At 47.2% G+C, this 69,913-nt stretch overlaps 3 protein-coding genes across 9 annotated transcripts; 2 read left to right on the top strand and 1 right to left on the bottom strand.

Annotated features, from left to right (window-relative positions):
- The first annotated feature begins 724 nt into the window (after nt 1-724).
- On the top strand, nt 725-7,435 carry CHRNG (cholinergic receptor nicotinic gamma subunit). Its single transcript, XM_003908088.5, has 12 exons — nt 725-901; nt 1,091-1,230; nt 1,479-1,523; nt 1,700-1,809; nt 2,447-2,602; nt 3,498-3,595; nt 3,961-4,161; nt 4,354-4,468; nt 4,662-4,776; nt 5,433-5,643; nt 5,835-5,965; nt 6,578-7,435. Exons 1-12 carry the CDS (start codon nt 847-849, stop codon nt 6,749-6,751), a joined length of 1,551 nt encoding a protein of 516 aa, XP_003908137.1. The 5' UTR covers nt 725-846; the 3' UTR covers nt 6,752-7,435.
- A 1,862-nt stretch (nt 7,436-9,297) lies between these two features.
- Nucleotides 9,298-11,896, bottom strand: TIGD1 (tigger transposable element derived 1). The gene has a single exon (XM_021924137.2). It carries the CDS (start codon nt 11,204-11,206, stop codon nt 9,434-9,436), a length of 1,773 nt encoding a protein of 590 aa, XP_021779829.2. The 5' UTR covers nt 11,207-11,896; the 3' UTR covers nt 9,298-9,433.
- Nucleotides 11,897-11,925: 29 nt separating this feature from the next.
- On the top strand, nt 11,926-44,470 carry EIF4E2 (eukaryotic translation initiation factor 4E family member 2). 7 transcript variants are annotated; one of them, XM_021924138.2, is made up of 8 exons: nt 11,926-12,056; nt 17,766-17,880; nt 19,233-19,367; nt 25,086-25,190; nt 27,320-27,472; nt 27,569-27,705; nt 32,033-32,121; nt 41,831-44,470. In XM_021924138.2, exons 1-8 carry the CDS (start codon nt 12,037-12,039, stop codon nt 42,052-42,054), a joined length of 978 nt encoding a protein of 325 aa, XP_021779830.1. In that variant the 5' UTR covers nt 11,926-12,036; the 3' UTR covers nt 42,055-44,470. The 7 variants fall into 7 exon arrangements, with proteins under 7 accessions (XP_021779830.1, XP_009181592.1, XP_009181593.1 ...); XM_009183328.4 differs by lacking the exon at nt 32,033-32,121 and adding an exon at nt 34,777-34,855; XM_021924139.2 differs by lacking the exon at nt 11,926-12,056 and adding an exon at nt 12,103-12,530.
- Nucleotides 44,471-69,913: the final 25,443 nt, after the last annotated feature.

Below are 69,913 nucleotides of genomic sequence, written 5' to 3' on the forward strand. Positions count from 1 at the left end.
AGTTCAGGGAGAGGGATGCTGAGTGAGGGTGATACCGAGTGAGGGGGATGCCGAGTGAGGGGGATACGGAGTGAGGGCGATGCCGAGTGAGGGCGATGCCGAGTGAGGGGGATGCCGAGTGATGGGGATGCGCAGTGAGGGAGATGCCCAGTGGCAGGCCAAGATGGGCGGATCACTTGAGTTTAGGAATTTAAGACTGGCCTGGCCAACATGGTGAAACCCCGTCTCCACTAAAAATACAAAAAAAAAATAGCCAGGCATGTTGGCACATGCCAGTAGTCCCAGCTACTCAGAAGGCTGAAGTAGGAGAATCACGGTGGAGGTTGTAGTGAGCCAAGATCGCACCACTGCACTCCAGCAAAAAACAAACAAACAAAATCCTCACATGCCTACCCAACAGCCTTCACACCCACCCAAATCCTGACTCCCTAGAGGGAGCAGGAGGGAGTCCACCTCAGCCCTCTCTGGAGCTGCCATCAGGTTCCTTGGCAACCTGCCTTTCCTACCACACCCAGCTGGCCCTGGCTGTGTCCTTGGCCCCCATGTGGAACACAGAGGTGGGGCTGGGACAACTGAGCCCGAGTTGGGGCTGGAAGGTGGATGTCTCTTTTGGGGCAGACGGGGCCCCTGTCTCCCCTCTCCAGCCCAGGTAATCTGAGCCCAGCATTGTGTCCATCCTGGAACAGCTGACAAGGCTGTGGTCAGACAGCTGGTGGGGCTGGGCCGGGTTGGCTGGGCTGACTGGGGTGGGAGTGTAGGCTGTTATATGACACCCAGAGCCCATCTGTCTCTGCCCCAGACCTTGGAGCTGTTGTCCCACCCATCACTGCAGATTGCTGAGGCGCCATGCATGGGGGCCAGGGGCTGCTGCTCCTCCTGCCGCTGCTGGCTGTCTGCCTGGGTAGGACACAAAGGAATCTCAGCCTAGGGAGTCCCAGAGCTGGGGTCCACGGCCTCAGGGGATGGAGAGCCTGAGGGCTATTGGGGCCTGCCCTGGATCCAGTTCCCTGAGTCTCCACTTCACACCCCCAGGGCCTCCCCAATCTTTCCGCCTCCAAGCTCCTGCTAGGCTCACGCCTGTCTATTGCAGGGGTCCAGGGCCGGAACCAGGAGGAGCGCCTGCTCGCAGACCTGATGCAAAACTACGACCCCAACCTGCGACCTGCGGAACGAGACTCGGATGTGGTCAACGTCAGCCTGAAGCTAACCCTCACCAACCTCATCTCCCTGGTAAGCCGCAGGATGGAGGAGGGGTCAGTGCACCAGGCCCTGGGACCCGCTGGGGATAGCATGGGGTGACTCCAGCCACCAAGAGGTTGGAGGGCCCCACAGGGGACAGGCTGGGGTCTGGAAAACCCCCATGATTGTGGGGGGTGTACTGTCAAGAGGCTGGGGGATGCTTGGCCCCATCGGTGGCCTGTGGGACTGGCACTGAAGTTGGGGGCTGAGCCCTCCATACTGCACCCTTGCACCCCCAGAACGAGCGAGAGGAAGCCCTCACCACCAACGTCTGGATAGAGATGGTAAGAGGCCACCCTGCTACCCTCCTTCCATCAGGGGCCCCACCTCACCACCCCAAGGCCTCCTGAGAGTTGCCTGCCCCCTTCCTGCCTCTTCTGTCCTCTTGGGCTGGATGCCCACTCCTAGGGGTGTGGTGCAGCAGAGTGCAGAGGCCTAGCAACTGCCCCTCCCCCTGTAGCAGTGGTGCGACTATCGCCTGCGCTGGGATCCGCGAGACTACGAAGGCCTGTGGGTGCTGAGGGTGCCGTCCACCATGGTGTGGCGGCCGGATATCGTGCTGGAGAACAAGTGAGGAGGGGGCGCAGACAGGGGTGTGGGGGACAAAGAACACAGGGTCTGGGCCCAGCAGAACAAGGGGGCTCTGGGAAAAGAGAAAGATGAGCAGGGGGTGCAAATTGGGCACCTGTGTGGCTAGGGAAGAACTGGATGGAGCAGGTGCCAAGGGCAGGGCCCTAGGTATGGCCTCTGACCCCAGGGCCAGCAGACCAGACCCTACGCCAGGCTCCATCCCCTCTGGGCTGGGCCACCTGGTGGGCTGCTCCCTTCCCTGTAACATGGGGCCACTGACGGGTCCTACAGAAGCTGGTGGGAGTCAACAAGACAGGCATGAAAAGTGCATCACTTGGGGGCTGGCACATGGTGTGGGCTTAACACGTTAATCGTTATTATTATTATTAAAACAAGAGAGAGAAAGAGAAGCAGAAATTAGGAGGTGGTGCCTGAGGAAGTCTGTCTGGGGCAGGGGTGGCAGGAGGATTGCTGGGGGGACCTAGTGGTCCGGGTGGGAACCACTCAGGGGGTGACAGGCTGGTAGGGACTTGTGTCCCCAGGCCCCTATCCACATGGGGCAGAGGGGCTGGTCTGGGGCTGGGGTGTCGGGGGCTGAGCCCACAGCCTCATGGCCTGGCCTGTTCTGTGCACACAGCGTGGACGGTGTCTTCGAGGTGGCCCTCTACTGCAATGTGCTCGTGTCCCCTGACGGCTGTATCTACTGGCTGCCGCCTGCCATCTTCCGTTCCGCCTGCTCTATCTCAGTCACCTACTTCCCCTTCGACTGGCAGAACTGCTCCCTTATCTTCCAGTGAGGCCATTTATGGGGGAGGATTAAGAGAGCTGCTCTCAGAGGGCCCTGGGCAGGGGTGGGGCAAGGCCTGGGCAAGACTTCTGGCCTTGGCTCCGGCAGCACCTAGAGGCCAAGGGCCTGGCTCCATCTCCCCTGGGCCTCTGTGCCCATCTCAGGCTAAGACGCCTGAAGGTGCCCGAGCTCTCCCTGCTAAGCCCGAGTCCCCTCACTCATCCTCCTTCACTGCCTCAGTTTCCTCGCCGGTGCCCCAAGGGGAGACATTCACACCTGGGGTGTGAATGGTACACATGCACACAACATGCATGTCTGCGCACACACGAAACCACTGCACACTCCAGGCCCACGGGGAGGCGGGGCTGTTCTGTGAGAGAGGGGCCCTGGCAGGGAACCCAGCGGAAGCATGTGTGCAACCAAGCCACCCCTGGGCGTCTCTGGGTCTGTTTCCTCAAACCTAAGTGTGGGGAGGAGGGCCTGAGGGAGGGTTCTCCTGTATCTTAGAGGAGCAGTCTTTCCACAAGCAAACCTGGCAGGGAGACTCCCCTCCATAGACACAAGGGTCCTCCTTAGCTAGGCATGTATATTCTACATTGCCATCATCAGCCCCTCCTGCCAGACAGCAGTGGGAGGGACACATGCAGAGTGGCCCTGGGCCCATCAGCCAGGTGAGGGCCCTGCAGCCTCCTGGGCCTTCAACTCAATCTTCCTGACCCCAAAGAGCCCTAGGTCCCCTGCTCTCCATATCTCACCACTGGGGTTTTATGGAGAACTCAGAAGCATGGGGCTGCATCTTGCTGAAGCAAAGCTGCCCACACATGTCCCCAGATGGTCATCCCCATGCAGTCATGGCAGGTCTACCCACTCACATTTAGCCTCTTTCCTCGGTGACTCCCAGGTCCCAGACTTACAGCACCAATGAGATTGATCTGCAGCTGAGTCAGGAAGATGGCCAGACCATCGAGTGGATTTTCATTGACCCTGAGGCCTTCACAGGTAACCCCCACCCAAGGGCTCCCCAGGCAGCCTCATCCAGGGCTCCTGCTGGACCAAGCTGTGGTCAAGGCTGGACCAAGGTCAAATCCCTCCCATGTAACTCAAAATGAAAACTACAGCAAACCATAAAATATGCTTTTTAAAACGTCCAACAAAGCTCTGACTTTCCTCATGATAATGACTCCAATTTTAGAAGGAGAGGCTCAAGTATCCAATCTCCCACCCCACTTCTGTCCTGCAAGGGTGCCTCCCCTGCTGGTGCTCCTTAGGGCACATGCTGCCCTTACAGCTGGGTCACTCAGGCTGCAGGGATCTGCCTAGCCCACACTTCCTGTGCCCACTCCTGCCTGCCTGCCTGCCCACAGAGAATGGGGAGTGGGCCATCCAGCACCGACCAGCCAAGATGCTCCTGGACCCAGCGGCACCAGCCCAGGAGGCAGGCCACCAGAAGGTGGTGTTCTACCTGCTCATCCAGCGCAAGCCCCTCTTCTACGTCATCAACATCATCGCCCCCTGCGTGCTCATCTCCTCCGTCGCCATCCTCATCTACTTCCTTCCTGCCAAGGGTACCTGGAGCCTATGGGAGAGAGCTGTCCAGTAGCACAGGGGATACCTGGGAGGCCGGGGCGGGCCCTGCCTGGGGCACAGAGTGGCATTACGACCCAGGACAGAGGCAGCGGGCTACTCCTGGGGTAAGGGTTTCCTCTGTGGGTGGGGAAGGTAGGGACCTGCTCTGAGAGCCTCTCGGTCACTGGCAGCTGGGGGCCAGAAGTGTACCGTCGCCATCAACGTGCTCCTGGCCCAGACTGTCTTCCTTTTCCTTGTGGCCAAGAAGGTGCCTGAAACCTCCCAGGCGGTGCCACTCATTAGCAAGTAAGGCTGGTCTTCATACCCACCCGCCTACCCCACTCTCCCTTCTTGGGAGCACAATGGCCTCCTGCATTGCCCTTTTGCCCTCCATCCACCCCAGCATCCTCAATTCAGGAGGCCTGAGGGGGGCAGCCACTAAGGGTGGGGGTAGCATCATGGTATGGGCTGCCAGCTCCTGCCCACCCCACCCTGACAGGTACCTGACCTTCCTCCTGGTGGTGACCATCCTCATTGTCGTGAATGCTGTGGTCGTGCTCAACGTGTCCTTGCGGTCCCCACACACACACTCCATGGCCCGAGGGGTCCGCAAGGCAAGGACCTTCCCTGCCCACTTCAACATCCTGCTGCCCACTCCCCTACACCTCCCTCTCGCACGCCCCTGGCCGTATTCCTCACCTGCGACATTCCACAGCACACCTATCCTGGGTGTATCTTGAAGCATGGGCCAAAATCGATTACAGTAATACAGTAATGAAATTGCTTCCTAGGTGCCAGGGATATTACAAATGTTAATGTATTTCATCTTCATAAAATCCGTATCATCTCCAATTACAGATGAGGACATTGAGGCGCAGAGAGGTTAAGTAACTTGCCCAAGAAAGTGCACTACGAAGTCAAAAAAGCAAGAGTCTCCCGGGGTAGTCTGATTCTAGTCTGTGATCTATAGCCCACCTGCAGCCTTCAGCTTGGGCCCTTGTTGCACATGCAGATTCCCAGGCCTGCCCCAGGCATTCTAGGCCAGAATAGCATGAGGGTTGGGGGCAGGAATCTGTGTTTGTAAAAAGTGCCCTGGTGATTCTGATGTGCACTGAAGTTTGGGGACCCAGGCTCATGTCCAGTACAGAGCTTTACCAAGGCCACATCACTGCCCTGGTATGTGCCTAGCAGCACAAGCCCTTAACGCCAACTTCCTGCTTCTGCTCTGAAGCTCAGCCTGGCTGCCCTAGTGAAGCCACCCCCTCTCTAGGTGTTCCTGAGGCTCTTGCCCCAGCTGCTGAGGATGCACGTTCGCCCGCTGGCCCCGGCAGCTGTGCGGGACACCCAGCCCCGGCTACAGAATGGCTCCTCGGGATGGTCGATCACAACTGGGGAGGTGGCCCTCTGCCTGCCTCGCAGTGAACTCCTCTTCCAGCAGTGGCAGCAGCAAGGGCTGGTGGCAGCAGCGCTGGAGAAGCTAGGTGAGACATTGCAGGTGTGCCTGGGGACACTCCTCCCCTGGGACTCCAGCTGGGGAGCCAGACACAGCAGATGAGTGCTGGAGAAGTGTCCAGGTCAGGGAGAGAGCAGCTAGGGTCCCTAAGGAGAGGCCATCTTCTCTGCCTGTTTCTCCTCCATTCTAGTCCCAAACCTTATCCTTTCTCTTTATCAGAGAAAGGCCCGGAGTTAGAGCCGAGCCAGTTCTGTGGCAGCCTGAAGCAGGCTGCGCCAGCCATCCAGGCCTGCGTGGAAGCCTGCAACCTCATTGCCCGTGCCCGGCACCAGCAGAGTCACTTTGACAATGTAAGCTGAGTCAGGGTGGGGTGGAGGTGGAGTGAGTACCTGGGCTTGGACCTGTGATGGAGACAGCATGAGTGGGGTGGCCAAGATAGGGCAGTGGGATGGAAAAAGAGGAGTTTGGGAGCAGTGGCTCACATCTGTAATCCCAGCACTTTGGGAGGCCGAGGCAGGTGGATTCACCTGATGCCAGGAGTTTGAGACCAGCCTGCCAACATGGCAAAATCCTATCTCTACCAAAAATTAGCTGGGCGTGGTGGTGGGCACCTGTATTCCCAGCTACTCAGGAGGCCGAGGCAGGAGAATCGCTTCAACCTGGGAGGTGGAGGTTGCAGTGAGCCGAGCCGAGATCGCACCACTGCACTCTGTCCTGGGTGAAAGAGTGAGACGTGAGACTCTGTCTCAAAAAAAAAAAAAAAAAAAAAAGAAAGAAAAAGGAACAGGGGCAGCGGGGACATCTCAGGGCCAGGGGACCATGGAATTAGCCACCAGTTGGGACCTGGACATAGGTAAGAAGGGCCCCAGGAAATGGAGACATGGAAGCCCAAGGATGAGAACGGGACCCAGGGAAGACCTGGTGCCGCCGCAGGCCATCCGACACCTGACTCCCATCCTCAGGGGAATGAGGAGTGGTTCCTGGTGGGCCGAGTGCTGGACCGCGTCTGCTTCCTGGCCATGCTCTCGCTCTTCGTCTGTGGCACGGCTGGCATCTTCCTCATGGCCCACTACAACCGGGTGCCAGCCCTGCCATTCCCTGGAGATCCACGCTCCTACCTGCCCTCACCAGACTGAGCCAACCAACCACCGCGGGGCATGTGGGAGTCACACACGTGGGTCACACTGAGTCTTATCAGGCACGTTCTCCTACTGAGGTCCTAAGTGTACTCTTTGGGAAGTGCCCTTCAGGGCTGTGTGAGCCAAACAGTCCTAAGAAAAGCTGGGGAAAGAGTCTGAGCTGGAGTCCGGGAGTGGTTGGGGGTGGGCTGTGGTTAGTGTGCTGCTGCGGTCAGCATGCGTGCAGGACTGGCTAGCTTGTCCTGGCAATAGCTGCTCCTCCACTCAGCGCACTCCCCTCACTTAGGCCAAGCATTATTCATTCCCATCAATCTGAAGTCCAAAGGACTGTTTTGTGTAATACCTTCGGGCTTGGGACTGGCTCCCTTTTTACAAGTTCTCCCTGAAAGAGGGCAGTCAAGAGAGGTGTGAAGAGTAGCAGCCTATGCTCTCTCCAAAGCAGGGCAGCAGCCCATGCCAGCTGGCATCTCCCCACTGTGCCTTCTGGGTACAATAAGCACCCAATTCTCAAAAGCCCCAGTGGCCTTTCCATTCATGTGCATTTTTCTACCACTGACCACAAGACAATTTCCTGAGTTTTGTAATCCTTTTTTTTTTTTTCAGTTTTTGATGTGTCGTCGTTGTTTTGTTTAGTTTTGAGACAGAGCCTCACTCTTGTCATGCAAGCTAGAGTGGAGTGGCATGATCACAGCTCACTGCAGCCTCAACTTCCGGGGCTCAAGCGATCCTCCTGCCTCAGTCTCCCAAGCAGCTGGCACCACAGGCATGCACCACTACACCCAGCTACTTTTAAATTTTTAGTACAGATGAGGTTTTGCTATGTTGCCTAGGTTGGTCTTGAACTCCTGAGCTCAAGTGATCCTCCCACTTGAGCCTTGGGATTACAGGCATAAGCCACTGTACCTGGCCTCCTTTTTTTTTTTTTTGAGATGGAGTCTTGCTCTGTCCTCCAGGCTGGAGTGCAGTGGCACAATCTCGGCTCACTGCAACTTCCGCCTCCTGGGTTCAAGTGATTCTCCTGCCTCAGCCTCCTGAGTAGCTGGAATTACAGGTGCACATCACCACGCCCAGCTAATTTTTTTTTTTTGTATTTTTAGTAGAAATGGGGTTTCACCATGTTGGCCAGGCTGGTCTCGAACTCCTGACCTTGTGATCCGCCCACCTCAGCCTCCCAAAAAGTGCTGGGATTACAGGCGTGAGCCACCGCGCCAGGTCACCTGGCCTCCATTTTAATTAAGAGCTCCTCACAGCAGTATGCACAAGCAAGAATCATTATTCCCCGTGTTATACTGGCAAATTGAGTCTAGAGTAAGAGGGACTCCACACAACACTGGTGGCTAAACAAGGTTTGAAGTCCAGAATTCCTGACTCTGACCCAATCTGACATTCTAAGATTCTATGGCCTGAAAAACAGGCCCTTCTTCCCAAAGGATGGTTGAGACAAGGAAGAGCCAGGCAAGAAGAGTGTGGAGTTAACAGAAAGCCACTGAGCTCTTCATTCCAGGAGAAGACTTTGGCCTCCCTTGACCCCACTAATCAGGTAGTAAGGCAATAAGCTGGGGTCTTCCTGTGGGAGAGGCGAGGTCCTGCTCTAAGATTACAGCTGGCACAAGAGTTCGGCTGGTAACCAGGGGACACCCTTGGGCAAGTCACCTATGCTCCCTAAGCCTGTTCCCTCATCGGTAAATAAGGTGCAAAAAATAATCCATTCCCGACCAGGTGTGGTGGCTCACACCTGTAATCCCAGCACCTTGAGAGGACAAGGTGGTGGACTGCTTGAGCTCAGGAGCCCAGGAACCCAGCCTGGGCAACATGGGGACACCCGGTCTCTACCAAAAAATAAAAACTTAGCTGGGCGTGGTGATGCATACCTGTAGTCCCAGTTACTCGGGAGGCTGAGGTGGGGGGATCGCTGGAGCCCAGGAGGTCTAGGCTGCAGTGAGCTGTGATCATGTGACTGCACTCCAGCCTGATGACACAGTAAGAGCCTGTCTCAAAAAAAATAAAAATAAAAAATTACAAAACTAAAAAAAAAAGTGAAAGTGCCACATAAAGGCCTGACAACAGGATATGATGGCAGGAGGGGGCCTTGGAAATATGCCCTCCCTCCAAGCACAGGATTGCTGTCTTTGGGGTTCAATCACCAGCAAGCTCATTTTATTTACTCCAGTGTGTGTCTGTGCTTGTGCATGCGCAGTGTGTTTGAAGCAAGAGCAGAGTCAGAGCCCTAGAGTCCTCGAGGAGTGAGGGAGAGTGGGGGAGAACTTTGATCAGGGAGGGGATCTGGTGACAGTGGGGTCATTTCAGCTTCCCATGAGCCCCTTACTAGCTGTGTATCTGGCACAAGTCTCTCAACCTCTCTGAAAGCCTCAGAAGGCAGAGGATTAGCTCCTTGTACACAGTAAGCACTCAAATTGGCTGCCATTACTATAGGTTACTGTCTCATGGGATCCATATAGTAACCTGAGGAGGTAGGAAGACGTATACCTCAAAGATATTCCAGGTTCAGTTCCAGACCAACACAAGAAAGCAAGTCACATGAATGTTTTTGGTTTCCCAATGCACATAAAAGTTATGTTTACACTATACTGTAGACTAGCAAGAGTGCAATAGCATTTTCTAATAAAACAATATACATACCTAAATTTAAAAATACTTTATTGCTAAAAATGCTAATGATCAATCTGAGCCTTCAGTGAGTCGTACTCTTTTTGCTGGTGGAGGGTCTTGCCTCGAGGTTGATGGCTGCTGACTGGTCAGGGTGGTGGCTGCTGAAGGTTGGGGTGGCTGTGGCAATTTCTTAAAATAAGACATCAGTGAAGTTTGTCTCAATTGACTCTTCCTTTCATGAAAGATTTCTCTGTAGCATGCGATGCTGTTTGATAGCATTTTGCCCACAGTAGAACTTCTTTCAAAATTGGAGTCAATCCTCTCAAACCCTGCTGCTGCTTTGTCAACTAAGTTTATGTAATATTCTAAATCCTTTGTTGTCATTTCAACAATGTTCACAGCATCTTCACCAGGTGTAGATTCCATCTCAAGAAACCACTTTCTTTGCGCATCCATAAGAAACAGCTCCTTATCTGTTACAGTTTTATCATGAGATTGCAGCAATTCAGTTACATCTCTAGGCTCTACTTCTAATTCTAGTTCTCTTGCTATTTCCACCACATCTGCACTTACTTCCTCCACTGAAGTCTTGAACCCATCATAGTCATCAATGAGGGTGGGAATCAACTTCTTCCAAACTCCTGTTAATGTTGACATTTTGACCTCCTCCCATGAATCACGAATGTTTTTAATGGCATCTAAAATGGTGAATCCTTTCCAGAAGGTTTTCAATTTGCTTTGCCCAGATCCATCAGAGACATCTCTATCCATGGCAGCTAGAGCCTTATGAAACGTATTTCTCAAATAATAAGACTTGAAGGTCGAAATTACTCCTTGATCCATGGGCTGCAGAATGGATGTTGTGTTAGCGGGCATGAAAACAACATTAATCTCCTTGTATATCTCCATCAGAGCTCTTGGATGACTAGGGGCATTGTCAATGAGCAGTAATATTTTGAAAGGAATCTTCTTTTCTGAGCAGTAGATCTCAACAGTGGGTTTAAAATATTCAGTAAACCACACTGTAAACAGATGTGCTGTCATCCGGGCTTTGCTGTTCCATTTATATAGCACAGGTAGAGTAGATTTAGTATAATTCTTAAGGGCCCTAGGATTTTCAGAATGGTAAACAAGCATTGGCTTCAACTTAAAGTCACCAGCTGCATTAGCCCCCAACAAGAGAGTCAGCCTGTCCTTTGAAGCTTTGAAGCCAGGCACTGACTTCTCCTCTCTAGCTATGAAAGTCCTAGATGGCATCTTCTTCCAACAGAAGGCTGTTTCATCTACATTGAAAATCTGTTGTTTAGTGTAGCCACCTTCATCAATGATCTTAGCTAAAGCTTCTGGATAACTTGCTGCAGCTTCTACATCAGCACTAGCTGCTTCACCCTGTGCTTTTATGTTGTGGAAACGGCTTCTTTCCTTAAACCTCATGAACCAACCTCTGCTAGCTTCAAACTTTTCTTCTGCGGCTTCCACACCTCTCTCAGCTTTCATAGAGTTGAAGAGAGTTAGGGCCTTGTTCTGGATTAGGCTTTGGCTTAAGGGAATGTTGTGGCTGGTCTGATCTTCTATCCAGACCACTAAAACTTTCTCCATATCAGCAATAAGGCTGTTTCGCTTTCTTATCATTCGTGTGTTCATTGGAGTAGCACTTTTAACTTCCTTCAAGAACTTTTCCTTTGCATTTACAACTTGGCTAACTGTTTGCCGCAGGAGGCCTAGCCTTCGGCCTATCTCGGCTTTTGACATACCTTCCTCACTGAGTTTAATCATTTCTAGTTTTTGATTTAAAGTGAGAGACGTGCGACTCTTCCTTTCACTTGAGCACTTAGAGGCCATTGCAAAGTTATTAATTCGCCTAATCTCAATATTGTTGTGTCTCAGGGAATAGAGAGGCCCAAGAAGAGGGAGAAAGATGGGGAACAATCTGTGGGTGGAGCAGTCAGAACACACACAACATTAAGTTCGCGGTCTTATAAAAGACGCTGTATGTGGCACCCCAAAACAATAGCAACATCAAAGATCACTGATCATAGATCACCATAACAGACACAGAAATCATGAAAAGTTTGAAATATTTTGAGAATTACCAAAATGTAACACAGAGACACGAAGTGAACACATGCTGTTGGAAAATGGCGCTAATACAGTTGCTGGACTCAGGGCTGCCACAAACCCTCAATTTGTTTTTAGAAAGTCCTATCTGCGAAGCGCAATAAAACGAGGTATGCCATAGTATAGTGGCGCTGCCGCCAAAGGAAAGCCTCGGGAAGGTTAAGAGAGATACCGGAGAGTGCGTCCGGCACTGGAGGAGGAGGAGGGTTTTTACCAGGCAGCGAGTCCAGAGCCCGCGCTGTCAACGACGCGGTGCTGCCTTTTTTCGGAGGCGCTGCGGGAGGGCGCCTGGACACGCTCCCTTAGGAGAGCGGGCAGGTCACAGGACCTGGACGGCGACAAAGCTGAGACCTGAAGCCAGCTCCACCGCTGAGGCCAACCCTCTGCGCAGCCGCCCTGGGCTGGCGTCCCGAGATAGCCGCCCCCAAACCGGGCCTGCGCGTGGACGTTCCGCTGTGCCCCGCGCAAAACCGGAAGTACCCGGGCCTAAGGCTGAGGGACCCGGTGGAGCGGAAGTCACTCCCTGAGGCAGTGGCGACAGCCGCGGCGAGAGGATGAACAACAAGTTCGACGCGTGAGTGGCTCGTGGCCGCCCCCGGGGCCCCTTCCCCCAACAGTTCCCCCGCGCCCGCCCCCACTGGGGCTGGGGCGGCGCAAACCCGGCGGCCCCGGCTTCCCTGCCGGGATCAGGCTGCGGCCGGACCTGGCCTGGGCTGCCGGGGAGGAGGGGGCTGGGGAGCGATGGATCCCGGGGTCCCGGAGACCCCAGGGCCGTCCGAACCGAGGGCGAAGAGCTGAGCCCGGGGGAGGGGTGGCTGTGCCGCCCGGTAGGGGGAGATTTTCGGACGCCCCGCCCCGGTGGATGCGGATTGCCGACGACGTGGAGGGGTGGGGACCTCGGCGGTTTGGGTGTTTCCGCAGTCTGGCCGCGCTGTCTCTGAATCCAGCTTTCCTCACACACTCCCTCTTCCCTCTGAGCCTCAGTTTTCTCATCTGCAGAGTGGGGACGGTAACACCCTTTGTCGTAGAGTTTGGAGGATGCAATGAGGTAATGTGGCGGCTGCCCTCGACGCGGTGGAAGGCTGGCTTAGGAATTAGCATCTTCCTGAGACTCTTCCTACTTTCTTTCTCCTCCCACTCCCGTTCCCGTCTTCCAACACACTCGCCAAGACTTGGGTATACTTGTCGCCCTCTCTTGCCCGCTCCGGTTTCTAGTTTCAGCATCAAACAGTTTGGAGGTACAGAAGGAAAATGCAGAAGTATTTTTACTTATCCCCCTCCAAGGATTGATTGTATCTTGAGGTAGAATATGTTCCTACCTCTGTTCCAGTAGTCTAGTAAATCTGTCTCTTCATCTGAAAGCCTGGATTTGTAGTCCCAGATTCACCACTTACCAGCCGTTTGACTGTAGAAAAGTTACCCAGTCTCTGAGCCATTGTTGCTCAAACCACGTTAGTGGTTAATACCCTGCTGCCACAGCGGGGTGTGATAAGGGTCAAATCACACTCAGCAATGCTTAAAGATACTTGTGAAACATTGCTAACTACTGAGATATAAACGTAAAGTGGAATTACTATTAGTTTAGGTTGTGACCTTGTGCTTTTGATGGGAAATTAGGGTTTTTCCAATGCAGAGAGTACTGTGCAAATTCAAGGAGTACTGGATTTCCAACACTCCAGGCAGGTAGGTCCTCAGGCATGTTTGCTGGTTGCTGAGAGGTCTCTGCTACTTGAGAAAGTCTTTGCCCGACCTCTTCTCTATCCTTAGGTTTAACTGAGCCTATCCCTCTACGAACCTCTCCCACACTGCCGTCCCATTTCATCTCTATCGTAAACCCTGCAACACCTAGCTCCAGATCCACATCCTGCCTCAGTGGAGCTTTCTGGAACCTTTATACCCCTTCCTCCACTGATTTGCACAAACCAAATTTCATCCTAAGAAGACATCTTATGGGTCATCTAGCTCAGGCCTACCTAAATCATTTGGGGGTCTGCAGTAAGAATGGTAATAATGGACTTCCACAGGGATTTTGCTAGGTACTTTTCATATATATATGTTTTTTGAGCCAGGGTCTCACTGTGTCACCCTGGCTGGAGTGCAGTGGTGTGATCACAGCTCACTGCCCACTCAACCTCCTGGGCACCAGCAATCCTACCATCTCAGCCTCCAGAGTAGCTGGGACTACAAGCATGTGCCACCCTGCCTGGCTAATTTTTTTTGTATTTTTTGTAGAGACAGGGTTTCACCATGTTGCCCAGGCTGATGTCCAATTCCTGGACTCAAGAGATCCACCCACCTTGGCCTCCCAAAGTGCTGAGATTACAGGCGGGAGCCACCACCCCCAGCCTCATATGTTATTTCTACTCTAACAATTCTGTGAAGGGGATCTTGTTATCTCCTTTTACAGATAAGGAAAAGGAGACTCTGAGATTAAGTAATGCCCAAGACAACGGGAAAGGAAGGGCTATCCCAGGTTTGTTGTGTAACCTTGGTTCAAGCACCTTGTGAGAAAAATTAAACTTGTCCACTTTTTTATCTTAGCTCTTCTATGATTGAAGAACCTGGGTCATTTTAATCACTTTGAATTATTAACTATTATATTGAGCCAGAATCTTTTAACATCTACCCTCTAGCATTGCAGGAAGAAGAAAAACAAGCTTTCTTTCATTTGAAATTAGCAGTTGAAAACAGCACTCCTGCCCCTAGTTTTATTTTTTTATGTTGTTTTTCATTCAGAAATTCTGCACTTTTTAGGCCATTGCTGCATATTTGGAGTCTTTATCACATTGCTCTCTTTACTAATCTGCACTCTTTACCACATTGCTCTTAAGGACATGTTCCAGTTTGCCAGAATTCTTCCAGAAGTCCAGTGGCTGGAGCTGAGTACAGTAGTGTATAATCTAATGGGCTCATATTAAAGATTAGCTCTAATCTCCGTTACTGTATGGACTCAACTTCTCTGAATGAAACCTTTGATTATAATTGCTTTTGTGGAGAGGGGGTAGACCTATGAAGTCCTTAGATCGCATTGCCAGTGATCCTATTGATATGTAAAACCCTAAGATGCTTTCACAAAAACTGCAGTCCTGACGTAGTTAAACATGGTTTTCAGATCTAGACCACCGTACTTGATTTTGTCCGTATTCTACATCATTTGCTTTTTATTCTGTATCGTTAACTTTGGGCCCATTCCTAACTATTGTCTAAACCACTTATTTGGCACTCATTGCTTTGATTCTATAGACCCATTCATTAAATGGAAATTTGTTTTATGCCACTGTCTGATGGTGGGGGTATAAAGATGAATTGAACCAAGGTCTTGCCCACAAGGAATTGGTCTAGTTCAGAGGGTGAGGAAATACCTGGGCAGAAGCTTAGCAAGCTAACTAAAGTTCCTCTCAGTCGGGACAGCCTCAGAGTTGCTACCTGACTGCCCGAGTTTACAGAGCACTGATTTTTCAGGCTGAGTGGTATCTTGACTCAAATCCAGCTTGAAGCTGGGAAGAGTAGCTTATAAGATTTGCCTTAAATGTAGGCTTAGAGGGCAGAGTAGTTGGTTAGTTCCACCCTCAGGTAATAAAAGCACTAGGTGTAGGTCCATTAGGGTTCCCATTTACTGTCTTAGAAAGGAATCCGAAGTGCTCCAGGGATCACAGGAACATTGTTTCTTCTCTGACAATTATTTTTGTTAGTTTTTTCTCTGTTTCCTGGTAGTGATCAGCAGCAAAACCACTAAAAAGAAAGGAAGGTATATGCTTTTCTTGGGACTAGCAAAAACAAGATGCTGGGATGACTATACCCCTCTTCAACCAAGATCTAAATGCAAGGGACCCCAGAGGCTATAGTGGGAGTTGGAAGCTAAGAAGAGAGGAATAGGGTTTGCATCCCAGGGGTGTGCCCTAAAGAAGAGAGTTGAGAGCTGTCCTGGGCCTAAGCAGAAGAACCCTTGAGATGTTCTTGATCAGGAGACAGAACTGGCCATGAGAGTATAGCTGGAACAAGTGCAAACATTTATATGGGGAAGTTCAGAAGAGGAGAGCCCAACTTAGCCTAGGTCGGGAGAGGTTAGGAAATGTTTCCAAGAGAAAGTGGCCCTCGATCTGAGTCCTGTAGGACAAGTTAACTAGGCAAAGAAGGACTTCTTGAGGAGAGACCACATGATGAGCACAGCAGAAGGATAAAATTGGGGCATCAAAATTAGGATGATACAACTGGAGTGAAAAGAGTTCGTTGGGACCAGGAAGGAGATGATATTGGGACATGTGAGCAGAGCAGGGGCCTTTGCACCATGCTGAGGCATGGATATATCTGTGAACCTTTTCTCCTCAGCTAGGTCCTTGGGGACAAGCACTCTGGTAGCTCATACACACCATAGATGCTTGGTAGATGTTGGTAATTTTTAATCCATAGATCTTGTGTGCTAGACAGGCTCCTTTTGAAAAGGAAACCAAATGTTTAATAAAGGGGAAGGGAATATCATAAGCGCAGATGATGGTCTCCTGAAAGTCCAGGGAGGCTGAATAAAAGCCAGAGAGATGGTAGCACCAGCAACAAAATGAAAGTCCCCTGCATTTTCTCTGCTCATCTGCCCCACTCTCTTATCTCCTGGCTTTCTTATCTCTTATCTCCTGGCTTTCTCTGCTTTTGCTCATTGTCTTAATTCTTTCAGGGCTTTTCTTGCATGGGGCGCATATGGCTGCCGCAACTCCTAAGTCTATGATCTTTCTCCTCCTAGATGAATGCTGAGGGGAGGAATCTGCTTATATATTTGAGCAAGGCCCTGGAGCATAGGTTATTGCCTGGGCTGGACTGCCCTTTGGTCAGGTGCCCGTCCTAGTTGTGTCTTGACCAGGGTAGGGATGGGAAGGTTCATGGCACAGGGCATAACCTCCTGAGATTATCCTACAGCTAGGCCTGTGAAATGGGGAGAGCAGAGACCCCAACATGTGACTAGTGCATTCATTCTAATATTTATTGGGTGCTTTTAATGTATCAGGCACTGGGGATTCATGGGCAAAAAAAAAAAAAAAAACACAAAGTACCCTGCAACATGTTTATGTATCTGCATAGGATAGTATCTGAATTATAATTGGAGCATTTCTTGTACCATTCTTGAGAACTGCCTAATTTCATTTGACCACATATATAGTTATTGGGGCAAGAAAGATGATTGGAGAGATCTCTGATGAGTTAATGGTCCAACCCTAGAATAAATGGTTTTCTTATTGTCTTTGCAAACTCACCTTCCATTTATCTTTTTGTCTGGATCCATTGATTTTTAGGTGTACCTGAAAACCTTGGGGTAGTTTCGCTGCTCATGAAAGGGAGGGTAATCCCTAAAGTACGTTTGTGCTTATGAAGCAAGAACACATTTATTCTTTCAGTCATTTATTTTTCCTTTTGGTTTACCATTTATGCAGCATCTTCTAGTGCTGCATGTTAAGGCAACATCTTGCCGTGGGTGCAGGAGATACCAAGATGAAATAAGACACTGCTCTAAGGGAACTCTCTCTCTAGTAGGAAAAACAGACATGGGAGGAATGGTGTGGCAGACTGAAGGGGTGGTGTTTGCAAATGGCACCGATAAGGGAATATAGATTGCTAGAGGTGGAGGATCCTGGCTGGCAGGAGTCAGATTCTAGAGGATTTTACATTTTGCTGTACTTTATCTTAGAGGGTAGGCATCAAAAAGCGAGGGACGGTTGAAAGTTTAAACATGGAAGTTAAATGTCAGATTTGCACTTAAAAAGATAATGCTGGTGAAAGGGTGGATAGAGAGTGAGAGATTTGTGTCAGGAAGACCACTGAGGAATTTATTGTATGATTGAGATGTCAGGCGAAGAGGGCCTAAACTAAAGTAGTGACAGTGGGGAAGTGTAGAAGAGGTGGTAAGGAGAAGTGGCAAAGCAGATAGTACGTTTTTAACCTTCATTTGAAATGCCAAAGCATTAGAGACTCTTCTCATTTTTTACTCCATTTTTGGCAGGGAAAACAATCCCTTAAACTGTATACCTGAAACAGTCCCTTTAACTGGTTCTTTTTGTGCCTTTTTAGAAAACTGAAAGAGTGCTTTCTGGAGTTCACAAGTTAGCTGATGGGCATTTTGTTTTTGTTTAATCCTCCTAATTTGCCTGTCTGTATTATTTTGCCCTTCTCACATCTCAGGGCCTGAATTTGAGTGACTTTGGGTTGGTTACATGTAGTTCGTATGACTTGGTGGCTTTGTTAGGTAAGCAAGAATTGACTTCATCACAGAATAGTATTATGTTGCCTTTCCATTCAGTTTGAAAGATGATGACAGTGGGGACCATGATCAGAATGAAGAAAACAGCACACAGAAAGATGGTGAGAAGGAAAAAACGGAACGAGACAAGAATCAGAGCAGTAGCAAGAGAAAGGTGAGTTTTGCGCTGCACAGTTGTAGTTGCCTTTGAACTTGAGACTTTATTGTCTTGTGGAATCTGTTTATCTGGAAGATACCAGATTAACTTGATGGCATCCTGTGTTGGAATATCTGACTTTGTTCTCAGAAAAACATTGTGCAATCATTGACGTTCATTTTGGGACCTAGAACTTTTCTCTTGCCGCAAAATCTTGAGATGCTGCCTTGCTTTCAGCATTCTCCTAGCCTGAGATGGAGGAGATTAGCTCTGGAGCTTAACAAGGCTGTTAGCTACTTCTTAGGCCACTGCTGAGTGTTTCAAATGCTACACACCCTTTTAAATTTTAGACAGTTTAGTCAACAATAGTCTAAGGTGAAAGTGACTTGGAAAAGGGAAAACTTAGGGAATGAGAGAGAGAGAGATCAGTTTTTTCCTTGAAATGTCAAAACAGGCTGGGTGCAGTGGCTCATGCCTGTAATTCCAGCACTTTGAAAGGCCAAGGTGGGCAGATCCCTAGGTCAAGAGATCAGGACCATCCTGGCCAACATGGTGAAATCCCATCTCTACTAAAAATACAAAAATTAGCTGGGTGCTGTAGCATATGCCTGTAGTCCCAGCTACTGGGGAGGCTGAGGCAGGAGAATTGCTTGAACCCGGGAGGCGGAGGCTGCGGTGAGCCAAGATCATACCACTGCACTCCAGCCTGGCAACAGACTCCATTTCAAAAAAAAAAAAAAACAAAAGAAATATCAAAGCAATCACTAATTCATTTATTCTACAATATTGAGTAGCACTCCAAGGGCAAGCCACTTTATACTAGATGCTAAGAGGACACAAAGGGTAATGAGACTGTGGAAGGGGCTTATATTTAATAGTACCAATAATAACAATACTGACATCTGTTGTGCACGTACTCTCTGCCAGTTGCTCAGCATTGTATATCCACTAATTCATTTGATCCTCTCGGCAGTATTATGAGATAGTTGTTATTATTTTCCTCATTTTGCAGGTAAGAAGATGAGGCACAAACAGGTTAAGTAACTTGACAGTGATGAATCTCATAGAGAAAGCAGTGCTTGGACTGGGCATAGGCTGAGATAAGATACAAACGTGAATACCTGTTATTATATGAGGCAGAAAGTTACAAAGGCCATAAGAACACAGGTAAAGTGTTAGAGGAATTTGGAATCGGTTAACCACTGAGGAAACGTACTGTGTAAGCAGAATCTTGGGCACATTGCGGGTAGTTGAGGTTGTATATCCTTTTTTAATTGTGGAGGTGGTAAAGATTGACACTGTAAAATGTTCTCTCAGTCTCAGACCATATGACAAATGCCGTGGACTAACACACGTTCTTTACTTCCCAGGCTGTTGTTCCTGGACCAGCAGAGCATCCCCTGCAGTACAACTACACTTTTTGGTACTCCAGGAGAACCCCCGGCCGTCCCACCAGCTCACAGAGCTATGAACAGAATATCAAACAGATTGGCACCTTTGCCTCTGTGAGTTCTTGGTGATTTAATGGAGTGTGCCTTGATAGTTCATTCATGCCTGTATCGATATGATGTTTATTTACCTTCCTAGTAACCTATTTAAGATTCTGGTTTTCTGAATTGACTGACCTGAGCCTCCGGAGTCAGGTTTGTTCATTTTTAGGTTTCTCACTAGATATCCATGGTTAGCATGTAGGTATCAACATATAGGAGAATTGTAGAGTTGATCAGAAGGGCATAATACAAAAGAACAGGTTTGGGGTTTTGTTTTTTTTTTAACTGAGACAGAGTCTCTTGCTCTGTCGCCCAGGCTGGAGTGCAGTGGTGTAATCCCAGCTCATTGCAACCTCCACTTCCTGGGTTCAAGCAATTCGCTTGCCTCAGCCTCCTGAGTAGCTGAGATTATAGGCATGTGCCACCACAATCAGCTAATTTTTGTATTTTTAGTAGAGACGGGATTCCACTATGTTGGCCAGGCTGGTCTCGAACTCCTGACCTTAGGTGATCTATCCGCCTTGGCCTCCCAAAGTGCTGGATTACAGGAGTGACCCGCTGTACCTGGCCCTATTTTTTGTTTTGTTTTGTTTTGTTTGTTTAAGTAGATATTTATGGAGTCCTTACTAAGTTCAAAGTGTCATAAATACAAAGGTTTATAATACATGTTGTCTATCCTCATGAAGTTTAACAGTAAACTGAAAAATTTTGAAAGTTTTGTATTTAAGAAGCTCCCATTAGGGTTCTGGCTGTGTTAACGATTATGCATAAAATATCTTTTTCCTGTGTTCAGAAAGAAAATGAAATGTCTAATAATTGCTTTTTGTACTGTCAGTCAGAGAGCCCAGACCGTCTCATCTCTCTCCCAGGTAACTTGGTTTGTGTACCCCAAGAATCCATCTGCAACTAACACCACTCTAGTTGAACAAAGGTTATTATGTACCCAGTGTGTGCTGTACATTCAATCTCTGGGCAGAGTCAAATGTGGGGTTTGTCATTTTCTTGAGATTGGCAAAGTATTAGTCTGTTTAAAATGCAGAAACTGGAAAAGAATACTCCAGTAGGAAATACTACAACAAACTGCTAAGGAGGAAGGACGTATAACACATACTTTATTTGTGTCATTTCCTTCCATCATTTCGATAGCCCTATGAGGTCAGTGATATTATCCATATTTTACAAATGAGGAAAGGAAAACTTGGGTTAAGTATCTGATCTAAAGTCTCAAGTTACGGTGGGGCATGGTAGCTCATGCCTGTAATTCCACCACTTTGGGAGGCTGAGGTAGGAAGATTGTTTGAGCCCAGGAGTTTGAGACCAGCCTAGGTAACGTAAAATTAGCTGATTTGGAGAAAAGGGGAACACTAAAAAAAAAAAAAAAAAAAAAAAAATCCTGGCCATGTTGGTGTGCACCTGTGGCCCCAACTACTCAGGAGGCTGAGGCAGGAAGATCACTTGAACCCAGGAGGTTAAGACTACAGTGAGCCATGTTTGTGCCACTGCACTCTAGCCTGGGCAACAGAGATAGACCCTGTCTTAAAAATTTTTTTAAATTCTCAAGTCAGTCATAATTCACTGGATTAAATGGGGGAGCCAGTGTAATTGAAGCTCAGGTACAGAAGTTTCCGGATAGCTGAACACATGGAGGTACCTGGAGGGTGGTGCACCTAGAGGGGACATGGAAGCTCCCTGAACCTTCCTCCATACCTTCCCTCATACCTTGCCCTACACATCTCTTCATCTGTGTCCTTTGTTTATAATAAACCGGTAACGTAAGGTACCAAGACAATAACTGGGGAAAGAATCTTCTTTTCAACAAACAGTGCTGAGACAACTGGATTTCCAGGTGCAGAAGAATGAATTTGCATTCCTTCCTGATACCATGTACAAAAAGTAACTAAAAATGGATCATAGACCTAAATGTAAGAGCTAAAATTATAAAATTCTTAGAAGAAAAATGTTAGTACATCTTAATGAACTTAGGTTAGGCAAAGCCTTCTTAAATAACACACTAAATGCATAAGCAGCAAAAGATTAAATACTTGGCTGGGCGTGGTGGCTCACATCTGTAATCCTAGTACTTTGGGAGGCTGAGGCAGGAGGATCACTTGAGCTCGGGAGTTTGAGACCAGCCTGGGCAACATAGTGAGACCCTATCTCTATAGGATTTCGTCAAAATTCAAAACTTTTCTGCTTCAAAGGACACTATCAAGAAAGTGAAAAGATAGCCTACAAAATGGGAGAAAATGTTGCAAATCATATCTAATACTTGTATCTAGAATACTCTTACAACTCAATTATAATCTGCTTAATATGAAATCAACATCATTACTATGCCGAGCTGATAAAATTTCAGCCTAAAGCAAAGATCTTGTTTAGTTCGCCAGTGTTATCTTAGAATCGGCTAACTTAGGTTTTTGAAATAATATAACTAGCTTGTGTACTGGTTCATATTTGATTCAAGAAATGCTTGTTGAATGAATTCAAGGCCCTAGTAGGCTTCTAAAAGGAATGAAGGCACAGATCCTGTCCTTGGGGAAATAAGATGTGCCCAGGAATTTCTAATACAGGATAGACAATAAGTGGTACTATGGGAAAGGCATGTAGAGTGCTCTTGGAGTTTGGAGGAAAGAAGGAATTGATTCCAGTTTGGGGAATACTGCCATTGAAGAGATGGGTTTAAGATCGATTTTAAAGAACTTGGCCAGACCTGGTGGCTCATTCCTGTAATCCCAGTACTTTGGGAGGCCAAGATGGGAGGATTGCTTGAAGCCAGGAGTTCAAAATCAGCCTGGGCAACATAGTGAGATCTTATCTGAAAAAAAAAAAAAAAAAAAATTGGAGTAATTATGCATACTTCTTGCATTTTTATTTCCCTCTTGTGGGAAAAAAAAAGCATATAAAAATTTACCCAAATTGTACAAGAAGAGTTTTTCTTTTCTTTCAGCGTATATGTTAAGGAATGATTTATCATCAGGACTATCTCGGGTTAAGGCTTCTTCAGTGCTCACTGGATGTGTGATAGTATTTAAAGTCTGTCATTTTGACTTCGTAGGTCTGAACCTGAAAAATAGAAATAAAGTCTATTATGTAATTCAGGTCATTAGGAAATGGCTCACAATATTAAATTCATCACAGATAAATAATTACATTATTAATCCTTTTATCGAATTCAAAGCAGTGTTTCCCAGTGATTCTTAGCCTAATCATTAACAACATTCAAAAGTTCTTAAAGTCAGGGTGACGAGGAAGGCATCATCTTGAAATGGAAAGAGCACTGGACTTGGTAATCAGAGCTCACCTATTCTGATGCTTGACTCTCAGCTAGAGCAACTCAGTCCTGAAACTTTTCTCAACTATAAAACAAGTTGTTGAGATGATTTCTGAAGTCCTTTCTGCACCTCATATTCTGAGTCTGTGAACACTTATTTTTTTGGTTTCAATTAGAACTGTCAAATCTTTTAAAGTTTAATAATATTTCTCAGGCCAGGCACAGTAGCTAATGCCTGTAGTCCAGCACTCTGGGAGGCCAAGGAGGGAGGATCAATCTAGGACTTCAAGACTATCCTGGGCAATAGGGTTAGACTTCATCTCTACAAAAAATAAAAATAAAAAAATAGCTGGGCATGGTGATGCCCACTTGTGGTCCCAGCTACTCAGGAGGCTGAGCCAGGAGTATTGCTTGAGCCGGGGAGGTCGAGGCTGCAGTGAGCCGTGATCACACTGCTGCACTCCAGCCTGGGTAACAGAGCAAGACCCCATCTCAAATGATGAATGAATGAATGAATGAATGAATGATGGTCTCGAGCTGTTTAACTTCACCTCTTTGCATATAAGATTGTGTAGTGGAGCTAGGCGTGTTGGCTAACGCCTGTAATCCCAGCACTTTGGGAAGCCAAGGCAGGTGGATCACCTGAGGTCAGGAGTTCGAGACCAGCCTGGCCAACATGGTGAAACCCCGTCTACTAAAAATACAAAAATTAGCCAGGCGTGGTAGCATGTGCCTGTAGTCCCAGCTACTTGGGAGGCTGAGGCAGGAGAATTACTTGAACCCAGAAGATGGAGGTTGCGGTGAGCTGAGGCAAGGCTGCACCATTGCACTCCAGCCTGGGCAAAAAGAGTGAAACTCCGTCTCAGAAAAACAAAACAAAAACAAAAAAAAAGAAGATTGTGCAGTGTAGTTGTAAGATTGGAGGAGACCAAACTATTAAAGTGATTATTGACTGGGGAACTGGAGATGGTTGCCATACTTTCTCCTCACCAAGCCTCTTTCAGTTCCTTATTCACAATGAGCCACTTGTGGGTGTACTTAGTTCTCTTCAACTATGTTAGGGTGGATAAAGGTTTAGATTATTGCCGATTGTATTCATATGACCATTTACTATTCCAAGTCACTATATGCAGCTAAGCTTAGCAGTTGCTGAATATGAAGCACTGCCTTGAAGCCCTATAGATGGCATTAGTTCCTGACTTCTTTTTAACATGTAAGATGCATCACATGTTCTTGTGCCAGAGAGGAACTAAAGGGGCAGCCATTTCACCCAGTGTAAGGTTGATTTCTCCTTAGGTGCTCCTGAAATCTAGAAGTATGACCTGAATCTTTGTCTACTCAGTACCCGTTGTCAGCTCCATAGTTGTGGTATCTTGCTGTATGTTGATTTAGAGCCTGCTCAGCAAGTTGGCAAATACCAGCTATTTCTCATCAGAGTGTTCATGTTTTTTCTTTCCTCCTAAAGTGTGCCTCTTCACTGGCCAGTACTTACTAGGTATCCTCTGTGAATAAGGAAATAATCTGTCCTATCAAGACACTAATGAGCCTATAGTCCCAGCTACTTGGGAGGCTGAGATAGGAGGATCCCTTGACACCAGGAGTTAGAAGCTATAATGAGCTATGATCATACTGCTGCACAGACCCTGTCTCTTTTTTTTTTCTTTTTCTTTTTCTTTTAAGGGGGGAGGTGACACTAATGAGAAAAATGGGACTACTGTGATGAATACAAATAAGCATATACTTGATAGAAAAATATAAATGTAGTTTTCTCATGGGATTGTGAAGGAGCAGCAAGGAGAAACATAATTTTTCTAGCTAAGAAGAAGGCCTTAAACCCTAGCTATGAGAAGCTAAGTCCTGTACGATTTTGGATGGGCCTGGACTTTAGCAACAGCACCATGGTGTAGAGTAGTATGTGTGGTACAAGTGGTTGATTCTATCACTTATGCTTAGTAACTAAACAGGTCTAAGAAGTATTTCATTCAGCAAATGCTATATTTGCCAGTTAAACAATCTTTGATCAGTAAGTGATTTGGTTCTAAAAAATGCATTCAGGCTGAGGCTGTGTGGCACTTAATATACCTCAAGGCTAAAGAGTTTCCATTGTGCAAAAACCTGGTCCTCTTACTGCATGTGATGACTGTCCTGCGGCTTGAGTGGGAGAGTGCGTATTAACATGGTTTCACCAACTAAAGCTCCTGGCTCAGGCTTGCATTTCTCACCAAAGATTTTATTCTTGTATTGCTAATGTTGCATTTTTTCTTTCGTGAAACTAGATGATACACTTTTCTTCTAATATGTCTTCCCTCACAGTGCCACACATGAAAATGAGTCCTCTGAAAAGGACAGCCTGTAGTATAGTGTCTTCCATGCTTATGTTCTTAACTAAATCTCAACTTCGGGATGCATTCAAAGAAAAATACAAGACACATCTTTTTTACTGTGGGGTCTTCTCTCTGCAGGTGGAGCAGTTCTGGAGGTTTTATAGCCACATGGTACGTCCCGGGGACCTGACAGGCCACAGTGACTTCCATCTCTTCAAAGAAGGAATTAAACCCATGTGGGAGGTAAGGACTAATGGTCTCTGACTGCTTTTTTGAGCAAGTTTGGGTTTTTTTGTTTTGTCTCTTAGCCTACCAAGGTTAAAAGTATTTTAAAGTCTTCTCTCAAAACTGCATCACTCTCCAGTGTATCCTTGGAACCTGAGCCTCTAGAGAAATGCACTGATGCCATTTTTTTGTCTGTGTGGGTTGGTGCTGGGTGTTTTTTAAAGACTGTTTTATGACTAAAATGGTATTAGAACATTAAAGGATTTTTGTTTTCAGTTGCCTTTATCCCTATAGAACTTGTTTGTGTATGTGTGTAATATTTTTACATAGTACACATATGATTAAAGTGGGTAGGAAAATAAGCTTAAAGGCAGTAACTGAAGACCTAGAACTGTTTGCAGAGCCAGTATTCGACTGCGCCCTGGTGTAATGCATCTTCTATTCTGATGCCATGGCATTTTTTGAGTAGACACATGTGGTCACATCCACGCCGCCCAACTTACACAGCTCCTCATTGCTCACATGATCTTGCATCTCATTTACCTTTCAGGCCTCATCTCCCATTATCTCTAAATCTTCCCTTCCTTGCAGGTGGACCCTCCTGTCAGTTTTTGCGCAGACGTGTTCTTTCCAGTGCCTGCAGTGCCCTTCACCTGCTTTTCCTGACTCACTCCTGTTGCCCTTAAGACCCACTTCTTGGCAGGCCTTGGTGGCTCATGCCTGTAATCCCAGTACTTTGGGAGGTCAAGGTGGACAGATTACCTGAGGTCAGGAGTTTGAGACCAGCCTGGCCAACATGGTGAAACCCCGTCTCTACTAAAAATACAAAAATTAGCCAGGTGTGGTGGCAGGCACCTGTAATCCCAGCTACTCGGGAGACTGAGACAGGAGAATCACTTGAACCCAGGAGGTGGAGGTTGCACTGAGCCAAGATTGCACCACTGCACTTCAGCCTGGGTGACACAGCAAGACTCCGTCTCAAAAAAAAAAAAGACCCACGTCTTGACTGTTTCCAACTGTCTTGTTCTTTCTTAACATAGTGTGTATATCTGTTAACAGCAGCACTTATAATTACAGTAGCATTGCTGTAATTAATATCCTTGTCTGTCTGTTCTACTAGACTGGATCTGAGTAGCGACTGGGGCTTCAGCCAGGCACAGTGGCTCACTCCTGTAATCCCAGCACTTTGGGAGGCCGAGGCGGGCAGATCACGAGGTCAGGAGTTCGAGACTACCCTGCCCAATATGGTGAAACCCTGTCTCTACTAAAAATACAACAATTAGCAGGGTATGGTGGCATGCGCCTGTAGTCCCAGCTACTCAGAAGACAGAGACTAGAGAATCACTTGAACCCGAGAGGCAGAAGTTGCAGTGAGCCGATATCATGCCACTGCACTCCAGACTGGGTGACAGAGGGAGACTCCGTCTCAAAAAAAAAAAAAAAAACTAGATTGGGGCTTCATGACTGTGTACTTGGTATGTAGTTACACTCAGTATTTTTTTTTTTTTTTTTTTTTTTGAAACAAAGTCTTGTTCTGTTGCCCAGGCTGGAGTGCAGTGGTGCCATCTCAGCTCACTGCAAGCTCTACCTCCAAAGTTTACGCCATTCTCCCGCCTCAGCCTCCCGAGTACCTGGGACTACAGGCACCCGCCACCATGCCCGGCTAATTTTGTTTCTGTATTTTTAGTAGAGATGCGATTTCACCATGTCAGCCTGGCTAGTCTAGATCTCCTGACCTCGTGATTCGCCCGCCTCGGCCTCCCGAAGTGCTGGTATTACAGGCGTGAGCCACCATGCCCAGCAGACACTCAGTACTTTTAGCAAGTGAAGGGATGATCCGTGCTTGAAATATGACATCATTTCATTTTGATTCCTAAAGTATTTCCAGTAAAGGGGATTATTTTTAAAAGGTCTGTTAAGCCATTTTAATATATGGCTTATGCCAAGGATCCCAGCCATGTTTTTCTTTTTTTCCCCATTTCTTCTCTCCGTAGTCCTACCATCAGTTTTTCTATAGAGTTGAATAATTGGAAAATGATATGACTTCTTAGTGTTTAAGAGATTATTGGCTTTTTACTGCCTTCATACAAAAAAAAAAAACACTGTGAAACCGTATTTTAACTTTAGTGCTTTCTGTCTTTTTACAGGATGATGCAAATAAAAATGGTGGCAAGTGGATTATTCGGCTGCGGAAGGGCTTGGCCTCCCGTTGCTGGGAGAATCTCATTTTGGCCATGCTGGGGGAACAGTTCATGGTTGGGGAGGAGATCTGTGGGGCTGTGGTGTCTGTCCGCTTTCAGGTAAGCCACCCATGGGCCAGTCTGGTTTCTTGTGTTGCCTTTGCTCTCCTCGCTGCCTCTGATTTGCTTTGATGATTCCTTGTGTTCCTCTGATAGGAGGACATTATTTCAATATGGAATAAGACTGCCAGTGACCAAGCAACCACAGCCCGAATCCGGGACACACTTCGGCGAGTGCTTAACCTACCTCCCAACACCATTATGGAATACAAAACTCACACCGACAGCATCAAGTACGTGTTGGGGGGTTATGGGAGGATGTGTCCCTAAGCTTAGCAGAAGTAGATCTGTAGTTGGGCCCAGAGGAATATGACCGGACAGGAGACTTACTTGTGGAGAAGGGACAGACCAGGCCTTCCCTCCAGGGCTTCTGGCTACTTGCTGCAGTTCTTTGTCAGCGAGGCTCCCTGCCACCTATACTATCAGGTGCTTTGTAGCAGAGAGAGCCTGTCTGCAGAAACCCAGTTGCACTGCCTGGGCTTGCTTAATTTCTACAGGCTGTCCTGTCTTTCATATTCTAACCACTATCTTAAAATGAAAGACAAGTGCTTTTCTTTTTCTTGCTGTTTTTTAAGATAATTTCACCCTGCCCACCCTCACCCCACTTCTGCATGTCTTTTTAACTTGTTAGCTTCAGTCTGTTTTCTTTGTCCTGGGATACTGACTACTTATCAGGAATGACTCCATTTCCTTGTGTATAGAGCTGACTCATAGAAGAAGGGGGATAGTGTGTGTGTGAGAGAGCAGAATCAAAGGGAAGCATGATGGCCACAGGGAAAATAAGCTTTGCAGTCTCCCTAGGACTCAGGGAAATAGAGCTTTCTGTCTACAGTGAGAATCACTGTTAGGCTTGCTCCTTCAGTGATTGAGTGTCAGAAGTAAGCTCAGGCTATTGTGAAAAAGTGTGGGGAGTGGCTGTCAGATTGTCTCAAAGCTGGAGGGAGAGCTAGCCAGCTAAGAGTTAGGACTCTTAGGTTTAGTTCTGTCCTATGGCCCCGTACCAATATGTGCCTTTGACAAGCGTCTTTGCAACTTTGCTTCAGTTTCTCCATCTGTAAAGTGGGAGACAGTACTTTATCTAACAAGGCTATTGTGAGGCTGATTTAATCTTTAACTGAGGGTCCTCAGATGGAGAATGCTCTTACAGGGCCACGTAGTAGTATTGCTATCATCATCATCATCATTAGTAAGAATATCATCATGTTGTTATTATTGAAGACTAGTAGTGAGCCCAGCGATTATGTTCAGCAGACAGACCGTTTGGGAATCTCTTTCCCATGCATTCACAGATAATGTTATGAGTGGAGTTGGCTTAAACCAGCTAAGTACCAGTTTTTAAGTGGGAACTTCCACTGCTATGGGAGTTGGTCCGTGATCAAACGGCTGGCATGACTCATCATAGTCACCAACAGTTATTAGCCAGCCTTGGCCCTGGTTGCTTGCCTTAGCAGTCCTGTGTTAGCATTGTTTTTCTCTAGGCACATTTTTCTTATTCTCTGTTCTGGGATAGAAGTAGTTTCTGACCTCTAGCCTCATTCAGTCCAGGCTGGAGAGATCTATACCTTTTTCTAGGATTCTTGTTTTCAAGGTTTCTAAATATCCCCCACTCCCACTCACCCCCAAAATAAGTTTTCCACCTGGATAAGAGAGGGAAAGAGGTATTTTTCATCAGTTCTCCCCTTCTCTGCTGTTCTCCCTTTCTAATACCATAAGGCAGTTCTTTGTGACTTTTATAGATATATATGTACATGTCCTGACAGAGTTTAGGAGAGCCTGTGGGCTTTTTGCCTTAGTCTGCTAGAAAGACTGGCCTGCTGCTCCCTGCTTTATCCAGAGGTCTGCCTCTGGAACTTCAGCCCTATAGCTGTAGAGACCAGAAAACCAGCCCTCTTTGAGACACAGATGCTACTTTCCCTTGCGTCCCCCTCTCTTTCCTTTCCCAATGAGCCAACCTTTTGCACTTCCACTAGAATGCCAGGCAGGCTGGGCCCCCAAAGGCTCCTTTTTCAAAACCTCTGGAAGCCGCGGTTGAATGTGCCATGACCCTCTCCCTCTCTGGATGGCACCATCATTGAAGCTGGCGTCATCGGAGTCTCTTGTTCTGTTGGCGTGCTACCTGGAAGATCCTTCTGTCCTGGACAAGAGGAAATGGAAGAGCATTTTATGTTTTAAGAACAGGCTGACACACAGCAGCTACAACAACAGCTGAGATCACTTAATAAATGGTGCTAAACTAGCTTGTCTCATGCTCTTGCTCTTTATGGTGCATCAAAGATGTGGCCTTTCGGACTGACTGTCACCATATTAAGGGATGGCACAGACTTTTCCATGGAGGGCCATCCGGGGAATGCAGCCTCATTTCCATAAGCCCATTGTATAGTGTCATGTGGTATTTTGTTCCAGGACTGCTGAGGCCTGACATAATAAGGTGACATCTAGCTTTCAAAATAAGACCCTATTTTCTGGTACTTAAATTTGAGGTCCCATCTAGTCACGCCGATGACCAGAACAGAGTGATTTCTGATATAGAATTCAGCTTGAAAGTCTGTTCAGGTTGGAAAGGGGGATCCTTGGCCTTTGCTTCGCTGACTTCCATTCGCCTTTACTTCAAAGAAATTTCTTGCTTGGAGGTAAATCCCTGCTTCCGTCTGTGTGGCTGTATGTATATAGCTTCCTTGCTTTGTGCTAATGGGATTTTCTTGCTGGTGCCAAAGCTGCCCAAGCCACAGCTCTTTTCTAGCCTTCTCCCTTCTGCTTTCCCTTTAGAGCCAGGTCATCTTCCTCTTTGAGTTAGCCCTGCTTGCAAGATCTCAGGGTTATAGCCCTTCCCTTTCTCCTGGGCCCGGTGTTACTGCACATCAGGATCTGGGGTAGGGAAACGTCTTCATCCCGTGTGAGTTTGCTCTGTAGGATATCTGACCGTAGCACATATGGACCCCTTGTGTGCTTTGTGGCTTTGGCTTGTATGTGCTGCAGCTTGGCCTTTAGGCCCCTAACCTGCATGTAGAGTTTCAGCAAGCCTCATGCTACTTTAGGTTTTCTTAGGAGCTACCACCAAAAACATAATAAAGAATCTTTTTTTTTGCAAACACTGGGTCAGTCGGCCTGAGAGGATCTGTGAAAGTGGCTGTGGATTTAAGGTTGAGTTTTCCAGAGTGGCTGTTCCACTTTGGCAGTGATACCCTGTGCTTGTACCATCCTGACTTACCCCTGATCTCCATGTGGCCCAAGATCCTGCATAACACCTGTTAGGATTAGCACTGTGGGCTCAATATTCTAGGGGTGTTTGTGTCATTGCATCTTTGTTTATTACCTATCCAAAATTGGTTGAAGTACCTATAAAATGAGAGATTTGCTGGAATATGGAAAGGCCCGTTCTCTACATTTTTAGTATTTGTCAAAGAATTACCTTCTCTTGCCTTCAAAAAGTGTTACATGTATTAACCTTAATTTCGGCTGTATTGTAACTTTTCCGGGAGGGAGGCTTGATGTCACCTCCCAGAGTCAATGTTGATTAGAAAGCACCAAACTGACCTCGAGACCCTTCTGATCTTTGTCAGTATGAACAAAAGTCAGAAGTACTTCTGCTTTCTTCTATTCCTTGTGGCTCTTCCATGGATATGGCTTTGTTTGAGCCAAGGAACAGCAGCTACTGAGACTCAAGAATTCCAAGGAGGCTGGGCGAGGTGGCTTATGCCTGTAATCCTAGCACTTTGGGAGGCTGAGCCGGGCAGATCACGAGGTCAGGAGACCAGCCTGGCCAACATGGTGAAACCCCATCTTTCCCAAAAATATAAAATTAGCCGGGCATAGTGGCCAGCGCCTATAATCTCAGCTACTCGGGGAGGCTGAGGCAGGAGGATTGCTTGAACCCAGGAGGCGAAGGTTGCAGGGAGCCGAGATTGCGCCACTGTACTCCAGCCTGGGCAACAAGAGCAAAACTCCATCTCAAAAAAAAAAAAAAAAAAAAGAATTCCAGGGAAAATGAAGGAAGAAGGAGCCAACATTCATTTTCCTGCGAGTACTCTGAAGATAGGGCTGCTGGTGGTGAGGGGAGTTTTTTTAGGAGTGGCTTAGATCTTTCAGTCAGGTGTTCCTGATTCCTGCTTGCTATTTTTGGCCCAGTTTCCAATGTCCTTCTTCAACTGTTGGGTTTTTCCAGCCTTTCCCTAATCACACTGCTTATGGCCTTTTCCTGCTGCTCCCCTCAGTGTGCTACAAGGCACTGCCTGCCACACAGAGCAGGCAGGTGATGAGCTGCTGTGCTGCAGAGGGCTCCTGCTCTTGTTTATAGCTGACAGTTCACCCCTAAGAAGCGGACAACTTGTTAAACTGAGTTTTTGCTCAGGTCATAGCTCCTTTTAATGAGGCCAACTTGTAGTCGAGTTTTCATAGATGTGGGTTCCCCATATTCTCTGCTTTGAGGAGAAATCTCATAATGCAGTGAGAATCATGGGGCTACCAGGATAAAACTGGGCTTGGAACCATATGAAACACCAATGTCTTTTGTGAAGAAACTCCTCTTTGGATTAGTCCCACTGATTCCTTTTGTGCATCTAGCCTGGAATGGAAAAGGAAAACAGGCCAACTTCCCATAGTGGACTACAGCACTGGAAAAGACTGGCCCAGCTTCTCTGCAGGAGTGGAGGGTGGGTGATTCTCTTTATTCCTTTATCTTAGAGGGGAGACAGGTCAAATTGTGGGGACTTTCCCACGTCTAAATATCATTGTATTTCAACACTGAACTTTAATATATAGGCAAGGACTAGCCCATTCCCTTCTCCTGGCATGGCTAAATCATAGGCCAGTAGCACTAGGTTACCCCAGCTTAATTGCTGGCCTGGCTTTGCATCTGTGATATGTACCACCAAACTGGTAGTCAAAGCAAAGAACCCAGATTAGCAAGAGGCTGAGCCCCTCCCTAAGTATAGAGAGCTAGTGAGTGCAAGACTGCGAACCTTGCAGGCTTTGGGTGGAGGTAGGGGAAAGTGTAGAATTGCACAGGATTTGCTTTCTGGTATGTGAGATGGGACAAGAGTGGTCTTAAAAGAACTCTTTGTTCCTCTGTCGTTTGAATCTGTTCAGAATTCCCTGTTGGCTATATTAATCTCAGTAATTTCTGTTTTTAGAAACTCCAGTCATATGACACTTTTTACATTTAACTTGTTCTTTCTTTACCTTTAAAAGAAGAAAGTTGTAATATTACCCAGTATGCCTGGAATGCCAGATGGAAAATAGCTGGACTATTCACACCTAGCTTTAGGTAGTAGATTTGCCTTTTGGCCGAGCTCTGGGCCTATGAGAATAAGAGTGATTATACCAAAGATTATGGCCCAGTATTTTATTTCTGCTGGATCCATGTGAAGAAATTTCTTTCTTTTTTTTTTTTTTTTTCTGAGATGGAGTCTTGCTCTGTCACCCAGGCTGGAGTGCAGTAACGTGATCTCTGCTCACTGCAACCTCTGCCTCCTGGGTTCAAGGGATTCTCCTGCTGGGAGAATCCCAGTAGCTGGGATTCTCTCCAGTAGCTGGGATTACAGGTGCCCGCCACCACACTCGGCTAATTTTTTTGTATTTTTATCAGAGACGGGGTTTCACCGTGTTTGCCAGGCTGGTCTTGAACTCCTGACCTCAGGTGATCCGCCCGCCTCAGCCTCCCAAAGTGTTGGAATTACAGGCATGAGCCGTGGTGCCCGGCTGTGAGGAAATTTCTTAACCCAGATTCTTCATGTTGAGGTTTAACATATAGTGAAGATACTAATGAAGAAACTGGGAGGGGAATATAATACTGGAATGGAGTAGGACAGAGCCATGAAGTCCGTATTTCTTCAGGTTCTTGACAGAGAACTGCTCAGTGTAGGCTAGTGTAAGGATGGCCCTTCCTGGAAACAAAAGGGTAAATGACATGAAGCTTCAACATAGCCATGTAATTTCTTGTTGGCACCTAAGTGGTTTAAAAAGGAATTTAAATTTCACTATTACAGTGAGGGGTTTCCCTGGGTCATTGCTGAAGCATTGGATTTTGCTTTGCCCTTGTCTTCATTTGGAGTAAAGAGTGAGATTGCCTTCTGATGTCACTCAGGGATTCACAAAGTGCATCACATCACCATCTTTCCAGAAAGAGCTCTGAAACAGGTGTCTTGCTGTGGACACTGAGTTTGGGAATTGACAAAGACTGGCATACTTGTTTAGCAGTCTTACATTTTTCCTTAATTTAGTTAGCACATACACTAGGAGCTTTTGTAATAATTCTCTGAAGAAAACATGAACTGCAGATCTACCTCCTCTAAGAGGTGGATGGTTAACTTATAAATGTAGTGTATTGTCACCCTGGGTACTATGTCACCAAATTAAACCAAGAATGGAGTAACAATAATGAGGAACTTCAGACTTAGAAGCACCATATTTTATTTATAATTCCCAAGGAACTCATCAGTTTGGGGCTGAAAAGTGGCTAGGGCTTAGGGAGGAAATCAGCTCCCCTGAGAAAACTTGAGTTTGAGCCTCCAGAAGCATAGGGGATCTGGTTTTCTCCTGTGACTAGTCCAGCAGTCACCAAGAGTCTTTTCTCTGTGGAGCACCATTCTGAAAGGCCACGTACCCCCTCTGTCACATTTCTTATCCCTTCCCAACCTAATTTCAGAATTAAGCTAATCAGCATGAAAATTGTAATGGGCATTGTTCCCTGGAAATTTTGAACTACCGTGACTTTAAATTTTCAGATAGTAGTTACATAAGCACTTAAGAAACAGGTGGAAACTGACACATTGAAAGTCTGAGTGTAGAAGGGTTAGAAGGTTGGAAATATGAAAGCAGAGAAAGTGTATACTTTCCTCCTTGCATCTTTAGACATAATGCTGTTGGGAACTGGCCTTTACCCTCAGTGAGGCCTGATGAAGAAAAATTGTTTCTGCCACCTGTGCACACATACCCAAGGCAGAAAGGACAGGGAGTGTCACTGTAAATTGGAAGTGTTTTTGGTGACAGTTGAGCGTCAGCTCTGACCTTACTGGCCTCCCCTGGAGCCTTGTTGAAGGAACACTGGTGCAAATCCTTGAGGGAACAGGGGCAGACTTCTCAAGTGAAGCAAGCAGAAGTGCCCACTGGCCCTGAAAGGGTAGGCCGCACTGCTCCTCGGAAAGGAAAGTCCAGTGGGACCTCGCTGCTCTGCTCCCAGGTACCTGTGGCTCCACTCGACTTGGAGGGCATCTGAAGGGGGATGTGGGGTTATTGTGTCTGCTCTCTGTGTTCAAAAGCTTTTGATCTGAATGTGCTATTGTGTTTTTTTGTCTCTGGTTTGCCAGGGCCTGGGAGGAGTTTCATGGCCTGGTGAACAGCAGCGGCCGCTGATCGGACGCTCCCCCTCTGTCTCTCACACTCAGGGTAGGGCCTTGTCTATCTTCTCTGTAACCCTGTGACATACCTCTCATTCATGGGACCCCTCTTCCCATTTACCCCCAAACTTGCCGCTGTCAACATTGAGCCTCAGAGAAAAACATAAGTCCTAAACCACTGGATTCTCATCCTCCCTGGGTCCCATGTCTCCTGGTGAACCCCTGAGCAGGCCACTTCACCTTATTATGCCCCTATTTTCTCATCTGAAAAGTGAGGCTCCATGGATGAAAAAGTCTCTGAGATCTCTTTTGATGCTAACATTTCATGATGGTAAACGTGCCACAGATGCTTTTTCTTTTTTGCTCAAATGCCATTTTTAAGCCATCTGGCAATGTCCTATGACTAAAAGGGCATTTCCACAGGCCCCAACATGAGTTACATGAGAGGTATGTCTCCTGTTTGCTGGTGTCATGTGTCAGTTGTGAGGAAACGGTAATATAAATTCAGGGTTTCCGCAATGTCAGTAGTGGGGCTGGATTTCAGGGCTGTGTGCGTAGCAGTTGTTCCAAGCTGTACTTTCACTAGACCAGCGCAACTGTACTAGCAGGGAGAGGCACTGAGATACAAAGACTGAGGCAACTAAAGCATTGACTTTGGGAATATTTGTATTTCAGTTAAGAGAGTATCAAGTCCATGTTTGTCTCTGTAGCAGAGGGAGCTGGGTGAATTTATTCGGAATGAGAGGAATGGATGAAAGACCAATATCTGCATGTGCTGGAGATGACAGCCTTTTCCTGGACATCAAACTGTCCCTGCCACTAACATCCCTAAGAAATAGAGTATTTCTGAAATTGGAACAGAACATGTCAATTGTAATAGCTACCTCAGAATTCCCCCTTCCCAAGAAGGAGATGAGTGCTTTCCAGAAAAGGAGACCTGCATCCCTCATGTGGGCTAGAAGAGACAAGATGACACTCTGAGGGACAGCAGCAGGTGGCCAGGGGCCTGAGACATGGGCTGGAAGAGACAAGATGACACTCTGAGGGATAGCAGCAGGTGGCCAGGCCTGAGAGCTCGGGGGTGTAGGTATGATATACAGATAAAACTAGTTGCAGAGTTCCTGCACACACAAGTGATGCCACCCATACCTTTTTTGTCTTGATAGTTTGATTTCTTTATTATAAATTCAGTCTTCTGGTGGTTCAAAATTTAAAAGGATTCTCTTTAAGATGTAGTCAACATTAGTGCCTGGTATCATGGCACATGTCTATTGTCCCAGCTACTTGGAGGCTGTAGTGGGAGGATCACTTGAGTCCAGAAGTTCAAGGCCAGCCTGGGCAACATAGTAAGACCCTGTTTCTAAATATATGTCTGTGTATTTGTGCATATATATAAGTGTCTGTATAAATAGTCAACATGGAATTCCAAGAGGTCTGCTAGTATACACAAAGAGGGAGGAAAAAGGTACCACCTCTAATAGTAGATAAATCATTGATTTGTAAGGTAAAAAATAGTAAATATTTGAAATAAGATATTAAGTTAAATTTTCAGAAGCCAGGTACTATAATGGAGCTATTTTAAAAATACTACCATATTTAATTATTTCTAAGGTTTTTTTTGGCTTTTAATATTTTTTTCAATCCTGTTTCTTCTGTAAGGCTTTTAATATTCTTAAAATTGGGTTGCTTGGCTGGGCGCAGTGGCTCACGCCTATAATCCCAGCACTTTGGGAGGCCAAGGCGGGTGGATTACGAGGTCAAGAGATTGAGACTATCCTGGCCAACATGGTGAAACCCCATCTCTACTAAAAATACAAAAATTAGCTGGGCGTGGTGGCACGCACCTGTTGTCCCAGCTACTCGGGAGGCTGAGGCAGGAGAATCACTTGAACTCAGGAGGCGGAGATTGCAGTGAGCCGAGATCGTGCCACTGTACTCCAGCCTGGCAACAGAGCGAGACCCCATCTCAAAAAAAAAAAAAAAATTGGGGATGCTTACAGTGAATGTGATTTAAAAGGGTTTTGTCACTGTTTAATGGGCAGTGTTTATTTCTTAAAGTACATAAAATGATGTACCTTTAAAAATTGATGGCATCTGAGGTTCAGTGAAAAGTCTTTAAAATGAAAGTGGAATAGTCAGAATGGAAGAAAACTCAAAATGACTCCCACCCCTCTTGGCAGACACTAATCCCCCAGGAAAAATATCTTTGAATTGCTGTAAAAAGTCATATATTTGCATAATTGCCATTTTGTGGTCTCTTTGTGGCCCCTGTGTCTTTTTTATACAGTGTGGGAGGCAGATGAAGAGAACACTCATGGTTCAGGTATTTTCCTTAAAGCACGGGCTTGGAAGTCCGTGAGGAGTGTTTGAATTTAAACCAAAAATTATTCTGAAAGTGGGGGAGAAAATGAATTTACACAGCAACAACAAAAAATCCACTCACTTCATTGTCTTAATAGACTTGAAAAGGACTTCATGTTGCATCTCTATTGATTTAACCTCGCTGTAAGTGAAAGAGATGTTCTGAGAAGATATGCATCCCTAGCTTATGTTTGTTGGGACTGCCATTTTAGAGGCCCCCTTAACATTTTAGCCCTCTTTCCCTCTCTCCCTTTTCTTTTTCCTCCACACAGTTCGGGATCTATAAAGAAATTTGGTAGAAAAACTGCTATTTAAATAATTCTTGATGAATCATAAATACTTTTTCTCAATTTATCTGCTATTTTATGTCATTACATGTGACTGCTAGTATTTTAGGACAATTTCATTTGACTTCCGTTCAAATAAGTATTGTCCTTTTAACTATGACTTCAGTAAAAGTGTCAGTGAGCTGCTAGGAAAGGATTCTGATTACTTAGCTGTCTGGGCTGGTATACACAGAACAGTGAGTCTATATTGTTGGGAAATGAAGTTGGAATAAAATAAAGTTGAAGATGAGAGACTGGAATTTGCCTCACTGAAACTAGAAAAGAGTTTGCAGCTTTACTGAATATGCAGGGAGAGAAGAGGAAGCCAGAACTGGCCTGGGGTGGACAGCTAATGGCCAAAGAATGTTCTCCTGAAGACCGTGTGCGCTTAGGTCTACGGTACCACTCAGAGCCACCCCTCAGAGCCACTCTTCAGAGCAGAGACATAGGTAGCCTTCCTCCTTGGATGACTCCCAGCTTTCACTTGCGAACCCAGAATCACTTCGGTGCCCTTGCCAGGCACCAGCACAGTGGCAGGTAACTCCAAAGAGGCGGGGGCATTCTGAATGACCAATTTGCCCCTCTGTCATCCATTTTCAGGAGTTAATCTCTGCCGTAGCTCATTGTTTTCAGAGTTGGAACTTGTCCATTTCTCTAAAAGTACTAAAAGATGGCCATTTTAAGGTAGAGCAGATTGGAAAGCTATTTCAGAGTATTTGGACAACTATTTTCCCCAAGATACCTGGGAATGTGAAGTTGGAAGCCATTCTGAATGGGGCTCTCGGATATTTCTGAGACATCATCAGGACAAAGGAATATCCGGTAGAGAAAGAATTCTATTTTTTTCTTCCAGCGTTGTGGGACTGTCAGCTTCTATGTCCTCTTTGGTGTCCTAAGCATAGCCCATGCCCTATCACAGCTTTGCCAGATTACTAGAGGTCCAGCTTTCAGGAGCTCACTGTGGATTTGCTAAATTTTAGTTTGCTTTTAAAAGAACAGAAGCACGTTGTTTTTTTGTTTTTTTGTTTTTTTGAGACGGAGTCTGGCTCTGTCGCCCGGGCTGTGGCCGGATCTCAGCTCACTGCAAGCTCCGCCTCCCGGGTTTACGCCATTCTCCTGCCTCAGCCTCCCGAGTAGCTGGGACTACAGGCGCCCGCCACCTCGCCCGGCTAGTTTTTTGTATTTTTTAATAGAGACGAGGTTTCACCGTGTTAGCCAGGATGGTCTCGATCTTCTGACCTCGTGATCCGCCCGTCTCGGCCTCCCAAAGTGCTAGGATTACAGGCTTGAGCCACCGCGCCCGGCCAGCACGTTGTTTTTTAAAGGGTCATCTGTGGCCTCTGCCCCTTCCTGTCTACTTCTCCCTTTCCTGCCTCCTAATCTCTCTGTGCACTGAGCCCAGGGTGAGGGATGTAATGGAGTATCACTTCCCAGCTGGCTTGAGGTGAACACATTGCTCAGACCAAATTTGGCATCAAGCTGTTCTCAACCCACTTTTTTAAAGAAGGCTGGACCAAAGCCATAGGGCCTCACTGCCACCAACCTGTGTTAGTCTGTCACTGTCAGGAGCAGGCTACCCCCACTTGCTGTTCTGTTTTCCTCTTAAATCAAATTGGAAAAGCACAGCTGGATTCTCCTGGCTTTTCCTTTACTCTTCTCCTCCCCTTTTTCACTTTGCAAATGGACCTTAGAATATGATTTCTTAGGTTTTCTGACAATAAAGTGGTCTATAATAACAAAAATATTAAATATCTGAATGAGGCCGGGCGCGGTGGCTCACGCCTGTAATCCCAGCACTTTGGAAGGCCGAGGCGGGCGGATCATGAGGTCAAGAGATCGAGACCATCCTGGCCAACGTGGTGAAACCCCGTCTCTACTAAATATACAAAACTTAGCCAGTTGTGGTGGTGCGCGCCTGTAGTTCCAGCTACTCGGGAGGCTGAGGCAGGAGAATTCCTTGAACCCAGGAGGTGGAGGATGCAATGAGTCGAGATTGTACCACTGCATTCCAGCGTGGTGACAGAGTGGCACTGCATCTCAAAAAAAAAAACAAAAAACAAAATCTGAATGAGAAAGTGTTTTTAAAGCTCTCCAGTTTATCTGCTACAGAGAAAGAATTTATTTCTGCCCCACCTAGCATAATAGAGGAATTCTTCCAAAAGATAAGATGACCTGCTTATGGTAATGATTACCCTGAAAATCCTCTTTCCGTCACTAAACAGCTGAAAGAGTTGGGGCCAGACACTTGCTTACCATCTCCTTCATTCCAAGATAGATAATTCTCCAAGTCAGCAAATTCTCTGCTCCTACCTTCCCATACCCCTGACTTTCTAGTCTCTCTTTTAATAAGAAGAGCAGAATCCCTACTGATAGACTTCTGGTGTTCAATGATTAGATGGGCATAGAGGTGCCAGTAAAAGGGAAGAAATGGAACACAGCCATCTGTTCCTGTGTAATCACTTTCTTTAGTATTAAGTGTAGGTACAAAAAAAAGTGTCTTTTATAATGCATCTCTGTAACACAGCACATTGTCCCTAAGAGAACTCAGAAATAACACACACACACACATAAACACACACACACACACACAGCAGTTGTGCTTGCTTTTCTCTGTGTTATGATCAGGTATGTTCCTTATCCTTTGCTAGCTACTTGTAGCATCTCAGAGGGGTCTATCCTTTTGAAAGGAGTTTTTTTAAAATACCATTGGCCTTTTAAAAAGATGACCACCCTATTAACTTGGTTTTCAACCTTCAGCTCTTTAGTTGAAGATAGTTGAAGTGCTAAGTAGCCATTGATAAATGAACCACACGGTTGTCATGCCAGCTATAAAATACCAGCGAACTTTTGAGATAGCATCAGTTTATTCCCAGCCTGAGTTCACCTATCCCAGCTCCAGTTTCCCTTCTCAGTTCTTGTCTGCAGTCGTTCTCTTTGTGTAGTGGGGGCTGTTGGTCACTGTCAGCTGACCGCCATCATGGAGGAGGATCTGTTAGCCAGTAACAGAAAGAAACTGCTGTTTGGCTGGGCTGAGCATATTCTTTCCTTAGCACATATTTACTCTGAACCAATTGCCATATGTCCCGTTAATTATAACAATTTTAAGATAGGTCAGGCTGGGCTTGTAATCTCAGCACTTTGGGAGACCATGGCCAGAGGGTCACTTGAGCCCAAGAGTTCAAGACCAACCTGGGCAACATAGTGAGATACTATCTCAGAAAAAAACAAAACAAAACAAAGGTCAAAGCCAGAGCTTCTAGAATGTCCCTTTAAAATGAAAGAGAAATAACGACTCCAAAATCCAGGTAAAGTTTTCTGACAAATTGAAGTCCAAAGCACTGGGCAAGGGCAGCAACTGGTTGCCTTTAAAGTCCCTGCCAGCCTGAAATGTTGAGACTCAGATGGTGATGGACCTGCTAAGATGTCATTAGATTTCTAGAGTGGGACAGGAAAGGTGACTAGTGGCTGGCCAAGCCTGTCTACATCCAATAAAAGGCAACTAAGAGGACACATATTGGGATCCCCCACATACATCTCACACACACACACACACACACACACACACACACACAGAAAAATTAGAACCATGTTTGTAAAGTGAAAGGTACCCAGATTTTACTTCCTGGAATATCCTTTCCTTCTGTAAGCAGCTCTGAGTTTTAAACTGAGGATTCTTATTTGGTTGGTTGGTTGGTTGTTTTTTTTGTTGTTGTTCACATAAGACCGGGTGAATCACACAGTGTTTTCAAAAGTGTGTTGTTAGATTAAAAGAAGAAGGGGAGAGAGACAGAATGTCTCCTTCTCAGGCTTCCTCCATCTGCCCAGTTTCTAGTGTGCCCCTTCCACCTCCACTGCCCCAGGTAACCACTGTTGTTGGTTTCCTGTGTAGCCTTGCAAAGTTTGATAATGCATATATGAGCAAATATGAACCTGTAACCTTGTTTCCCTACCCCCACTTACACAGAAGGTAGCATACCATGTATACACACTCTACTTTAAGCTATCAGTTTATCTTGGAACCCTTTCCACAGCAGTAGAGAGCTTCCTGTTTTATTTCTATGAATGTGCCCTAGCATTAATATTTAACCAGTCCTCTCTTGATCTGCATTTGAATTGTTTCTAATCTTTTGCTGTTGCAAAAAAATTGAATGGAAGTTTTACAAGGGACTTGGGAGGTGGGTTGCTGTTTTGGCATTAGATTGGCAAGTGAAGAAGGCCCCGGGATATGTCATGGAGACCCCAAGGGCTGATGAGTCAGCTTCCCCCTGTATATATGTGCTTCTATATAGATGATCCTTGTATTGAACACTCTATTTTCTCCCATTTTTTTCTTTCAGGGACAATTCAAGCTTTCGAAATACAAAAATCACATTGTGAAAGTACACAAGCTGGCAATAATCCTTTTCTGTATGTGTGTGTTTGTCCGAAATGGATGGGAGGCCTCCAGCCAGTCCTTCCATTGCTCACTGAAGGGACGTCCCTGAGCCGTGCGCTCCCCTTTTGCACTCATTCCTGGAGGACGGATTCCGCTAGACACCCTCCAGCATCGCTGACTTTATAAGGCGGAAAAACGGAAAACGTGACTTTGTAATAGACAAACATTGTTTTTTAATGGGGTTCCGTGGGGGGCGTTCAGCCTTTCTGTTTGCTGTGTCCTGTCCAGATGCCTCTTGGGCATCCTGTTGTTCTCTTCCCGTGCTGTACGAAGGGTACCATGGCCACGTGTAGATGCCAGAGCTGTTGATGAGAGTTACCAGTATTATGAATGTCTGTGCATCCAGGAAAAGCTTTCTGTTGGAGAGTCCCAGAATAGCTGTAAATGCTCTCTTCTAGCTATGCCATTAAATTATTGGGACACTTTGTTTCTTTCTCTCCCCTCCTCCAAGCCCACCACTTTCTGAAGCTGTGTTACTGATGTGATGACTGTCCAGGATTTTGTATCATCCCCTGCCTTATGCCCTCCAGTCTCCTCTCCTGTGGGACTCTCTCTTTCTTAGGCACAGCTACACTTAGAATTGTAATCCAGTGACTCTTACTGGTTTCACTGAGGCAGCTTAGAGGGAATGCCTTAGTAAACTGAACTGGAGCAGAATCTAGTTTGATTAGGAGCTAGATTATAATCTAGGTTCCAAGTACAGAATTTGGAGCTGAGGACAGTGACTGAAATCTTTTCCCATATGAGCAGAGCCTGTGTGTCAGGCCTGTTTCCCGTATGAGCAGAGCCTGTGTGCAAGCCTATTTCTGGCATGTCCCTCATTGAGGAAGGGAAGCAAAAGCTGGTTATTTGCCAGGCCTATTAACACTTAGTATGCAAATTCTATCATCCCGAAACTGGGGCATCTGAGGAAAAGGCGACCTTGCTGGATGGCTTTATTTGCATGGCTCTGCCTGTCTGCAGTGGTTGAGTCCTTATCACCTGGTATGTGTATGAGCAAATGTGTGCTGATCGTGATGCCCAGGCAGAAACCTCTTGAAGACTACTGCAGGTATGCTTTAAAAATGACCAGTCACTCATCAGAGAAGCTGGGTGATCTGACTCCCGAAGGACTGAAGTCAGAGAGGTCAAAAGAGCACCTAGGATTCAAATAAATTGAGTCAGAGTCCTATAGCAACCTCCAAGTAGCACTGTCTTATTTGGCTCTTGTGAGCAAAGACTGCAGTACCTTAAATTAAGGCCTCTCTTTAAAACATATCCTTGAAGACTAGGGGATCCTTGGCCACCTGGTCTCAGAGAAATCATATGAGAATAACAGGCATTTCCTTATTGTATTTATATTACTCTCCTCCTACTTTTCCTTTCCTGAACACCCTCTAATTACCACTGTTTTGGGGATGCTTTTTTCCTGAAAGAATGGGGAGTACAGGGGCCAAAAGGGAGGTGCTTCTATTACAGGTCAAGTTAGATAAGATCTAGCAGTGATTTAAACTCCAGGAATATGAAGAGTGCATTCTAGTGTCCAGACAGTTGTGAAGGGCTCGGCAAATGTAAGAGCACCATTGGCTACATGGGGAGCAAAGGCTGTCTTTGAAAACCCCAGGGAGGTCTTCACTTTTGCCTAAACTCAGATTTGCCATGAAAATTCCAAAGAGATCTGATATTTGGATTTGCCCTCCTTTGGGCGTCTACCTGACTGTTGTGTGTGTGGGGAAGTCAGTGTGTATGTGTACAGCATGCTTAGGAGTGAGTGAGTGGTCAAGCCTACTGGTTAGGTGTGTTGTCCATAGATTTCTTTTTCTTTTTTTTTTTTTTCAGAGTTTTGAATCTTATGTTTTCTAGAGCTGCTTATGTTTCCCCTTCCTCTTTGTCGTTGTAGTATTTGACAGTTGTCTTTTCCATCCAAAACATACTGCCTTTAGGCTGGTTAGAGCAAGGGGTTATGTCTGTTAGGCAGCATCTTACCCCCAGTGTTCTCCCAGATGTTCTGCCTAACAGGTTTAAGTGGGAGATTAAATAGTCAGTTTATCTAAACTCTCTATTTTTCCAAACTAGCTTGAGAGGTCTTTTCATCTATTTTTACTCCATGGGCTTCTGATATGCTGAGATGTGACATGGTTATGATTATGGTATCACCTGTTATAGAGACAAAGGGAGAAAGGTCTACCAGGGCCAACGTAACCAGAATGTGAGGAGAGTGGAGAGTCGGTCTCCACTTTGCACAGTTGGGGCTGTTCTCCTCTAACCCCTTTGCTGGGTTTTCTGTTTGAAATTGGCCCCTACTCCTCTCCAGAGCTCTGCTTTTTGAATCCTCCTGTTCGTGTGTGTGTGTGTGTGTGTGTGTGTGTGTGTTTTCCCTGTGATACTGGCAGTGGCAATAATTTTCCATCCAGAGAGAAGCTTGTGGTCCACAATGCTCGAAGAATGAATTTCCAAGTATTTGCCAGTGGAAATGGAGCAGAGGCTATAACAAGAGTGATTTAGTGTTGCACTTTCAGAGCAATTATCTACTGCAGTAATAAATGGAAAATATCAGCAAGAACCAGGTTGTGGACTTGTTAATACAAGGGAACCGGGGGTACTGTTACTAATTCTACCTTTCAGTGTATGAGTCTCAAGCTTAACTGCATCCCAAAACGAAATATGTGGAATAGTCCAGGCAATGTCAATCTCAATGACACAAATGTATTGTGGAAATATTCTCTAATTGATATTAATCATTGCCACAACTCAATTTACATTTTTATTATCAAAATATAGTTGGTAACTCTCTTTAACTTGGGGTAAGGAATATTGGAATAGAAGAAAGTTTAAAGAATTTGATTTTGATGTAAAAAATCACTCAGCCTAAGCTTGGAATGTTTTTGTTATATTAAGTAGCTTAGCCTAAAGAGGGACACGTGGGCATGCCGATGGCTGGTGCCCACATGAAACACTGAGGGAGAAAGAGGCTTTGCTGAGCTTCAGTTATTGTTGACAAAAGATTTAAAACAATACAGTCTTGAGACTTAGTTTCTGTAGATAGAAATCTCCTCTCTGTGTCTATCAGTCATGGTCCAAATAGGAGATAGAAACCATGCCAGTTCAACAATGTGATAAAAAGAATTACTGACACACTAACCAAAAAAGCAAAAAACCCAACAAGAATGAAGTAGCAATTTCCAGAAGTGCTCTGAGGCTGGGTGTTGCTCACCTGGTCCTGGGTCTTTGAGCCCATCATGAAGCTGGTTCTGAGCAGGTCAGAAATGACAACTGGGATCACCTGCAGCGTGGACGCTTCCCTCTACTGGCATATACTGGAAAAATCCAACAGGATGCCAGCTGGGAAAGCAGAGATGTTTGTGAAGTTCTATCCCTGGTATCACAAAAGCAGAGCTAAAAAAGAGCGGGTGTGGAACTGAGAGACAAGAGCTTCCTAACTGGCACAGCCCCTGTTAGCTACTCAGCATCTGCGCACAGCCTTCTACACCTTTGAACTTCTGTCCCACCACAAAAGCAATTATTTGTGCCCAAGAAGATGTAATTAATTGGAAGCTGTTACCCTCTCTCAAAAATGAGGACATGTAAAGCCCACCAGTCACTGTCAATCTCAGAGCTGTGTTGACTCTTCTAATTCAGTTTCAATCCCTTCTGAATAGAATACAGAACAAGAGAATGGTACCCAAACACTAAAGGGTAAAGTTTACTTCCAGAAAAATTTGCATGAAATGATGAGAGAAGAAAATTTGTGCACATAACAAGCGAGAATATGTACATCAGCCGGGCTCGGTGGCTCATGCCTGTAATCCCAGCACTTTGGGAGGCCGAGGTGGGTGGATCATGAGGTCAGGAGTTCGAGACCAGCCTGGATAATATGGTGAAACCCCGTCTCTACTAAAAATACAAAAATTAGGTGGGTGTGGTGGCGTGCTCCAGTAGCCCCAGCTGCTCAGGAGGCTGAAGCAGGACAATCGCCTGAACCTGGGAGGCAGAGGTTGCAGTGAGCCGAGATAGCGCCACTATACTCCAGCCTAGGCGACAGAGTGAGACTCCATCTCAAAAAAAAAAAAAAAAAAAGAATATGTACATCATCTATAATGATCTTGAGGCTGTCGGTTATGTATCACTTCCTTTTCCACTGTCTATTCTGTATTTCCTTTGCCCTCAGCCAGGATCTCCTCTGGTCAGGATTCTTTTTTGGGTATGATTGATCCAAACCTTTATTCCTAAGGTATCTGAATTAGTTGTCCTTCCTTTGTTACAGTCTTTTGTTTTTGCTATTTGTAAGAGGGACCCCAGAAAATTATGGGTTCTAGACAGTTCTCCCTGGCCCTGGAATGTAGCAGCTTTTGTTTTCCCTTGGTAATACACCCGAGTCACTAAACCCCTTGTTTGCTTGTTGGTTCAGTGCCCAGAAGGGCCCAAAACAGCAGGTGAGCCTCAGGGTACGATTCAGTGAGCCGTTGTTCCCTGGAAGCGTTCCTCCTTTAAAAACCAAGCCTCCAAACCAGCAGAACTCCAGCTGAGGGGACAGGTGAGAGGAACCACTCCTACTTCTAGCCCTTGATTCCCGGACCCACGAATCTTGGTTATGGGAGAGACAATACATGCAAAGCAGAACCTTTGGGGCAGCACCCAAAGGTGGTCTCCCAAGTGGTGCTGTAACAGAGTCTTCACGAGGCTATTTCGCTCTAATGTTTGTCCAGCTGCTTCCTCCTGCTGAGATGTGGTATGACTGATTACCTGGTCACAAGCACATTGCCTCATTTTCTTTGCTGTGAAATTTGTTTCTTGATTAAAAGCAATATGGAATACTATGCTGGTGAGTAAGGCATTCCATTAGTCCACGGGTGATCATGCTGGGAGAAGCAGGAAACGCAAATTCACATCTAGAATATGCATCTATTTACATGGTTTGCCAAAGGGCAATGGAACTAATCCAGCACCATCCAGTGGAACCTCCAGTTCCTCCAATGGAGCTAATCCAGCATCACCGTCACTTTTTTGGAGCTGTGTCCCCCAGCTACCTGGACGGTCCACATTTTTGGTATTTCTCATCTCATGTGATTGCCCATGGGCCCCAGGTCTGCTTTCCCTTGATTGCAGTCTTGTCTGATGTCACTTGAAAGCCTCAGCCAAATCTTGTCCCCCAGGCCTATTTCCATGAGACCTGTAACAGTGAGCTCCCCGTCAAGATCATTTTGACTCAAACAAATATCCTGGGGGGGGAAAAAAAAAAACAAACCTGTCTCCATTCCAACAATTTGTAGAAGTATAGCGCACTGATGGGCCAGCTGCAGGAGAGCAGGGTCCACAGGAGGCCTCTGCAGCCCTCAGAATGTCTGTCCAGCACACTGTTACCTCCCGTCCAGTGGGCTGGCCAGTGTGGCAGGCAGGATGAGTGGGAGATGAATAGGAAGCTATAGGCTGTTCCCTTGAGGAGCTCGCAGTCCAAAGGGGAGAAGAAGGAATGCAGCAAATAAAGGCAAGAAAGCCTCCAAGAGGATGGGCGGCTCAGGTGTACTCCATGTGGGCCAAGTCCAGTGGGCAGGTGACCGTCACTCATCTGGATTCCAGAAGTGCAGACATGAGGCCAGTGGGCTTCATGCTGGAGATGTTGCCTATGGGTGAGATTAGTATCATATGTTGTAAAGTGTACCATTTATTGAAAACTGCTAGACACTAAAATTACATGCATATTTCATTTAAATCTCACAAGAGCCCTGTGGGTTCCCCATTTCACAAATGAAGAAACAGGCAGAGGTTAAGTAATGCAAAAAGTCACTCCATGTAAGGGCAGAGATGGGATTTGATTTAGAATTCCAGAGCTCTTAAGCCTGTCACACTGATAGGTTATAGCTCACCTAGTCTGCAAGTCATTATTTTGATTGCTGGGAAAGAGGGCTTTGAATCGGATCTAGCTCCAAAATGACTCCTGCTGCCGCAGAGTGATCCTAGTAGATCAGAGGCCCCACCCCACTGGCCAAGGAGCATCAAGAGCCATGAGCAAGGCAGCCTCCCCTGGGGCCCTGGGAATAGCCAAGAGGGCACAGGAGTTTGCCAGCAAGGTGACATTTTCTGTCCTTTCCCCTAATCCCACACCCTCCTCCTGACCTGAGTATTGGCCTTACCCTAAATCCATGGCATGTAGATTCCAGGCATCTCTGTTCCCTATTTCTACAACCAGACCATAAATACTCCCTTAAAGTCCCTCTGCCCGCTCCCCCCGCCCCCAGCGGTTTTTTTGTTTTGTTTTGTTTTGTTTGTTTTTTTTGTTTTTTTGCATTGTTTATGGAGGTCCCTGGTGGGGTTTTGCATCGTTCCCCAGACTGGTCTTGAACTCCTGGCCTCAAGTGATTCTCCTGCCTCGAGCTCCCAAAGCTAGGGTTACAGGCATGAGGCACTGTGCCTGGCCTTATTTAAAAAAAAAATAAATTGAAGGTGAGGTCTTGGTATGTAGCCCAGGCTGTATTTGAGTGATACTCCGGCATCAGCCTCCTGAGTCGCGGGGGTTATAGGCACATGCTGCCATGCCTGGCTCTGCCCAAATTATTCTCTCCACATTTGTCCAGCGGGCCCTGTCAGACCCTCTCCGTGAACTGTATGGGAAGTAAAATTCCCACCCTGAGAGCAAAACTTCCCTTTCTCCATCTCACCCCACCTCTTCCTTGTAGTAAACATAGACAATAGTATTTCACACCAGGGCCTGCCCTCCGTCTTGACGTCTCTGTGAGGCGGCAGGGGAGGAATGCTCAGAGCACCCTCTACCTGCCATCCTCCACCCTCTCAGGACTCCGAACGGACAGAGAAAGGGGCATCAAGGTCTTCTCCCCTGTGAGCCCAAGAAGGCAGGTAGGTCAATCCAACGTCCCCCTCCAGGTGACCTTCCTCCTGTCCCTGACAAGAGGACTGTTAACATTGATGCCCCAAGAGCCAGAGCCCTGTCCTGTGGCCTCGTGTGTTCTTCTTCGCAGGGTCCCAGCCCCCCAACCCCCCTCAGGATGTTTCCCAGAACGTGGTGAGAGCCCCTGCAGAGGCTGAGCTCATCTGTGGCCGGGCTGGCTGGGTACCACCTAGCACCAGGCTCCTGGAAGGGCTCGGGGGTCCGGCCTCCCACCCCATGCTCTCTGGCTCACAGTGCCCACCATGCCCTGGCTGCAGCCACCCTGGCTGACTCACTGCCAGGCTCCTTTGCTGTCACCAGTTCCACCACAGGTTCACCTCAGCTCACTCCTGCCCCACCCATGGGCAGCACGCACACCTCTGTCTCCTGACCAGTTCTCACTTTATCTCCAAGTGATTTCCAAGACCCTTTTACAGAGGACAGGTGGCTGGTCCCTCCTGTGTGACAGAATGGCCAGAGGCCCTGGGAGGAGACCCTGCTCCTCATCTTAGCGCAGTGCTTCGTGGGAGGCTCAGATGGGCAGCCCAGGTCAGGACTATGACCTTGGAGGGACCCTCCTTCCTTACCACCCCTGGACCTATGCCCTGGCCTCCTTGGACAACTTTACACACACACATCCCCAGTATCTCCCCCGCATCTAATCGATGTGCTCCTGCCCCCTGCAACAGCCTTGGCCAGCCCCAGCCCATGTCGTGCTCATGCCATTGAGCCTGGCACTGTTGAAGGACCTCACATGCTGCTTCATTGAAAGCCCTGCCATATCAGTTTCGACCAGAGTTCCCGGGGTTCCGCAGATACATCCTTGTTCCCTGCTCTCATGCCATTCATTCCCTGCTGTAGAAGGCCCTCGCTCCACCCTTCACCCTGCCCACCTCCTCCACCCTTCACATACTGCCTCTTCCAGAGAGCCCCTGGTCCCCTCCCGCCCTAATCATGGGCACCTCCTATGTTCCCACAGCACTGGGCCCAAGAGATTGGAACCGCAGGTGTCCTTGTCTGTTCTGGCTGCTGGGGTAGGTTCCAAGAAGGCAGGGACCACACCTTCCTCATCTCTGAACAGGCCTGGCATGGATGCTGGCTGCCGAGAAATTCCTGCCAAACAGATTTATAAAATGCCTTAGTCATCGTGTGCTGTTCCACCTAGCACTGCTTCTCACCGAATAACTCACCTCACAGCAAATGAAGTGCAGCAGTGGGCTTGAAGGAAACCTAAATATTTCTCTCTAAAATACTGAGTATTACATAAGCGTAAAACACTACATAAATATACTAATTAAAATACTGCCGGTCGGGCGCAGTGGCTCACACCTGTAATCCTGGTACTTTGGGAGGCCGAGGCAGGCAGATCACCTGAGCTCAGGCATTTAAAACCAGCCTGGCCAACATAGCCAGGCTCTACTAAAATACAAAAACTAGCCGGACATGGTGGCTCACGCCTGTAATCCCAGCTACTTGGGAGGCTGAGGCAGAAGAATCACCTGAACCCGGGAGGCGGAGGTTGCAGTAGCCGAGATCGTGCCACTGCACTCCAGCCTGGGCTACAGAGTGAGACTCCATCTCTAAATAAATAAATAAATAAATAAATAAAATAACAAATAAATAAATAATAAAACGCTGTGATTGTTGGGCTGAAGAAGGCTAAATGCAGGGGGGCACTCAGCCTTTCCCTCTGCTTCCCTGATGGCAGGACAGCAACTCACAAAGACAAGAAGAGATCCTTCTACCTCCCCTCCAGCTTTCCTGTGTAAAAGCAGAGATGGAAAATTTCCTCAGACAACTCACTCATCAACTCAGAGATGGTGCCAATGGGACCAGGGAAATTTGGGAGCTAACTTTACTCTCTTCCCAGAGTTTTCCTGCTTTTGCAAGACTCTCCTTTGTCATGTCAACACTCTACGATTTATGGCTGATTTATGGCTTTTCGTTGGGCGCGGTGGCTCATGCCTGTAATCCCAGCACTTTGGGAGGCCGAGGTGGGTGGATCATGAGGTCAGGAGATCGCGACGTCTCTACTAAAAATACAAAAAATCAGCCAGGCGTGGTGGCGGGCGTCTGTAGTCCCAGCTACTCTGTAGTCCCAGGCAGAGGCAAGAGAATGGCGTGAACCCCGGAGGCAGAGCTTGCAGTGAGCCGAGATCACGCCACTGCACTCCAGCCTGGGCGACAGAGCGAGACTCTGTCTCAAAAATAAAATAAAATAAAATAAAATAAAAAAGATTTATGGCTTTTTGATAAAATACTATGTCAGGCAGAGCTTCAAGCCACTGCCTTGAGAGCTACACCTTTCAACTGAGGCTCCTCCCACGTGATGTAAACTGTGCACATTAACATAAAAATGGCTTTTCTCTTGTTAATCTATCTTTTGTTACAGAAGGCTTGTTCCAGCTATCAACTTATGAAGGTAGAGGGAAATTACATGTTCTTCCCTCAGGCTCATGTTTATGGAGGTCCCTGGTCTTACTGGTACCCCATCATCCTAAAGCGGGAATGTGAGAGCTGCTGACCTCTATGATTGAGGTTTGTTCACTGATAATAAATTATTGCTATTTGTAGCATTTCACAGATCATTTGCTTGCATTTGCCAGGTGTGTGTGTGTGTGTGTGTATACATATTTTATATATATATATATATATATATATATATATATATATATATTTTTTTTTTTTTTTTTTTTTAACATAGCCTTGCTCTGTCCCTCAGGCTGCAGTACAGTGGTACCACCTTGGCCCACTGCAGTCTCCACCTCTTGGGTTTAAGGGATCCTCCCACTTCAGCCTCTGGAGCAGCTGGGATTACAAGCGCACACCACCACACTCAGCTAATTTTGTATTTTTTGTAGAGATGAGGCCTCACTACGTCGCCCAGGCTGGTCTTGAACCTCCTGCACTCAAGTAATCCTCCCACCTCAGCATCCCCAAGAGCTGGGATTACGGGTGTGAGCCACCATGCCTGGCTTTATAATCTTATTATCTTCAAATTATGAAGGTTTTGCTTTCTCCTTTCCAACTTTCCTATCTGTTTTCTTTGCCTTACTTCATTGTGTTGGTTAGCACCTCCAGTACATTGTTGATTCACGCTGGTAACAGTGGTCGTGCTGTCTTGTTCCTAACTTGATGGGAATGCCTCTAGGATTAAATTAAATCCCATTAAATACGATGCTGGTTTTGGAGCTGAAATGTATTCTGTCCTGTTAAAGAAGAGAAGAGCCAGGCATGGTGGCTCACAACTGTAATCCCAGCACTTTAGGAGGCTGAGGTGGGCAGATCACGAGGTCAGAAGTTCGAGACCAGCCTGGCCAACATGGTGAAACCTCATCTCTACTAAAAAAATACAAAAATTAGCTGGGCATGGTGGCGCATGCCTGTAATCCTAGCTACTCGGGAGACTGAGGCAGGAGAATCACTTGAACCTGGAAGGTGGAGGTTGCGGTGAGCCGAGGTCCCGCCATTACACTCCAGCCTGGGCAACAAGACAGAAACTCTGTCTCAAAAAAAAAAAAAAAGAAGAAGAAGAAGAAGAAGAGAAGGTTTAAAAGTTGTATGGGAGAGTATATGGATGTACCATCTTTTTGTAACCTAATTTTTCTTAAGAGATGAGGTTGAGGTCTCTCTAATGTTGCCCAGGCTGGAGTACAGTGGCTATTCACAGACATGATCACCGTGCACTACAGCATTGAACTCCCAGGCTCTAGCAATATTCCTACCTCAGTCTCCCAAGTAACTAGGATTACATGGGTTCCCCTTTGTGCTTGGTCCCGTCTACTGATTTCATGAACATTTCGATTATTTCCAGTATTTTGCTGAAAGAAGTGAATAGCTTTGTATATATACCCATTATTTTGCATGTGTGGAACCATATTTGTAGGATCAGTTCTAGAACTTGAATTGTTGGACTGTGTGGTGGTTAATTTCGTGTGTTAACTTGACTGGGCCAAGGGATGACCACATAGCTGGTAAAACATGATTTCTGGGTGTGTCTGTGAGGATGTTTCTGGAGGAGATGAAGATTGGAGTTGATACACTAAGTAAAGATTCACCCTCACCAGTGTAGGTGGGCATCATCCATCCATTGAGAGCTGAACAGAACAAAAAGGCAGAGTAGGGGCAAACTTGCTTTCTCTTCTTGAACTGGGACATCCATCTTCTCCTGCCCTCCAACATTGGAGCTCCTGGTTCTCAGGCTTTAAGACTCAGACTGCATTTCCCGGGCCCTCCAGCTTGCAGATGGTAGATGGTACGATTTCTCAGCCTCCATAATCACCTGAACCAATTCCCATAATAAGTCTCCTCATATATATACATATAGGTTGGGTCAAAGAGTACATGATATTTGATTTGATAAATATTGTGAAATTGCTCCCCAGGTTACACCCTCACCAGCAATGCATGTGTTTTGTCTCAGCCCCACAGAGAGAATATATTATAAAATTTAGATTTTTGCTAATCTGATAGGTAAAAAATGGTATTTCAATGTCATTCTTTGTGTGAGTGAGATTGAGTTTCTTTTCATATATTTAAGGAGAATTTGTGTTGGGTTTTCTGTTCATAACTTGACCATTTTTCTATTGAGTTGATGGTCTTTTTCTTATTGACTAACAGGGGTTTTTTATATATTAAGGAGATTATCCCTTTGTTTGTAATATTAGCTTGACCAGAGCAGGAACCAACACAATTGAATGAGGAGTCCAGGATGGCTTACCCAGTGTTGTAGGATGAGGCCTTTACCGTGCTGGTGGCTAAGGGTGGGCAAGAGAGTCAAAGATGAGTTGTATTTGAACAGGAAAACCTGTTGTTACGCAGGCAAGCTTGACTCTAAAGTGGCTGCCTAGATAACTTATTTTGGAGCCTCCAGGATATAAGCAGCCCAGGTCCCAAGAGGGTGATGCAAGCATTTTGCCTCTCCTCCTAGTGGGAGGAGTTCCAGCTGCCTTCTACTGGTGGGGACTGCTGACCTGTCCAGCTCCACTGTCTCTTGTCCCTCTGGACTGGGTGAATGAGGATTCTGGCCGTGAATTGTTGATTTGCTTAGTTCTCTCCTCTGTTTAATGGTCATTGTCTTCTACAGACAGTCCTTTGCTCTGGTCTGTTGGGGTGTTGGGTGATTTTATTTGCTCTCCTTGAAATCGCTGACCAGCAGCACTGCAGGTGTTCTTTCCAAGCTTGTCTTGTTTCGCCCAACGTGTTTTTACATCCAAAGTCTTGTTGCTATGTATTTGAATGAATCAGTCTTTCTTTTTTTGACTTCTGGAGATTGACTCATACTTGAAAGCCCTTTCCTATAAAACCTTGATCTATTTATAGAGAAGACTAAAGGTTTGAAAGAGCCATAGGGGCCGGGCGCGGTGGCTCACGCCTGTAATCCCAGCACTTTGGGAGGCCGAGGCGGGCGGATCACAAGGTCAGGAGATCGAGACCACGGTGAAACCCCGTCTCTACTAAAAATACAAAAAATTAGCCGGGCGCGGTTGTGGGCGCCTGTAGTCCCAGCTACTCGGGAGGCTGAGGCAGGAGAATGGCGTGAACCCGGGAGGCGGAGCTTGCAGTGAGCCGAGATCGCGCCACTGCACTCCAGCCTGGGCGACAGAGCGAGACTCCGTCTCAAAAAAAAAAAAAAAAAAAAATAGAAAGAGCCGTAGGGCAGGGGGTGGGGAGATGGAAACCCACGACACCGGCACACGAGGATGCTCGGGGAGTGCCGAGGACATGGATTCATGGCTCAAACCAGGAAGGAACTAATCCAGTCTGGATCCCCAGGTTCAGGAATTGGCAGAGCTGGTGGGCTGGAGACAGAGGGCACAAGCTGAAGAAGGCCCCAGTCACGGTACCTGAAGTGATTGACCAAGGGGCCTCAGCAGGCGAGGGAGGTGAGTTATGGCAGAGTAACAGGGAGGGTTAGGGGTTCTGGGGGCCCTAGTGAGGCAAACAGCAGGTAGCATAAGAGTCAGAGAAGAAGACAAGTAGAAGGAAAGTCATTCCAGAAAGAGCAATTTCAGGTGATGGCAAAGGCCAGAGGGCAAACATGGGAGAGGGCGGCTGGTAGGCTGGCTGCTTTGGACCAAGGAACCATGAAGGCGGGGAGGTGTGGGTCCGGGATGTCTCCCGGGATGATGACATGTTGAAGATCAAAGAAAGACCAAAGCCAGGGTTAAAGCCTGCCTTCACCATCCCTTAGCTCAGTACATCTTAGTCCTGATTGTGCCTTATAATCAGCAGGGTCTGGACCCGGCCCCCATGATTCCAGTGTCAGCTGCAGTTATAAATTGGTGTCCTAACTTACATCGCTGTTAAACTTTCCACTGAAGTAGGGAGCATGAATTAAATGCAAGAGACCCTGTCAGTTCATCTTAGGCCTAACCACATGGACTTCCTAGCCTTTTCCTGGTGCCTCAATAATGACAGGGCAGCACAGTGCAGGTGTGGTGCTAACAGCCCAGACCCGATTTCCTAGTCCTGGCTCTGTTTCTGCTTAGTTAAGATCACTTGCAGCCTCAGGGCAGATCCAGGATGAGCTTGGGCGCAGAAGGGTCCTTCTGGCAGCACATCAGCTCATCTTGATGAGTCCAGTGTCAAGCAGCAAAATGTCTGCCAGGTCAAGGGTACATGGAGATGAAAGACTCTGAAATCATCAGGGATAATTGCCATTTACTGTAGCCTCCCAGCAACCTACAACATTTACTACCACCACCACAGAGCCTTCAAAATTACACGAGACTAGAATGAGCCATGTAATGCTGGATCAGAGTAGGACATAGCCTACAATCATGTTTAATAGACACACAGACAGATAGATACAGACATATAGATATGTGTGTATATGTGGGTTAATATAGGTAGACGTATTCCCTAGATTTGTCCTCTGAGACAGACTGGAGGCAGTGACACCCAGTAGCAATGAGTACACCTTACACCCAGATCTTGAGACAGGGTCTCTCACGCTCTGTCACCCAGGCTGGAGTGCAGTGGCGTCACTGCAACCTCTGCTTCCTGGACTCAAGTGATTCTCCTGCCGCAGCCTCCCAAGTAGCTGAAACTACAAGCACACACCACCGTGCCTGGCTAATTTTTGTATTTTTTGTAGAGACGGTGTTTTGCCATGCTACCCTGGCTGGTCTTGAACTCCTGAGCTCAGGTGATCTGCCTGCCTCAGCTTCCCAAAGCGCTGGGATTACAGGCATGAGCCACTGCACCTGGCCCTAGATCTTGATTTCTAAATACAGTTATCCAATACAAGGAACCAGCCTCCTTGGTGAAACAGCTGATTATAGGGCTGGGCAGGAAAAATATAAGATAAGCCTGGAATAGTTTATAGAGCCGGAAAGTTAAGGAGTACTAAAAACAAGGCCCAGTGCAGTGGCTCACGCCTGTAATCCCAGCACTTTGGGAGCCCAAAATGGGCAGATCACTTGAGGTGAGGAGTTCGAGACCAGCCTGGTCAACATGGTGAAACCCTGTCTCTACTAAAAATACAAAAATGAGCTGGGTGTAGGTGGCATGCGCCTGTAATCCCAGCTACTCCAGAGGCTGAGGCAGAAGAATCGCTTGAACCCGGGAGGCAGAGAGGTTACAGTGACCGAGATTGCGCCGCTGCACTCCAGCCTGGGCGACAGAGTGAGACTGTGTCTCAAAAAGAAGAAGAAGAAGGAGAAGGAGAAGAAGAAGGAGGAAGAGGAGGAAGAGGAAGAGGCAGAGGCAGAGGAAGAGGCAGAGGAAGAGGAAGAGGTGGTGAAGAGGGAAGAGGTGAGGTAGAGGGAAGAGGTAGAGGAAGAGAAGAGCTGGAAACAAACAAACTGGAAAGAAAGAAACCAAGAATGATGGGACAGGGAACTAACTGAGTGCTGAACGTTGTGTTGAAACAATTGAGCAACAAACTAAAAGGTGGTATTGGATTGTAGCCCAAAGCATAAAATAAATGTCTTTGAATGTATACTGATATAAAATAAATAAGCAAAGAGCAAGAGTAGACAAATCGTCTGTGGAGAATTCTAAATACCGTGTGGGATAACTTCATTCCTTCAGTGTTGGCTGCATTCAGTGACTCCCTTCCAGCGAGTGCAGTGTGGAAAGGAGATCCCCAGTTTAAAGCTGAGAATGGAGAAATCCGAGCAATCCTGCCTCAGAGGCCAGATGGCCAGGTCAGCAGTGACAGGGAAAAGTCATGTCGTGGTGTGTACCCTTGACACGGTGTGATGAGGGGAGCACTTGACTTTCATGGTCTTCTTTCTAAACACGCCCAACCCCAGTCTAATCATGAGAAAAACATTAGATGAATTCCGGCAGCGAGAAAGACGTTCTATAGAACACTGACTATACTCCTCAAAGCTCGAGCAGCCATTGCAAACAAGGAAAGTCTGAGAAACTGTCCCAGCCAGGAAAAGCCTCCGAAGACAGGACAACCGGGTGTCATGTGGTATCTGGATGGGACCCTGGAGCAGAAAAAGGACATCAGGTAATAACTAAGGAAATCTGAATGAAGTATGGACTTTTTTTTTTTTTTTTAAGAGACAGGGGTCTCACTATGTTGCTCAGGCTGGAGTGCAGTGGCTATTCCAGGCGTGATTATAGCACACTATAGTCTCAGATTGTTAGTCTAATGGGATCCTCCAGCCTCAGCCTCCTGAGTAGCTGGGACTACAGATGCATGCCACCACACCTGGCTCAGAACACTTATTTTATTTATTTATTTATTTATGAGAGGGAGTCTCACTCTGTCGCCCAGGCTGGAGTGCAGTGGCATGATGTTGGCTCACTGCAACTCTCGCCTCCCAGGCTCAATCGATTCTCCTGCCTCAGCCTTCTGAGTAGTTGGGATTACAGATGCACGCCATCATGCCCGGCTAATTTGTGTGTTTTTTTAGTAAAGACTGGGTTTCACCATGTTGGCCAGGCTGGTCTCAAACTCCCGATCTCAGGTGATACCCCAGCTTTGGCCTCCCAAAGTGCTGGGATTACAGGCCTGAGCCACTGTGCCCGGCCAGAACACCTTATTAATGTTACAGGCAAGATCTGCAAATGAATGCTAAAAATAGTGAGCAAAACTTCAAGGAGAAACAGGATATTTCCCATAACCCCCAAGTATCTCTCCTGAAAATATTTCTAATTACAGTGATGGTGTGAATGTATGTTTACAAATATTTGATATTCCTCATTCCAGGAGAGGGAGCTTAGTTCCCCTCCCCTTAAATATGTGCTTCTGGATTAGTGACTTGCTTCTAATGAATGAGAGCAGAAAGAGAAAAGCAGTAATTTAATAGTGGAGGAAACTGGCAGACACCACCTTCGCCAAGTGGTCAAAGTCAACGGCGTCAATGAGGCATGTTGACATGGCATGCCTTGGGAGGATGTGCCGAGAGAGGCAGTCACCTGTGAAGTCTTCTTCCCCCAAATCCATCACCTTAGCCTACTCATGAGACAATGTCAGACAAACCCGCACCAAGGGACATTCTACAAAACACCAAAATACCTGACCAGCACTATTCAAAAGTGTGAACATCATAAGAGACAAGGAAAGACCTGGAAACTGTCACAGATGAGTGAGGAGAACTGATGACTATCATCTGGAATCTTGGATAGGATTCTGGAACAGAAGAAGCTCAACCAGGGAAATTGGAATAAAGTCTGAAGTTTAGTTAGCAGTAGTGTACCAAAGCTAATTTCTTAGTTTTGATCAATGTGCCATATTTAGGCAAAGTGTTAACATTAGGGGAAGCAGGGTGAAGGGTACATGGGAACTCTGTGTACTGTCTTAGCAACTCTTGTGTAAATCTAAAATTATTTTAAAATAAAAGTTCAAGTTAGACCCCTTGGCTCCTGCCTGTAATCCCAGCTCCTCTGGAGGCCAAGACAGGAGGATCACTTGAGCCCAGGAGTTTGAGACCACCCTGGGCAACATAGCAAGACCCCATCTCTTAGAAATTTTATTAAAATTAGCCAGGCATAGTGGTGTGTGGCTGTAGTCCCAGCTACTCAGGAGGCTGAGGTGGGAGGGTTGTTTGAGCCCAGGAATTTGAGGCTGCAGTGAGCTATGATCATGCCCCTGTACTCCAGCCTAGGCAACAGATCAAGACCCCATCTCTAAACAAATAAATGAATTACACTAAATTAAAGTACAGCCAGTTGCGGTGGCTCACGCCTGTAATCCCAGCACTTTGGGAGGCCAAGGTGGGTGGATCATGAGGTCAGAAGATTGAGACCATCCTGGCTAACATGGTGAAACCCTGTCTCTACTAAAAATACAAAAAATTAGTCGGGCATGGTGGCACGTACCTGTAGTCCCAGCTACTAGGGAGGCTGAGACAGGAGAATCCCTTGAACCTGGGAGGCAGAGGCTGCAGTGAGCCGAGATAGCGCCACTGCACTCCAGCCTGGGTGACAGAGCAAGACTCTGTCTCAAAAAAATAAAAAATAAAAAAGTACATTCCTATGAGGCCTGACAGGATCCCCCCTTCCCTGATCTGTGGCAGGGTGCACACCAAGCAGGAGGAGAAGCGGTGGGATCCAAAGTGTCAGGTGGTGAAGAGAGGGACCCCACAGAGGAGGTGGGCAGTCCCACGAGTGGAAGGCATGGCCTACTTTGCCCATAGGGAACCCCTCTCAACCCCCCACCTTGGGTGGGCTCTGGGTGGTCCACACATGACAGGTGGTAAGAGTCCAAAATAAGGCGGGAACTGCCTCCAGCTGTGGGTCACTGGTGAGCCACAGCTAATGGTCAGATTGTCCCCTCTCAGGTTAAGGGCATGCTAAGGTGGTGACAGGTCAACCAAATCATGGAAAAAAAGTTCGAAAAAAGGCACCACACCAAGCCTAGGCTGACTCTCTAGGACAACTATTGTTAAGATGCCAGTCCAGAATGAGCTGAGGCTTGCAAAAAGCACCAAGAGCAGTACTGTATCTTTTAATTGATGATCAGAGCATAAAAGAACAAGAGGCAATTGATGGGAGATTACCACAAGCAGAGAGATTGCCTTCCCTGTTGGAAAATGGGTCATCAGTGTGGAAAGGGTGGGCTGCTCAGCATGGGTGCAGATGAGAAGCCATGCCTGGGGAATCATGGGTCCCAGCACTAACCCAGGTGGGAAAAGCTACACCCAATTCTCCAGAAGCGGGGAGGGGGTATCAGCTGCCTCTCCAGGGGCTGCTGCTCAGTGTGCTCCAGCGGAAGAGCTGAGGTCTCGGAGGCGCCCCCCAGTACCGCCCACAGCACGGCTGAGGCCCTGAAACCCTCCAGCCCTGAGAAGGGAACACTGCCAGAGGAATGGTTTCAAGTATCTAAATGATCAATCATGGAAAATGGCCTTGTGTGTGGAACTAGCACCTCTGGGTAGAAGTTACAGTGATGAGGCTTTAGGTTTAAGAAAAGCTCCCTGACCATTTGAGCTGTCTAAAAATGGAGTGGCTGGCTCAGCCACTGCAGGTGAAGAAGCAGAGCCCGGAAGGCCACCTGTTCGGGGGTTTGCTGAAATGCCAGTGGTAGACCCAAGGGTAGGTCAGATGACCTTTAAGGCCCCATTCAGTCAGGAGATCTGAGGGTCTCAGAACTGAGCCTGGAGGGAGCTTAACAGCCCCCTCTCCAGCAGCCACCCCAGCCCTGGGAATGCAGTGGTGTCAAAGGGGCTATTGCAGCTGGTGAATGAGGCCCTGGCACCAGTGGCAACCTGGCAGACTGCCGGTTTGGCCCGGAAGGTGCTAAAGATCCCAGCTCTGAGCCCCTGGCCTCCTGGGAAATGTGAGCAGCTTATGGATAAAAGGATAGCTCTGTCTAGCTTCCCAGATCGCAGCTGCCAGGATGGGGACGAAAGGGGTGATTTGACCCTCCACAAGCTAGACAGGAAATCCCTCAAGACCCTGGTCAACATGAAGGGACATCAGATCCCAGCGGCTCCTGCACCTGTCACGCCCCCACCCTCTCTCCCAGGACCCAGGACTCCAGCTAAGCACCTCCTGCGGCTGCCATCCTTCTGCAGCCCCCTCCCCCAGGCTGCCCCATGCCTTGCCCCCTCCCATGGAATGTCCTGCCCTACTCACTTCCCCACCTCACCAGGTCGCCCCAGCGCCGGCGTTCAATGCCTCCTCTCCCTGCAAAACTTTTTTTTTTAAGATGGAGTCTTGCTCTGTTGCCTAGGCTGGAGTGCAGTGGGGCAATCTTGGCTCACTGCAACCTCCACCTCCCAATTCAAGTGATTCTCCTGTCTCAGCCTCCTGAGTAGCTGTGATTACAGGCGCGCACCACAACGCCCAGCTAATTTTTTTTATTTTTAGTAGAGATGGGGTTTCGCCATGTTGGCCAGGCTGGTCTCAAACTCCTGACCGCAGGTGATCTGCCCACCTCAGCCTCCCGAAGTGCTAGGATTACAGGCATGAGCCACCGCACCTGGCCAACTTTTTTTTTCTTTCTAAATGAAGGACGTTTTTCCTATTTCAAAAACAAGACAAAAATTAGACAAACTAAAAATTAGACAAACTATGATACATTCATACAATGGAATATTATTCAGTGATTAAAAAGAAATGAGCTATCAAGCTATAAGAGGATGGGGAGGAAATGTAAATGCATAATGCTAAGTTAAAAAAGCCAATCTGAAACAGCCTCATACTGTATAACTCCAACTGTGACATTCTGGAAAAGGCAAAACTATGGAGACACTATGATCAAGTGGTTGCTGGAAATTGGGGAGAGGGAAAGAGAGAGATGAATAGGTAAAGCACCAGATTTTTAGGGCAGTGAAACTATTCTGTATGCGACTGTAAGGGTGGGTACATGGCATTGTCCATTTCTCAAAACTTACAGAATGTACAACGCAAGCAGTGAAGCCTCATGTAAACTAGGGGCTTTACTTAGTGATTGAGCATCAGTACTGGCGAACCTGGAGAGGAGGTGGAGGTTCCGCATTTCTTCCCACATGCCTCGCCCTGTGCATCTCTTCATCCTTTGTAACATCCTTTAGAATAAATCAGCAAACTGATTTCCCGGAATTCTGTGAGCTGCTCTAGCAAATTTTTTTTTTTTTTTTTTTTGTGAGACAGAGTCTCACTCTGTCGCCCAGTCTGGAGTGCAGTGGCACGATCTCAGCTCACTGCAACCTCTGCCTCCCAGGTTCAAGTGATTCTCCTGCCTCAGCCTCCTGAGTAGCTGGGATTACAGACACGTGCTACCGCGCCCTACTAATTTTGTATTTTTATTTATTTATTTATTTGAGATGGAGTTTTGCTTTTGTCGCCCAGGCTAGAGTGCAATAGTTCAATCTTGGCTCACTGCAACCTCTACCTCCCAGTTCAAGGAATTTTCCTGCCTCAGCCACCCAAGCGGCTGGGATTACAGGCATGCGCCACCACGCCCGGCTAATTTTGTATTTTCAGTAGAGACAGAGTTTCTCCATGTTGGTCAGGCTAGTTTCAAACTCCTTACCTCAGGTGATCCACCCGCCTCAGCCTACCAAAGTGCTGGGATTACAGGTGTGAGCCACTGCGCCTGGCCAATTTTTGTATTTTTAGTAGAGATGGGGTTTCACCATGTTGGCCAGGCTGGTCTTGAACTCCTGACCTCAGGTGAGCTGCCCGCGTTGGTCTCCCAAAATGCTAGGGTTACAGGCCTGAGCTACTGCACCCAGCCTGCTCTAAAAATTAATCAAACCTAAGGAGGGGTTGATGGGAACCCCGATTTATACCCAGACGTTCAGAATCAAAGGTAAAAGAACCATGAGTTTGCAACTAGCGTCGTAAGTGAGGGACAATCCTGTGAGACTGAGCCCTCAACCTGTAGGATCTGAAACTGTCTCCAGATAGTGTCAGAATTTCATTGAATTAGGGGCCTCGTGCGGTGGCTCACACCTGTAATCTCAGCACTTCGGGAGACCAAGGCAGGCGGATTACTTGAGGTCAGGAGTTCAAGACCAGCCTGGCTAACATGGAGAAACCTCGTCTCTATTTTTTATTTTTTTTAAATGTTAGAAAAACAGGAAGAATGTAATCGATTTAGAGGACACCCAGTTGGTGTTTGCTGCAAAATTGATTGATTGGTTTTTGTGTTAGTTTGAGACAGGATCTCGCTCTGGCACCCAGGCTGGAGTGTAGTGGCTCATTGCAGCCTCAACTTACTGGGATGAAGCAATCTTCCTGCCTCAGTCTCCCAACTGGCTAGGACTGACTACAGGTGTGTGCCACCATACCTGGCTAGTTTTGTTGTTGTTGTTGTTGCTGTTTTTGAGATGGAGTCTTGCACTGTCCCCTAGGCTGGAGTGCAGTGGCACGATCTTGGCTCACTGCAACCTCTGTCTCCCAGGTTCAAGTGATTCTCCTGCCTCAGCCTCCCAAGTAGCTGTGACTACAGGTGCCCGCCGCCACACTTGGCTAATTTTTTGTATTTGTAGTAGAGATAGGGTTTCACCGTGTTAGCCAGGATGGTCTCGAACTCTTGACCTCGTGGTCTGCCCACCTTGGCCTCCTAAAGTGCTGGGATTACAGGCATGAGCCACCTTGGCTTACCACGTGGTTTTTTAAAAAAAAAAAGATTTGTAGAGATGGGGTCTTACTTTGTGGCTCAGGATGGTCTGGGAACTCCTGGGTCAAGAGCTCCTCCCACCTCAGCCTCCCAAAGTGCTGGAATTACAGCCGTGAGTCACTGCAACTGGAATAGTTTCTTCCTACTGTACTCTCAACAACACAAAATCTTCTATGACCTTGGGTTATCAAGAAATGTGTGAGAATTTCTCCCCACCAAAAACCGATCGATTGACTGGGTGTGGCAACTCACCCCTGTAATCCCAGCACTTTGGGAGGCTGAGGTGGGAGGATCGCCTGAACCCAGAAGCTTGAGACCAGCCTGGGCAACAAAGTGAAACCCCATTTCTATAAGAGAAGAAGAAGAAAGAAGAAAGATCAAAAGATGAAAGACGGAAGAGGAGGAGGAGGAAGGAAGGAAGAAAAAGAAGAGGAAGAAAGAGGAGGAAGGAGGAGGAGGAAGAAAGAAAGAAGAGGAAGAAGAAAAGAAAAGAAGAAAAAGAAGGAAGAGGAGGAAGAGGAGGAGGAGGAGAAGGAGGAAGAAAGGAGAAAAAACCACTAAGTTTTCTCCCCCTGGCTGTCCTCAGATGATGGTGTTGTGGGTTTGGTAAGGTTTTGTTTTATTTCGTTTTGTGAAGAGGGTAGTGGCTTTTCGGTTTTTCAGCTTTCAATCATGATAATTGTTGTCTCTCCCTTTCCCAATAATTATACTACTTTATTTTTGTGTGTCATTGCGTTGGCCACAATATCCAGAAAAAAATACCAAATGATTGCAGTGCCACTGGGATTTATTCCTTGTTCTGATTGAACCTGAGTGCTTCTGGGATTTCCTACGGCCCCCTAGAGAGGATTCTTCTTCACATTCACTCAAGGAATCATTCTACTGCTAAGTTACCAAACGTTTCCATCAGGCGTTGATGTTGACTTTCATCAAATGCTTCTTCATAGGTACCAAACAATCTTTTCCTTTAAAAAGACCAAGGTTTCCTGTACCCTTCTATCTTTTATTCATCTTCCCCTTCACTGGTTTCTCCTTTCTCAGCTAAAAATAGCTGCTCATGGCCACCTCCTTCCTTTTTGATTTTCTTCCCTCTCCAGCCTCTGAAATGAATGCCCTGGGCCAGCAGACACCACTCTTTTGCCACTGCTGTCTCCTGGAGCCCCCAGCCCACCCTACCCGGTTCTGCATCCTCCCTGGCCTGGAGAACGCCCTTCTCACTCTCATTTCAGGGTGGGTCTCTTGATCTCCCACCCAGAACGTGAATCAGATCTTCCCCTCTCTGCTCCTCCATCCTATGCCAACAAGACCTCAGGTGGGCGTCCTCTGCAGTGCCCAGGCTCTTATCTCTCTCCCTACCTGCCCAGTAGACACGAGACTTCACTGTCACCCCACACTCAACATTCGGAGTCTGAAACAGGGCTCATCCTCTTCCCTTCTCTTCCAGCTTCCCACTTCCCACAGCTCAGCAAGACAGGGAAACACATAAGCCTGGGACCAGGAGCCTGTGGCCTCTTTCTCTCACTAAGTCCAGGTGCTGGGGCCACACTTCCCACAGCGTCCTTCCCCTTCGGGCCCAGCATGCTCTTCCGAGTACATAAGCTCATTCAAGCTTTCCCAACCCTGATAGCCAGATCATTGTGGTCCCATTTTACAGATAAGGAAGCACCTTACCAGCCTAAGCGTCTAGTAGGCACAGAGGCCAGGAAGGAGGTGCCCCAGCTGACCCCGCCTCCAGGGCTGGCTGGTTCCAGCACCTTCTCCCCAGCGGTGTTGGAGTCGGACACCCAGATGCTACGCCAGAGCCTCCTGTCTTGGTGGGATGTTAAAGAATTAGGGACCAGGCCACGTGCGGTGGCTCACATCTGTAAATCCCAGCATTTTTGGGGATCAGGCCATGTGCAGTGGCTCACACCTGTAATCCCAGCATTTTGGGAGACCAAGGTGGGTGAATCACCTGAGGTCAGGAGTTCAAGACCAGCCTGGCCAATATAGTGAAACCCTGTCTCTACTAAAAATACAAAAAAAAATTAGCTGGGGGTGGTGGCATGCACCTGTAATTCCAGCTACTCAGGAGGCTAAGGCAGGAGAATCTCTTGAACCTGGGAGGCGGAGGTTGCAACTGAGCCGAGATTATGCCACTGCACTCCCGCCTGGGTGACACAGTGAGACTCTTCAAAAAAAAGAAAAGAAAAAAGAAAAGGAAAGAAAGAAAAAGGGAGAAAGAGAGAAAGAAAGAAAAAGAAAAGAGAAATAATTCAAAACGAAGTGTCCAGTTTGCTCTGTGGCCCCCCAGCTTCCTCTCGCCATAGGGACGTGGCTTTACTGTTGTGACTCCTCAGTACCACAAAAACACCCTCAGCCGGGAAGGTGGGGACCTGCGGGCAGCAGCGCAGAGCGGGTGGCGCGGGCGCAGGCTCTGGAGCAGGCTCGCCTGGCTGCTTGTCCCAGCCCACAGGCTCGTCACCGGGCTGCGCCGAGCCTCAGGTCCACGTCTGGGAAAGTCAGGATTCCCCACCCGTGAGTCTCTGTTAGCATCGAGCGAACTAAAGCGCAGAAGAGCACCGGTCCCGCGCGGGGCACGTGGTGGACATCCGCCAGCGCTGTGACTGCCGGCCGCGCGGTGCTTGGTCCCTGTGGAGGAGGCGGCGGGGGCGCGGGGCCCGGGGGCGCCGCCTGCTGAGCGCTGCCTCCGTTGCTACGTGTCAGCCCCTCCAGGCGAAGGCATCGAGAGTTGAGGGCCAGAGACCCCAGGGACCCTGACCAGCGGTGGACTCAAGCGGTGTCTTGGAGCTGCTGAGGGCGTGGGCAGGGCTTGAGCTACACGGTCATCACCCGGGGTGTCTCCTCGTCCACCTGCCCGCTGGACACGAGACCTCACTCCCACCCCACAATCTGCAGGTCTTAACCAGAGATCTCCCCTCCTCACTTTGCTCTGGACACCTGTCCCCCTCCCCCGAGTCTGAGGCTGCCCGCAACAGAGGAGAAATCAGTTGACCAACTGCTCAATGCGTTATTTCACTTCTAAATGATTCTTCAAGAAGCAAACCTCCAAAACAGACCTTATGTACATATTAAAATTAATATATGATACAGCGATATCTCAAATCACTGAAAAAAGTATTATTCAATAAAGGGCCTGGAATGATTAATCAACAGTTAAAAATAAATACTCTCGACTGAGCACAATGGCTCACACCTGTAATCCCAGTACTTTGGGAGACCTAGGTGGGAGGAGCTTGACCCTGGATTTCAAGACCACCCTGGGCAACATAGGGAGACTCAATCTCTAGGAGAGAAAAAAAAAAATGTAATTAGCTGGGCATGGTGGCACATGCCTGTGGTCCAAGCTATTGGGAAGGCTGAGGCAGGAGGACAGCTTGAGTTCAGGCGATCAAGGCTGGTGTAAGCCATGATCATGCCACTGCACTCCAGCCCGGGTGACAGAGTGAGAAACCGATTCAAAAAAAGAAATGCAGAAAAGCCAACATTAAGTAGCCAAATCTGGGACAATTTGAGGATCAAAATAACTAATGAGGCCAGATGCGACAGCTCATGCCTGTAATCCCAACACTTTGGGAGGTAGAGGCTGGTGGATCACCTGAGGTTGGGAGATCGAGACCAGCCTGGCCAACCCAGTGAAACTCCATCTCTACGAAAAATACAAAAATTAGCTGGGCGTGGTGGCACACTCCTGTAATCCCAGCTACTCAGGAGGCTGGGCGGGAGGATCTCTTGAACCCAGGAGGCAGAGGTTGCAGTGAACCAAGATCGTGCCACTGCACTCCAGCCTGGGTAACAGATCAAAGAAAAAACAAACAAAAAATTAATGATAGTAACAAATTATAATCCATTAAATAACATAAGAACCTAGGGCCGGGTGCAGTGGCTCACGCCTGTAATCCCAACACTTTGGGAGGCCAAGGCAGGTGGATCACATGAAGTCAGGAGTTCGAGACCAGTCTGACCAACATGGTGAAACCCCATCTCTACTAAAAATACAAAAATTAGCTGGGCATGTTGGCGGGCACCTGTAATCCCAGCTATCAGGAGGCTGAGGCAGGACAATCGCTTGAACCCAGGAGGCGGAGGTTGCAATGAGCCGAGATTGCACCACTGTACTCCAGCATGGGCGACAGAGCAAGACTCTGTATAAAAAAAAAAAAAAAAAAAAATTAGCCACACACGCCTGTAATCCCAGCTACTCAGGAGGCTGAAGCAGGACAATGGCTTGAACCCAGGAGGCGGAGGTTACAGTGAGCCGAGATTGTACCACTGCACTCCAACCTGGACAACAGAGTGAGACTGTCTCAAAAAAAAAAAAGAAAAGAAAAGAAAGAAAGAAATCCTGTCATTTGCAGCAAAATGTATGAACCTGGAGGACATTATGTTAAGTGAAATAAGCCAGGAGCAGGAAGGAAAATACTGCACGATCTCACTCATGTAGAATCTAAAAAAAGTTGGTCTCATAGAAGTTTAGTCCTAGAGGTTGGGGAGGACAGTGGGGATGGAGGGAGACTGGTCAGCAGGCACGAAGTTACAGTTAGATAGTTCTGGTGTTCCAGTGCACTGGCCAGAGTGAAGAGATTTTACTGAACGCATGGGGTAGAGAGCCCAGAAGTGCCACACCTTAAAAATAGGATTAAATTAGCCAGAGAGGATAGCCTATTCCAGACCAATCCTGAGTTATCTTAAAACCAAGGCTTATATGCCCAGGCCCATTGGCTCACGCCTGTAATCCCAGCGCTTCGGGAAGCAGAGGCAAGAGGATCGCTTGAGCCCAGGAGTTCGAGACCAACCTGAGCAATATAGTGAGACCTCATTTCTACTAAAAATTACCAGGGCATGATGGCTTGCACCTGTAGTCCCAGCTACCAGGGAGACTGAGGCAAGAGGGTCACTTGAGCCCAGGAGTTTGACACTTCAGTGATCTATAATCATACCACTGTACTCCAGCCTGGGCAATAGAGCAAGACTCCACCTCTTTAAAAAAGATCAAAATGATCTGCATGTAAATTAACTGCCTAAAAATGTTTCGGTGCTCTTTGAGAGGATCACAACAAACTCCAGCAACCCAAAACATACATTTCACAATGTCTGACATCCAATAAAAAATTACATGAAGGCCGGGCGCGGTGGCTCACGCCTGTAATCCCAGCACTTTGGGAGGCCGAGGCGGGCGGATCACAAGGTCAGGAGATCGAGACCACGGTGAAACCCCGTCTCTACTAAAAATACAAAAAATTAGCCGGGCGCGGTGGCGGGCGCCTGTAGTCCCAGCTACTCAGGAGGCTGAGGCAGGAGAATGGCGTGAACCCGGGAGGCGGAGCTTGCAGTGAGCCGAGATCGCGCCACTGCACTCCGACAGAGCGAGACTCTGTCTCCAAAAAAAAAAAAAAAAAAAATTACATGAAATAGGAGAAAGAAGGAAAAGGCGACCTTTAGCCTGGAGAAAAATCAGACAGTATAAACTGACACAGCAATGACAAAGATCACAGAATTTTTCCTTTTTTTTTTTTTTTTTTGAAATGGAGTCTCGCCCTGTCGCCCAGGCTGGAGTGCAATGGTGCGATTTCAGCTCACTGCAACCTTCGCCTCCCAGGTTCAAGAGATTCTCCTGCTTCAGCCTCCTGAGTAGTTGGGATTACAGGCATGTGCCACCATGCCTGGCTATTTTTTTCTTTTCTTTCTTTTTTTTTTTATCTTTAGTTTCACCATGTTGGCCAGGCTGATCTCGAACTCCTGAACTCATGATCCAACCGCCTCAGCCTCCCAAAGTGCTGAGATTACAGGCATGAGCCACTGCGCCCGTCCTCAAATTTGTCTTTTAAAATGACCCCCAAATAACAGTCCCTGATGAAATTTCAAAGTGGGATTCTGTTCTGTTCTGTTCTGTTTTGGCAGGGTCTCACTCTGTTGCCCAAGGTGGAGTGAGTGCAGTGGTGCTCACTGCAACCTCGACTTCCCAGGCTCCAGTGATCCTCCCACCTCAGCATCCCAGGTAGCTGGGACTACAGGCGCATACTGCCACACCCGGCTAATTTTTGTATTTTTTGTAGAGATGGGTTTTGGCCATATTGCCCAAGCTGGTTGTGAACTCCTGAGTTCAAGCGATCTGATCTGCCTGCCTCGGCTTCCCGAAGCGCTGGGATTACAGGTGTAAACCACCGTGCCCAGCCTGAGATTCTGCCTCTTCTCCCTCTTGGTAAACTGATTTCACCTAATGTTGCATTGTGGTCAGCTTGCCGGTCAGCGGACAGCGGCTGCAGTGAGCTTAGCACCTGGTTGGATGGAAGCTCCACCCTTTACACACCAATGCCTGACATTGTTTAATTCAGGAGCAACGTCGTCTTCTACAGAAAGCGCTCCCGGACCTCCTGGACTAAGTAGGTCAGGCTCCTTAAGGGTGAAGTGTTCTCTCTGCCCTGTTCTTTCATCCTGGCCATTTATCACAATTTATTCTGTCTCCCTCAAGTCCAAGAACTGGGGCCAGGTATGTCCTTGAATCTCCAGCAGGAATCACAGTGTCATTGATACTGTGACAATCGGGGTGTCATCGATAAACATTTGTTGAATGAATGGATGCATACTTGAAAAAAATGCTGTGGGTA

This window comes from Papio anubis, chromosome 10 (genome assembly GCF_008728515.1).
Source record: "Papio anubis isolate 15944 chromosome 10, Panubis1.0, whole genome shotgun sequence".
Lineage (NCBI taxonomy): Eukaryota > Metazoa > Chordata > Mammalia > Primates > Cercopithecidae > Papio > Papio anubis.

Bases quoted from the DNA above. Each gene is read 5' to 3' on its own strand.
- CHRNG (XM_003908088.5), top strand. From the start codon at position 847: ATGCATGGGGGCCAGGGGCTGCTGCTCCTCCTGCCGCTGCTGGCTGTC. The intron at 1,231-1,478 runs GTAAGCCGCAGG...TTGCACCCCCAG, and splicing joins TCACCAACCTCATCTCCCTG to AACGAGCGAGAGGAAGCCCT. The intron at 5,644-5,834 runs GTGAGACATTGC...TCTCTTTATCAG, and splicing joins AGCAGCGCTGGAGAAGCTAG to AGAAAGGCCCGGAGTTAGAG.
- TIGD1 (XM_021924137.2), bottom strand. From the start codon at position 11,206: ATGGCCTCTAAGTGCTCAAGTGAAAGGAAGAGTCGCACGTCTCTCACT.
- EIF4E2 (XM_021924138.2), top strand. From the start codon at position 12,037: ATGAACAACAAGTTCGACGC. The intron at 27,473-27,568 runs GTAAGCCACCCA...TTCCTCTGATAG, and splicing joins TGGTGTCTGTCCGCTTTCAG to GAGGACATTATTTCAATATG. The intron at 27,706-32,032 runs GTACGTGTTGGG...TTGTGCATCTAG, and splicing joins ACTCACACCGACAGCATCAA to CCTGGAATGGAAAAGGAAAA.